This window comes from Nicotiana tomentosiformis, chromosome 12, assembly GCF_000390325.3.
Source record: "Nicotiana tomentosiformis chromosome 12, ASM39032v3, whole genome shotgun sequence".
NCBI lineage: Eukaryota > Viridiplantae > Streptophyta > Magnoliopsida > Solanales > Solanaceae > Nicotiana > Nicotiana tomentosiformis.
Genome location: NC_090823.1, coordinates 100,456,096 through 100,528,184, shown reverse-complemented (window position 1 = coordinate 100,528,184; position 72,089 = coordinate 100,456,096). Strand labels below are relative to the sequence as shown.

Below are 72,089 nucleotides of genomic sequence, written 5' to 3'. Positions count from 1 at the left end.
TGGAGAGTATTATAGTAGAGACTTAAAGGTTAAACATCAAATCTAAGGGACTAGAACTAACCTGACTTTCGAAATTAGCCTGCATGACATGTTACATTCGATAAATGACTATATAGTTTACATTGTTATCATTATTCCAATTTAATTTAGGTATTTACATTCTCATTACTCCTTATTTTCCTTGAAAGACTAGTCACAATATTTGGACTCACAGAGTGAATCTTTCTTTTAATCTGGAGGTAATTGTTTTATTATAATTTGAAGCCTTTCCCATTCTACTTGTATTACAAATAAATCTATGTCGTCTTTTTATGTACGTTGGTCAAGTTAGCTGATGAATACATATAAACACTACTATTTTCCTTATTGATTTCAGAATAAATTTTAGGACAAGAAGAGGATAAAAATTGATTACGTATCCACATTTGGTGTTCACATCAAGTCAATATACTTGATTTTCCTAAGTATAAATGAGCCAAAAATGCATAATAATTAACCAAAGTTGGATGATGAAAAAATATGCAAAAGATACATGCCATGTTATTATTCATCTGGTGTAAACACCAAATGCAACTTAGAGCCCGTTTGGACATAAGAAATTTTTCTCTTTTTTCTAAAATAATTTCACTTTTTTTCAAAATCAGCGTTTGTTCATAAAATTTTCAATTTTCACTTGAAGATGCATTTTGAAAATTTTCGAAAATTTGAAAAACTCTAAAAAGCTGTTTTTCAAAATTCTCACTCAAATCACTCACAAAACTTCAAAAACAACCCAAAATTATATTCATGTCCAAACAAAGGCGTTTGGACATAAGAATTGTAAAATTCCAAAAAAAAGTAAAAAAAAATTTCAAGTGAAAATGGTATTAGAGTTGTGTTTGGACATGAATATAGTTTTGGGTTATTTTTTAAGTTTTATGAGTAATCTGAGTGAAAATTTTGAAAAACATCTTTTTGGAGTTTTTCAAAAATTTCGAAAAATTCCAAAATGCATCTTCAAGTGAAAATTGGAAATTTTATGAACAAACGCTGATTTCGGAAAAAAGTGAAAATTTTTTGAAAAAAAAAGGAAAAGTTTCTTATGTCCAAACGGGCTTTTAAATACCATTTTCATTTGAAATTTTTTTCCCTCTATTTTAGAATTTTACAATTCTTATGTTCAAACGCCCACTAAGTTTTTACCCGGGAAAAAAGCAAGGAGAATAGGACATGCAAACTCTTTCTCTTTCATTTCTTTTTTTTTCCCTGACAAATAACATATGCATGTTGAAGTACATGTTTAGATTATCCTCCCTATTAGTGCCAATAATGATTATGGGTTTTCTAGAAGTGGTGAATTAATCCAAATTCCGTGCATGATGCATGCAAGGAGATGATGATTATTTCTACTTAAACAGGTTAAGGATGCATCATCAACTTAAAGACAAAAAAAAAGAAAAGGATTTAAACCAAAAAGCCTTTGTTAGAAATCCAGAAAAACAGCCTTTCCTTTAGCCATTATTGTCTATTGATAAAGAAGGTACATTATTTTTTTCATAAAAATGTAGCATCGACCAGAATCAAAGTTCAACCCTATGTTTTACCCTTTGACTTTCGACCCCATAAGGTTTAAGATAACTATAAGAAAAAATTTAATCTTTTTTCTTGTTTTACTTTTTCTCCTTTTCGAGAATGAACCTGATAAAGTGAAGCTAAGCTATGCCAAGCTAGAGGAGATTATCATAGGACGAAAATAGACTACAAAATAATAAATAACGGACAATATATAAATCTACAAACATGGAGTGTGTGTCACGTGAGATTAGATGGAGGAGAGGAAAAGGAAATTAATGATAGTTTGAGGTTTCTGTTGTCTGATTAAAGAGAAGAAAAGGGGTTGGGGGAAGAGACGGGAGAAATGGGCGTCGAGTTTTCAAGACATAAATCATGAGGCAGATGACAATTGCTATGATTGAGATGTGGGAGAATCTCTCTTTTTTGAACTCTTTGCCATGTGATCCCCCGGCCTTTCTCCCTCTCGTCCACTCTCTAATAATTTCTTCTAACCAAATAGCACAAATGATAGGTTTGCATCCAACTATATATAACTACGCCACTTTCAGTTTTGTTAGAGATCATCACAATAACCTCCAACTTGTGGTCCGATAAATAGGATTCTTGTAATCGAAACTCCTAGAATAAAAAATATCTGATGGAAAGCATTTCTATCTTTAGTTGGTCTTATACTATACGAATCCAAATTAATCGGAGTCGCAATACTGATATAGAACACCAAGTGAGGGGAAAAAAAGAAAAGAAATCATCAGAATATGAATTCTCATTATTTATATCATTTCCTTTAAATTCGCCTTAATTTTATATTTAAAGAACATATTTCTTACAGTCCTATAAAATCTCTATAAGGCTAAAAAAATTCCTGGCGAACAGTGGATCTAAAATTAATGTACCAATATGAATAAACTGTAATCTTAACTAATAGGTATCAGTTATTTGAAAAAAATAATAGACCTGTATGCTATACAAAAATCAAATAACTGGTTTGCTTAGCTCAACTTGCATTTTTCCATATATTTTTGTGAGTGTCAAGTTAGTATTTAAAGGATTGAATTATAATTCTCAACAAAGAAACTAGTGTGTGTATATATATATATATATATATATATATATATATATATAGTCAGAATCGGGCTTGCCTAATTTCATACGACTAACCGAAATCGGGACGGAAGACTAAGACCCGGCCCCAGTTATATCGGAACATGGTACAGAGATGGATTGGTAAGCTCGTGGATCACTAGCCGATCAGGATCGAGGTCAATTCGAGACCGAAGCGAGAAAGAGATTGAGCAAGATCGAAGGACGCCTGCTACGCCGAATATCGGAAAGCCGAGATATCTGTGATCGGGTGAGGATCGTGGCGGGAATCTCGGCACATATCGATTTAGGATCGGATATTTAGCCTATCATGAGATTTACTTCTGTAATTAGAAATATACCATAAATAGGGTTCCTCTGCTATATAAAGAGGGTCTGAATAATTTTGTAACCAACGTATATTCACGCACAACAAGGTAATATATCATATTTTCTCTTGCAAGATCTCTTGTTAAAGTCCATACTTTTTAATAGCATACTTAGCTGGTTCGAGGGCGGTCTAGCTCGAGGGCCGTGGTTGTTCATCATATTAGTTAGCTTTATTTACAATTAATCCCTAGCATTAATTCTGACATTTATCAGTTTGTGCCAAGTGAAATCACATATCCTTAAAATTACTTATAACTTTAATTGTTGTCCGATTTTAAGGCAAAACAGTTTGGCGCCCACCGTGGAGCTAAGGATAATAGTGATTGTTTGGTATAATTTTCGTAACACACATAATTTTACGCTTGTTCTTTGAAGTGTTTTTGATTCCAGGATCAACATGTCAAACTCTCAAGTAGCACCCACATACACAGACGATGGCATCGGTCTCTATGGCGAGAATGACAACATAGCCGCCCCAGGAAACGGAGTACCTCCAGTAAACCCCGATAGAGCTCCGGCCGCGGATCCAATCGACGACAGCTCCCATATTGCTATTAATGGGAATTTGGGCGACGATCCTGAAAATAGCGTCCGCAGAGATGCTCGAACAACTGATCAGAACGCATAGGGCGGTAGAGAAGGCGGGATTAGCCTTCGAATGATATTCGAAATGTTGCAGACTCAACATGCTGCAATAGCACAACTTCAGAATCAGAATCGTGCACCAAGCAGGATTGAGATCGAGTCATCGCAAGAAATTGTTCATAGAGCCGAATCGGTATCAAAGAAATCGAATGGAGGAGAACGGAGACCAATCCTGCTATCATAAATATGCTTGAGGATCTGACGAAGCGAATCGAAACAGGAGAAAAAAGGATCGAGGAAAACGATAAAAAAGTGGAAACTTATAATTTCAGGGTCGACCAAATCCCGGGGGTACTACCGGTGTTGAAATGACTTGATTCCAAAAAGTTTGTCCAAAAACCTTTTCCCTCGAGTGCGGCTCCAAAGCCAATCCCCAAGAAGTTACGTATGCCCGAAATCCTGAAATATAATGGGACAACATATCCAAACAAGCACGTTACCTCATACATGTACGCCATTAAGGGAAATGACTTGGAAGATGACGAGATTGAGTCCGTGTTGCTGAAGAAGTTCGGGGAAACTCTATCGAATGGAGCTATGATATGGTACCATAATTTACCACCTAATTTTATTGATTCGTTCGATATGCTTGCATATTCTTTTGTAAAGGCACACGCCAGAGCTATCAAGGTAGCCACAAGAAAATTAGACCTTTTCAAGGTAAGGAAAAAAGACAACGAGATGCTCAGGAAATTTGTGTCTCGGTTCCAAATAGAACGGATGGATTTGCCACCGGTCACCGACGATTGGGCCGTTCAAGCCTTTACTCAAGGCCTCAATGCTCGAAGTTTCGTAGCTTCACAATAGCTAAAACAAAATTTGATCGAGTATCCAGCTGTCACTTAGGCCGATGTGCATAATCGGTATCAGTCGAAGATCAGGGTCGAGGATGATCAATTGGGGGCTCCAATTGGTTCAATTTATCCTAACAGGCCCGTGGAAAGAGTTAAAAGGGAATTCGACCGGGAACCGTGGTCGAACAGAGATCGATACGGTGAAGATCGGAGAGATAATTGCCCTGTACAAAACCCCATTCGGAATGATCGAGAACAGAGCTCCCGAGGGCTTATGAGCAAGAATGGTTTCGATAATAATGCCGGATCTAAAGAAGCACCTCAATTGTCAGAATATAACTTCAATGTAGATGCTTCTGTCATAGTGTCGGCCATTAGACGTATCAAAGATACTAGATGGACTCGACCTCTGCAGACCGATCCGGCCCAGAGAAATCCCAACCAAATATGTGAGTATCTTGGTACGCATGGCCATAAAACAGAAGATTGCAGACAGCTAAGGGAGGAAGTAGCCCGATTGTTCAACGAGGGGCACCTTTGGGAATTCTTAAGTGATTGAGCCAAGAATCACTTTAAAAACATAGATTCAAACAGTCAGAACGAGTAGGAAGAGCCACATCACGTGATTCACATGATCGTAGAAGGGGTCAATATTCCACAAAGACTAGTGTTTAAATGCACCAAAGTGACGATCATAAGAGAAAAGCGAGAACATGATTACTTACCAGAAGAGACTTTGTCTTTCAACGACGAGAATGCAGAAGGGATCAAACGACCTCATAATGACGCATTGGTAATATCTGTCCTTATGAATAAAATTCAAGTTAAATGTGTTTTGATTGATCCAGGTAGCTCGACCAACATTATTCGATCGAGGGTCGTAGAACAGCTCGGCCTACAAGATCAAATTGTGCCCACAGCTCGAGTACTTAACGGCTTCAATATGGCGAGCGAAACCACCAAAGATGAGATTATCTTGCTAGTGAACGTGGTCGAGACCATCCAAGAAATAAAGTTTCATGTAATCGAGGGTGGCATGAGGTACAACGCCCTGCTCAGAAGGCCTTGGATCCATAACATGAGGGCAGTGCCTTCGACCCTTCACCAAGTTCTGAAGTTCCCGACGTCGAAGGGAGTCAAAACAGTGTACGAGGAGCAACCCTCCACCAAGGAGATATTTACGATCGATGAGGTGACACCGGTATCAACACTTTCATCAGCAAAGAGATCAAATTCAAAGGGAGAGCTGGAAGTCAAATAGCAACCACAGTCGCCAGCCTCGGCCCAACCGGAGGAATGGGAAATTTACGAGGATGATGACTATATGATCCCCCTATCCTTCATAATCCCCGATGATTCTGACGCCAAAAAATCAACAGTCGAAGAGCTGGAACAAATCATACCGATCGAGCATCTGCCCGATCGAAAGGTATACCTGGGCACGGGATTCAGTCCCGAGCTCAAGAAAAAACTTATTCAATTCCTTAAAGATAATTTGGATTGTTTTGCCTGGTCCCACCTCGATATGACAGGGATCCCGTCGGAAATTACCACTCACAAGTTGAGTCTGGATCCAAAATTCCGCTCGGTGAAGCAAAAAAGAAGGCCCTAGTCCGAGATCAAACATGCCTTCATCAAGGACGAGGTAACCAAACTTATCAAAATAGGATCCATTCGGGAAGTAAAGTATCCCGAATGGCTAGCAAACGTAGTGGTAGTCCCGAAGAAGGGAAATAAACTTAGAATGTGCGTAGAATATAAGGACTTAAACAAGGCCTGCCCTAAGGATTCTTTTCCTTTGCCGAATATCGATCGCATAATCGATGCCACGGCCGGCCACGAGATTCTCAGTTTTCTCGATGCCTACTCCGGATACAATCAAATATAGATGAACCAGGGGGATCAGGAAAAGACTTCGTTCATCACTAAATACGACACCTAATGTTATAACGTAATGTCGTTCGGACTAAAGAATGCTGGTGCAACTTATCAACGCCTAGTGAATCTAATGTTCAAAGAACAAATAGGGAAATCTATGGAAGTTTATATTGATGACATGCTAGTTAAATCCCTGCGAGTAGAGGACCATTTAAAGCATTTGCAGGAAACCTTCGATATACTGAGGAAGTATAATATGAAGCTCAACCCAGAAAAGTGCTCATTCGGGGTTAGCTCGGGCAAGTTTTTTGGCTTTATGGTGTCCAATCGGGTAATCGAGATTAACCCCGATAAAATCAAAGCTATCAAGAATATAAAGATCTTAGATAATGTAAAGGTCGTGAAAAGGCTAACCGGGCGCATAGCCGCCCTGGGGCGATTCATTTCGAGGTCCTCACACCAGAGTCATCGATTCTTCTCGTTGCTTAGGAGGAAGAACAATTTTGCATGGACCCTAGAATGTCACTAGGCCTTGGAAGAATTAAAACGATACCTGTCGAGCCCACCACTGCTTCACACCCCGAAAGCGGACGAGCAACTCTACTTATACTTAGCAGTCTCGTAAATAGCGATAAGTGGGGTCCTAGTTCGAGAAGGGCAAGGTACGTAATTCCCTGTTTACTATGCTAGTCGAACCTTAGGTAAGGCCGAGATCCGGTACCCACACTTAGAAAAATTAGCGCTTTCTTTAATAAGTGCCTCTAGGAAATTAAAACCATATTTTCAATATCACCCGATTTGTGTTGTAACTACCTATCCCTTTCGCAATATCTTGCGCAAAACCGAACTTTCAGGTTGACTGGCCAAATGGGCTGTCGAGATCAGCGGGTATGATATCGAGTATCAACCCCGAACGGCCATCAAATCTCAAATCTTGGCAGACTTCGTAGCCGACTTCATGCCAGCCCTCGTGCCCGAGGTCAAAAGAGAACTATTATTAAAATTGGGTACATCATCGGGGTGTGGACCCTCTTCACAGACGACGCTTCGAATGTGAAAGGGTCCGGGTTGGGCATCGTTTTGAAGCCACCCATGGGTGACATAATTGGACAATCTATCAGAACTTTGAAGTTAACTAACAATGGGGCCGAATATGAGGCAATGATTACAGGTCTCGAGCTGGCTAAATGTTTGGGAGCAGAGGTCATCGAGGCCAAATGTGCTTCTCTACTTGTGGTAAACCAAGTCAACAGAACTTTCAAAGTCCGAGAAGATCGACTGCAGAGATACTTGGACAAGCTACATGTAACTTTGCACCGGTTTAAAGAGTGGACCTTACAACACATACCTCGGGAACAGAACGGCAAGGCCGATGCCCTTGCAAACTTGGGATCATCGGTCGAGGATGACGAACTTAACTCGGGGACTGTCGTACAACTCTCGAGAATAGTAATCGAAGAAGGCCACGCCAAAATAAACTCTACAAGCCTGACCTGGATTGGATAAACAAGTACATTGAATACCTAAAGAACGAAAAACTCCCATCATATCCGAAGGAGTCAAGGACTCTACGCACGAAGGCAGCATGATTCACCTTGGCCGAGGATGGAACACTATTCAGGAGGATGTTTGATGGGCCATTGGCGATATGTTTGGGACCGGGAGACACCGACTGTGTCCTTCGGGAGATTCACGAAGACACTTGTGGGAACCACTCCGGTGCCGAATCACTGGTTCACAAAGTTATCAGAGTAGGGTATTATTGGGCTGATATGGAAAAGGATACCAAAAAGTTCGTCCGAAAATGCAACAAATGCCAAAGGTATACGCCGATGATTCACCAACCCGGGGAGCAGCTCCACTCGGTCTTATCCCCATGGCCATTCATGAAATGAGAAATGGATATTGTCGGCCCTCTACCATCGGCTCCAGGTAAAGCTCAGTTTATTTTATTTATGACTGATTATTTTTCTAAGTGGGTTGAAGCACGGGCTTTAGAGAAAGTCAGAGAAAAAGAAGTCATAGACTTCATTTGGGACCACATTATATGTCGATTCGGGATGCCTGCCAAGATTGTGTGCAACAATGGGAAACAATTCATCGGCAGCAAAGTGACTAAATTTCTCGAGGATCACAAGATTAAAAGGATTCTATCAATGCCATACAATCCCAACGGGAACGGACAAGCCGAATCGACCAACAAAATTATCATTCAAAATCTTAAAAAGAGATTGACTGACGCTAAGGGAAAATGGAGAGAGATATTTCCCGAGATTCTTTGGGCATACCGCACGACGTTGAAATCCAGCACGGGGGCAACACCGTTCTCTTTGGTCTATGGTGCCGAAGCTCTTATCCCGGTCGAGATCGGGGAACCTAGCCTCAGATTTTGATATATAACAGAATAATTTAATAACGAGGCCATGAATACGAGCTTAGAATTATTGGATGAAAGACGCGAGGCCGCATTCGTTCGATTGGCCGCACAAAAACAGCGGATCGAAAGGTACTACAACAGAAGAACCAATCTTCGACACTTTAAAATTGGGGACTTGGTGCTAAGGAAAGTCACCCTCAATACTCGAAACCTGAATGAAGGAAAACTGGGTCCAAATTGGGAAGGGCCATATCAGGTCCTCGATATCATCGGAAAGGGATCCTACAAGCTCGGCACGATGAACGGCAAACAATTACCAAATATTTGGAACGTATCACTCCTAAAGCGATACTATTGCTAAGGTATGGCCTTATCCATTTTCATTTATATTTTAAGTTAACCAATAGCAGGTGTTCGATCGAGGACGGCGATGGATTCTTCAACACAGAGTCTTTAGGTCTGAAAGTACGCGTATTTCCCTTAGACCGATTTTTTGTCCCAAGTGGGTTTTTTCAGCGAGGTTTTTAACAAGGAAACCATTATTCGTGCTAACGTATAACAATTCAACAATATCCAAGGCTTCTCTATAATCAACCTCGAATACTTGGGGGTATCACCCCCGAATGTCAACTTTGTTGCAAGGAAATCACTTCGTGACAGCAGGGTCTCGATAGGTAAATTTTGTAAGGGCCAAATGGTCGAGTGAACCGTGCCCATATAGGTTTCTCAAGCCCTGACATCAAACATGTATGCGTGTATCTATTAAGAGAAGTAATTTTTCGTTGCCAAATATCTCATGCCTTAAATAAATATTTACTTTACAAATTCATACTTTTGATCTATTTTGTAAACAGGCTTAAGGATCGATCACAACTGAAGTTCGAACAACTAACCCCACACTCGGGGACTGTCATCTGAAGAATATACGAGATAAATAGAAGAGATCGAATTATTAAAATCTCGAGATTATAAGACCTTAAAAAGGCAAACCTCGATTTTTATAAGCCACGGCCGACCCACTCGGGGACTGATAATTCAGGCAAGCTCAAAGTAAACCAGGAAAATAAGCCCAAGGGGAAAATCTCGAATTAAAAGGCTACGAACAAATTAACACGGCTCGGAGATGTCCGAATTTCGTAACAAAACAGGCCTTCAAAATTTTTCACAACCGGTTCTAAAAGCCTACCCTCGGCGGAACCTAATACTTAAGATATTTTTGAGAAAAAACGTCGATAAATATCGAACTCCGATAACACCTTAACCCAGAAAGGCAATTAAAGCAAGAATTTGTTCGAACTCTCGAACACGACTTCATTATTTCATGCTAAGGCATTACAACCTTTGCGAACATGAATTCTTGAAAGCCAAAAAGGGGGTAAAAAGCCTTATATATGTTAAAACAATTGTTCTACAAAGGACATATCGGCCAAATACGAAAGCCTAAGGGCTATTCTCACTTCTAGTTTGAAATATCACTCTTACTCGGCTACTAACTCAAGTTCAAATAAATTCCCACTCGGGAACTGTTCTTCGAGCCTAAGGGCCACCTGATTTCGAATTCGAGATAACATTCTCACTCGAACATCAAACTCAAAGATTACCTTATTCCGAGTCCGGATAAATGATCTCACTCGCCTCCGATTTATCAAAAACTCCTAAGGTTAAGTTCGAATGTCAGATCTGGGACCGTTGAATACAACCATATAGCTGTGCGCTAAAGTACTTTAACATTTGCTTAAAATAACTAAAAGACAACATATTTGGGAACCATGGAAAGAAAAAAGTTTTCATATATAAAAAGTTTTTCTTACAAGGGCTGCATGGCCCGATCAAAAAATAAATTCTTTACAAGGGTCGATCGGCCTCGAAGGAAAAACGAAAATTACTAGGCCTAAGCAGCACGATCATTATCAGAGGAAGTTTCTTCACCCTCAGAGTCTTCTCCACCAGATCCGCTCGCATTCTCGGAACCCTCGTCAGGAAATGCTAACTTCCGAGCCTTTGCTTCCTCAGCCTTGGCGATCTCGAGTTCGGCAGATATGTCGAAACTTTGCTCAATGACCCATTCGAGAGCTTACCTTAGGGCCTGCCACTTTGAATGGTCCACCATGCTCCTGGCCTGATCGAGAGTGGCTTCGGCGTCGACTTCTTATTGGGCCTAAGTAGCCTGGGCCTTAGAATTGGCCACGGCCGCTTCAGATCTGGCAACCTCGAGCTCTTTGACCAAATTGGCTAAATTAGACTCGAACTCCTCGACCTTCTTCTCCTGAACCGAGGCATTCTCTGTTACATATCGAAGCTGTGACTTGGCCGAATCCAGCTCTGCTTGAGAGGTTTCCTTCCGTGAGGCCAGAATGTCCATGCATCCCTTGAACTCTTCGGCCTCGGCTCGCACTTCATCTATTTGCGTTTGGAAGTCCTTGATCTTTTCAAACCTTTGTCGGACCTGCAGAAATGGATCGTTAGTCGTTATCTCCAACTCAGCCTCGCTATCACAAAGAACTCAGAATACCTGCTCGGCCATCTCGGCATGCTCTTCTCGAGCCTCGACCAGGTCTACCTGAAGCTTCTCACTAAGAAGCTTGTAAGTATCACATTTCTCCGTGAGGCCCTGGACCTCGGCCTTTCGTTCCTCTCGGATTCGGAGAAAGGCCTCATGGTGCAACACCGAAGCCTATGAGAAAGGAAGAAAATTTTAGAGATATATGCAATTCAAAGTCATAAAAAGATACCGGCCCTTAAACTTGCCCGGTTCAGAGCATGCTGGGTCTCGTTGAACAAACAGGCAACGTCCACTGCATCCATTTTTTCCCGGTCCTCTTCAGTGACCAAGCATCGAAGATAGCTTGCCACCCCTACGAGGGCAGAGAAAACTTGAGTATCTTCCAGGATCGAGATTATAAGAGGCCGCTTACGATCGGGGTCAACGCTGGGGGCCACTTACGATCGAGGATGCCTCATTCGAGTTCTTCCTCGGTACGTCCAAATCGCCCAAACCGGTGACATCTTCCACGTCAGCGAAATAGCCACGGAAAAAGTCTTCCTCTCCATGGGCTCCCTCTCCGTGACAAGTCTCCGTAGCCCGAGCATCACATATCATCGAATCCGAAACTGGAGGGAATGAGCAGGAGTCCCCGATCACTATTGCCCCAAGTGGGTCTTTAGAGGCATCGTCTTCGTTCCAGGAAGCCTCGAGCTCGGTTTTTTCACCGGCCTCGATCGCCTCCTCGGTAGCCTCCCCACCTCGAAGTAAGGCATCTTCGACTCTTTCTGGATCGGGCTTGTCGAATCGGGGCAAAGCTGTTTCGGCTCCAACCTGTCCAATAGTTCTTTGAAGCTCGGTGCCAGCTTACACACGAGACATCAATTCAGATTTTTCTTCTTCTTTGTTTTCTTCTTTGGTCCCATCCATTATCCGTTTGGCGGACTCCAGAGATACATGGATGACATTCCCCTTAGGCTTACGGGGCCTCTTGACCGGCTTTTTCTTTTCCCAGCCTGGAGGACTCGGAACCTCTTTTCTCTTCTTCTCTTTGATCTGCTTCGGGGCGGATGGGGGGAGAAGTGCCTCTCCTTCAGAAGAGGGGGGCCTCATGGGCGCATCCTTCCCGAGACTTGCAAAATGACACATATAAGTAAATATAATAACAAAACCCGAATAGAAACCTTTCTAAGGAAAGAAGATTACCATGGTTACGGTCCTCTCATTGGCCCTTTGATAAATCCATCCAGGCACGCTCGGAGTAAGATTTTTGCGATACTAAACCTAGACCCATTGTCTCAGGTCGGGGATTACTTCCAGCATAACGACCATAGCTACAACACAAAAACCTTAGATAAGCGGAAGGCAAGAAGCAAAACGGCGAAATGAATATTCAAAGGAAAAACTGTACTTACATTTCATGTTCCACTTTTCGGGGAACGGCATATCTTCGGCAAGGATTAGATCCGAAGTCTTTATTCCGACAAATCTGCCCATCCAACCTCGGTCTCGGGTCTCATCTATGCTCGAGAACGAGGGTATTGTGGATCAGCGGTGAAGCTTGATCATGCCTCCACGATAAAGTCGGGGACCCTAAAGATGCATTAGGTGATCGAGGGTAAAAGGATGGCCCTTGATCTTGCTTACAAAGAATCGAAAAAGGATTACGATCCTCCAGAACAGAAGATGGATTTGGCCTAGAGTGACATCGTACCTCTTGCAGAAGGCGACGATGATGGGATCTAAGGGAGCTATCGTGAAGGCGTAAGTATAGACACTAAGATACCCCTCCACGTGAGTTGTGTTGGATTCCTCGAGGGCAGGAATTACTACATCCTTTTCTACCCAGTTGTACTCATCTTTCATCTTCTCGAGGAGACCTTCCGTAATCGTACAGACGTACCTCAACATCGGCTCACATCGACACAGAATCGGGGGTGTGTTCTCCACCTTGAAATCAGCAGCAGTAGCACACTTCGTCGGAACAAAGTCCTCAAGGGGATGTTCCGCTGCGGCTGCGGCGCCGGCGGACTTTGATGAAGAGGCAGTTTCCTTATGAGGGACAGTTTTAGAGGTCTTAGCCATTTTTATGAACAAGGAAGAATAGGGATTAGGATATTTGGTGTTTTAAAAAGAGGTTAGCAATAAAACTTGAAGATTTGCAAATGAGGAAATTGAGGAATGCAAGGAGCTTTGAAGAATAGAGCAGAAGAGATTGAAAGTAAAATTTGAAGGAGTGAAAAAAAGGCCTATCTATAGGTTCCACGACGACGGTTCAAAGTTGCTAGTGGCCGACCGATAACTGACGCACCATAAATGCCTGGGAAACTGAACCGATGGGACGTTTCGGTCACCCCTGCCACTTACGTCACGATGCTTATGACATGATAAATCGAATTCGAAGACTCAATTCATTTCTTGTCATTGCATTCCAAAAAACGAGGGGACTATCTGTATACGGTCAGAATCGGGCTTGCCTAACTTCATACGACTAATCGAAATCGGGACGGAAGACCAAGGCCCGACCTTAGTTATATCGGAACATGGTATGGAGATGGATTGGTAAGCTCGTGGATCATTGGCCGATTGGGATCGAGGTCAATTCGAGACCGAAGCGAGAAAGAGATTGAGCAAGATCGAAGGAGGCCTGCTACGCCGAATAACGGAAAGTCGAGATATCCATGATCGGGCGAGGATAGCGGCTAGAATATCGGCACATATTGAGTTAGGATCGAATATTTAGCCTATCATGAGATTTACTTCTGTAATTAGAAATATACCATAAATAGGGTTCCTCTGCTATACAAAGAGGGTCTTAATCATTATGTAACCAACATACATTCACGCACAACAAGGCAATATATCATATTTTCTCTTGCAGGTTCTGTTGTTAAAGTCCATACTTTTTAATAGCATACTTAGCTGGTTCGAGGGCGGTCTAGCTTGAGGGCCGTGGTTGTTCATCATATTGGTTAGCTTTATTTACAATAAATCCTTAGCATTAATTTTGACATTTATCAGTTTGTGCCAAGTGAAATCACATATCCTTAAAACCATTTATAAGTTTAATTGTTGTCCGATTTTAAGGCAAAACAATGTGTGTGTATGTGTGTGTGTGTGTATATATATATATATACACACACTATATAACCCAAGTATTTTATTTTTCTCAAAATGCGTCCGTCGGATTCTCAAAGAGATTAACCATCAAATTCAAACAGTGGATAAATATCCAAGTTCAAAAACCATCACACATGTGTAGTAAATTTTTGTGAATCGAAGATAAAACGAAGCCGTCTACATTTACTATATGAAGCTAGTGCTTGCAATTTGTTTTTGAGTTATATGATAGTATAACTTTAAAAAAAATACTAGGGCATTTTCACATATACTCATTTTTGGAGTTGTCATTAAAGTTATACATGCATTGCACAAACGTTTGCAAAAATTATTTACTGGGATCTGAAGTTCTTCTATCTCTTCAATGCAACTCCAGAAATCAAATCTTAAGTTCTTCTATCTTTAAATGCAACTTTAGAAAATATGAATCTTAAATAGTTCAATCTCTTCAATGCAACTTCAGAAATCAAATGTTAAGTTCTTCTATCTTTTCGAATTTTAATTAGTTCAATCTCTTCAATGCAATGTCAAATATAAAATCTTAAATTCTGAAATATAAACTTGTTTTCAAATTTAAAGAAGAAGAAGAAGAAGAAGGAGGAGGAGGAGGAGAAGAAGAAGAAAGAGGATGAGAAGGAGGAGAAGAAGGATGAGAAGAAGAAGAAGAAGAAGACGAAGAAGAAGAAGAAGAACAACAACAACAACAACAAGAAGAAGAAGAAGAAGAAGAAGAAGAAGAAGAATAATACAATAACGGCATGTATTCGTGTCATGTATTCATGAATACAGTAACGACAATCAACGTAATAATAGGTCTCTCTAGTTGTTTAATAACGAAAAGCTGCTAATTTAACGTCATACACTCCCAATATAACTTAACTAAATCAATTATAATACGTAACATTATCAATCCAATTAATGAGAAGATTTATCAGATGCTAAACACCAAAAAATAGAGTATTCTTCAGAGTTTCAGTCCCCTTTTTTTTCTGACACAGTTTGAGGTTTTGTTTTCCTGATATTGTTCGAGATTCTGCTCGGAATTGATACAAGTATCTACAGAAATATTTTGAAATTTAGTTTTCTAGATGGCAAGTTTAACAGTGTTAATTCGTCATTCTGGCAAGTGGAACATTGAAAATTGTTATGTCGATTATTCGATTGATGGAATATTGATAAAGGAGTATGCGTCGTACAATTATTTGGTTGCTTTAATTTCGAAGCAACTTGGCATAGATTTGAGCTCCAAGTCAATTAAAATTGAATACAAAGTGGAAGAAAATTGCACGCCTAGGAAAATACACAATGACATGAGTTACAAGGTATATGTAGAGTTGAAAAAGGAGAACAGAGAATTCGGGATGTATCCATTGTGTATAACTACATTGGATAAAGAAATTGTAGATGGAGGAAGTTTATTTCAAATAAACCTAATGCAACTTGACGCAACCGATGGGGTGAATAAATTTGATACAGTTGATACACTTGCACTTGTATCTTTAAACTCAGGTGAACCAATTGAGGTTTTCGAATCGAAAAGAGATTTGATTATTTCAAATACTAATCAAAAAGAAGTGATGGTTGGACAAGTATTTAAGGACAAGGCCACATTGAAGGCGTTGATGGAGGAATATGCAATTGCTAAAAGGTTTCAATTTCATGTTGATAGGTCAAATGCTATCACGTTTGAGTGTTATTACTTACAACCTCTTCACCAATATGTTGTATTCAACTGTATGTATATGTATTCGTAATAGTTTTATAGTGTATTCATGGCAGCATATTATTATACAACATATATTATGTTGTATTCATAATATATGCTTTCTTTCATGATATGTTTCTGTAATATGTAATATATGAATACATTATGTATTTATGCCGGATACAAGTTGTAATAGTAACCTACTGCCTGCAAATTTTATAATAAACCTAGTGCTTGTATTCTGTTGTATCTAATAGTTGTATTCAATGTATTCAAGTTTATTTTGTATTTACAGTATTTTATTTATTCCTAATACATGGTATTACTGCTGTATTGAGTATATTTCATTGGTTGTATTCATTAATTTTATATTTGTATTGAGAGTATATTACTGTATTTCACAAATACTGTATACTGTTTGAATTCAATGTATTTCAAATGTTTTTTTTCTTGTATTCATGTATAATATATGTAATCCATGTATTCATTGACAGATACATATTTTGTACAAATATCCAAAACTAATATTTCTCCGTTTAATGTAGGTTGTACCATCGACTGAATACTTGCACATGGTGAATGAAGAAGGAATGCATTACACCGTTTGCCTCCTAAAGAAAAATTACAGTTGTGGCAGGTTCCAAGTTGATGAGTTACCATGCCCCCATGCTTTGGCTGTCTTGAAAAGCAAGTTCCTAATGCCGGAAGATTATTGCTCGGACTATCCTCTCCCGCTCTCGACCAAATCAAAATGTAGTCTTGGGATGGTTGTGCAGTTCTTCTCAGTGGATAATATGAATGCATGTAAAAAATACAACACAACTATTTTAATGGCATCTCCATCGTTGTCAAAACCTCAATTCTTGTCATCAAAGCATTTCAACAAATCTTTCTTCTTGACATTCTTTGCACCGCTAAAGTATGTATCCACAATCCTGTTAGGCATCTTTTTGTTAAACTCAAAATCGTCAGCGTCACTAACACAATTGAGACCAGTAATTAGCGCAAACTCCCTGATTGAAAAGCATATTATTGTACCATTCACATATATTAAAAATGAATCAATAGGACTTTCTTCCAGCTACAGAACCATGAAGCACCTGAACAACTGATGTTGAACCTCACAGTGCTTCATATCGAGGAATCCTCCAAAACAAGTAGTACCAAATAGTTTGTACTGATCTGGAGTAAACTTTTCTTTAAGGTCGGAGATTATGTCAGTATAGGAACTGATATGCGGCGATAAAATAGGCGGGTGTTTAACAAAGAATTTTATTTTCTGCATACAAAAAACAACTAAAAAGATAAAATATATGGCTGAAAATACAGATGAATACAGTTAGGTTGAATACATAACTCATTCATGAATACAACATAGTAAACTGATAATTACAACAAAAACTGCGAGTTATGGCAATAACTGTTGTTTTAAATACAGATGGATATAGTTAGGTTGAATATACGGATGAATACAGTTAGATTGAATGCATAACTAATTGATAAATAACATCAAAATGATAGAACTAACAATGTATTTAAAAATGTTATTGTATGAACTCAAATACATATAAATATATCTAAATACAACAGTTAAAAATTATTGTACAAAATAAAAATCAGTGTATGCCCTTATCAAATACATATAAATACAAGAAGAGAAAATCACTGTAAAAACTAAAAATCAATGTAAGCGAACTCGAATACATATAAATACATCTACAATTACCTTATCGTTCTGTGTTTCCGAGCTACATCCTTTAGCGACCTCTTTTTCCTTGCTCCCAGAAGCATCATCCATAAGTTTTCTTCTCTTTTCCACATCAGGAAGTGTTGATTTTTTCAAAGATTTCTCATCTTGACCTTGTTTCATAGGGTCATTGCGTATTTTTGTTCTCCTTTCAGCTTCAATAGTTGTTGATGAACCTGTAAATACAGGTTCCTCTTGAGTGATTTGCAAATCGAAAGATGGCCCTTCGAAATTGAGTGCTTTAGTGGGTATACCTCGGGTAACCCTCTTCGGAGTTGTTGAATCAGCCATTGAAGAGGAAATTTAAAGTATTCTGTAAAAAACCTAACAATGGTGAATATTTTAAAATAAACTGTTGAAGAGAAAAAGAAGAAGCTTTAACCGACCAAAAACCCAAAAACTTTAACACTTACCATAACTTTTTGGAGAAAAAAAAAGTTAAAAATTGAGAGAGACAATGGTGTTGTGAGAGAACTATAAAGCTTGGGGAAGACGATGGGGAGAATCGTGGTTCAACAATGGAGAAGACAAACTTGTTGTGAGAGAGAGATCGTGGAGAGAGAAATTAGATATACTGTGCAGTGATTTTGGGAGGGAATAACTGAAAGAATGAGAGAGAAAAATATTAGACAACGTATTTAATGCCTTAACGGTAGTGTATACCATAAATACATATTTTGCTATAAAAAATAAAAGGTAGCTATAGAAAATAATATTTTAAAAGAGTTTTTATTTATAATAAATAGGGTGTAAACCTTTTCTATTGGAGGTAAAATTTCCAAATTTTTTCAACCAAAAAAAAAACATTTGGCATGTTCTAGGAAATGGGCTGGTGTAGAAATGGTGAGGCGGAACAACACCTTTCAGCCTTCTTAGATTCACTTACTGGGCTGAATTGGGCTAATTTGGACTCTCGTCCCCCATGTTTTGGGCGGGTGTAAACTAAGCAGGCTTGATTTGCAAAGGGGTTGTTGGGCCTCACCATTTCGTGGTCTATAATCCAATGGTATTCTCCAACAAAACTATGCTGTGTACCAAAATAAAAATTGAATTACAATTTTTTCAATAATAATCTACATTAATTGGAAATCTAACTGATTACCATCCAATACTTAACTATTGTTCGTTATAACATGAGATTTTAGAAGTAAATAACAGTATCATTAAAAGATACTAAAATGAAGTATTTTAGGTCTCCAATCTCCCAAAACAATTAAAACGAAAAAGGAAAATCTCCCAAAGAAAACGTTTTTATAGAAGTTACGTTGGGTTTGAAATTTATTTAAAAATGGAGTTGATACAGTTATAGAAAATTGGGGTTTAGTTTTTTTTTGGTTTGTTTAGAAGTTTAAATTGTATAAAGAAACAGTATAAATTTCTTTTATCACGTAAAAGTTTATTTTAGGTGAAATTCGTTACACGAAAAATAAGACATGTTACCTACATAATTGGTTAAAAGCAACAATACTATAAATTATTTTACATTATCTATGCATATAAGTCAAACATACACTATCATACTGTATGGCACAAAAAGTAAAAGTAAAAAATGCGTACTTGTAATGAAATGAGGGAGTTCTGAATAAGCTATGTCCATGATTTAAGAAACTGCATTTAATTTACCAAATAGGATAATACGAATGTCATACCACTTAGCTGAAAGGCTGCAAATTAATCCCATGAAGATGACATATACATATTTTGATAAGAGCATAAGATATTAAAAATGAGTGACGTTGAAGCATCAACCCAAAGACAATATTAACCACCCAAACTTGCTCACATTTGAAAGGCTCAACGAATTTTACATATTTATGGTCTTCATTAATGTATTAATGCCATCTCCTTCATTTTTTCTCAAGGAAATATGTAACAATCAAGAGGGCCAAACCCTTCATTTTGGATGTTATAAGGAAAAAGAAAAGGAAATGCATTTAATAAAAGTATAATATTATGTGTCCTTCTGTGGCTTGAATAATCTATTTCTTTTACAATACTGTTAGTCTGACTGACATTACAATTTTGTATATATACAGTTAATAAGATTGAAACTAGATTAAACTAGCATAAATGAGGAACCATAAAAACATCTACTATGTTTTTCCTAAAAGTAAATAATTAAAATAAAAGGGAACCATATGAGCCTAAAGTGAATGCTTCTTTTATGTTTTTCCGTAAAAGTATTTTTGGCGTTACTCGTATTACATTTTAAAAGGAAATTAGAGATATAGAATTGCGGAATAAGAAAGTAAATGAAAAGTTGATAGAATAGTACCACGACTCAAAGAAGAAAGAATGAAAATCCCATTTAATTAAAGAAATAACCAATATAATTGATTAGTTTTTGCCTTTTTCTTTTATTTTTTAGGGATAATTACAATGATCTTCCTCAGGTTTTGCCTCGTGTATATACAATTTTCTAATGTCAGACTAATAGAATTTTTCTGTTGGTTTGCGAGATTACGCTTGCTTCTTTTATTTTGATTTTTTTGTCATCATTATTTTAATTTATTTTTCATTGACAAAAAAATTGCCTGATTACCCATCTTCTTTAGATTTTGCTCTTTTTATTAATTTTCAAAAATCCTCTTTGGAGGTTTCACATAATATTCAAGATGACTTCCAGTACTATAATTTAGTGTAAATAATATATTTTTTTAAAGTCGTGCAATAGAAAAACTTAAATAGAAATAAAAGCATCAACCTTTGCTAATACTAGAAAACAAAGAGCTCGAGCCCAGGTGGGTACAAAAAAATACAAAGGAAAAAGTGATTACTGATAACTGGTACTAATTGAAGCTGATTGGATTAGATGAAGCATAGTACTTTTACGTAAGCAGAGCTCAAAAAGAACCTGCAGCATATATTCACCTATTGCGTACGTAAAGATTTGATCAGAACCTATTATTATTATTGCTAGCTATAATACCTATCATCGCGTTGGACTTGGAGTTTTCATATTACAGCAGAATTGTACAGTCTTTTAAGTACACTTTGTACAATACAACAAGCCAAGAGAAGCAAAAATATTAAGAGCATTAATTAATGAATAAGCTTAGCCTGTGCCAAAAATTTAATGTGGTTTGCCTTTGCCCATTGAGATTCAACTCAAGAGAGGAAGAAGAAGAAGAAGCCAAAGTTAGAAAACTATCTCTGCATATAACCGTTGCTTCAACACGCGTCTCAAAAACTCCTAGCTTTTATTGTCTTCTTAAGTACCAACTTATCTTTGTATTCATCTCTTCTTTATCTCTTTTTATTTGGCTTCTTTAGCTTTTTTTAAACTAACCCCTTTCCTCAAAGTTTACACCCATTACTAGCTACCTCCCTTCACTGTTTCTTGATTTTCCGGCGAACGTTACAGCTTGTTGAATGTGTAATCAGTCGCCGGCGGCAAGGTGAACCCATGTCTCAGAAAGCTATGGTTCCCGCCGGCGCCGGCAACAGAAATGGGGGTCAGCTGTATCCTTCACCACTGGCTTCACATGAGAACATTATTAATGACCAAAATCTGTTCAGGGAGTGTCTCAAGAATTTCCACTCTGTCATGGGTACAAAGTACACGTAAGCGCAACTTACCGTATATTTAATTTACTGGTGTATTTTTTTTTTCTTCAAGAAATTACCGTGATTGATTCAACAATGAGTTTTCGGGTTTGATAAAATCAATTTTCTGGACCAAATCCTATATATATATGTGAGAAAAATAATTAAGTATATATGTGTGCGAAAAATAAATAGAGTTAGATATACATTTTGAAATTATATCAAAAGCTACATGATTTAAATTTTGGTTCCGCCTAAATACTAACTTAAAAAAAGAAGGAAAAAGAGACGGAAGGTTCTGTTTATTTAATCTTTGAATTGGTTTTTGTTGAAGGGTTCCTGTGATTGGAGGGAAGGAGCTAGATTTGTATGTTCTCTATGTAGAGGTGACTAAAAGGGGTGGCTTTGACAAGGTTCAGCTTCTACTAAAAATATTTTGCTTTTATTTTATTCTTATATTTTACATTTCATTTAGATACACCTTTTTTTATTAATGATATATAGGTTGTGGAAGAGAAGAAATGGAGAGAAGTGAGTTCAGTATTCAAGTTTTCTCCAACCACAACTAGTGCTTCATATGCACTGAGGAAACACTATTTCACTTTGCTTCATCGGTTTGAACAAGTTTACTTTTTTAGACGTGAAACTCCCTTGCTTGACAAAACTCCAGGTTAGTAAATTTCCAATATGTGTTCATTTGTGTACTTATAATTTTTTGTCCTTATTAAGTGACTAGCATTTTTCCCATTAATGATAAAGCTCAAGGATTAATTTGATCTTTTACTACAATTAGATGCATTCAATTTCCAGTTTTCCACCTCTCCCCAAGTCATTTCCTCTCCTCTCTTCGCAATACCTCGGAGGAGTAATTACTAATTAGAGGATCTTCATTCTGCCACGTGTCATGTGTCATAGACTTCGAGACATGGGATATAAACTTTAATTTATTGCTTAAATTCTGGCGTGCATAAAGTGGAGTATTATTTTTGTTACTCATCTAGTAGTACTATTTTAATTTTTTACTAGGAGTCTTTTGAAATTCTTTTATATATTTTTTATTTTAAAATTATTACAAATACTTCTATGTCGTTTATAAAATTGCAAATTTTTATTTCAAAAATTCAAGAATGAATGTTCGAATTAAGATCGAAAATATGATATTTAACCCTTGTATTTCAAACTTTACTAAAATTTTGTAACGGAAATTCATGCCAATTGTATTTCAAAAATTTGTATATAGTCAGCTAATTCATTAGGACACGTACAGTAATAAATACTTGGGTTAAAGTAAAATGTTGTTGAATTTCATACCTCGTTATTTTTGTTTGTCTTCTCGTCTATGGCTTGTGGTGCTAAATTGTTCTCGTGGATTTGTACATTTGAGGTGCAGATTTTCTGATCGGTAATTTTCTACTTTTGAAATAGATTTTTTTCTATTTGGGATCCTACTCATTGACTCGACCTTTTTGCCTCTAAAAAATCCTATTTAACTCGAGTACCTTCCAAGTCAAATCAACCCTTCGATATTTAACTTTGTAATGGTATAAATAGGAGTTATGTTTCATAATATCTTGCATTTATCTTGGTGTATTGTATACGGTCAAAATCGAGTTTGCCATTCATATGATTAGTCAAGATTGAAAAATAATGGATCGGGGGTCGTCATTATAATATCGAGATATGATGTAAAGCCGGGTTATCGAGCTCGAGATCCAAACCGATCAATACCGAGCTCGAGTCAATATCGAGTTATGATGTGAAGTGGTGTTATCGAGCTCAAGAGCCAGAGAATGATCAATACCGAGCTCGAAATCCAGAGATCGACCAATACCAAGACCGACCAAGATCGAGCTAAAAGACAAAGAGTCGTTGTAGCCGCACTAGGGGAGAGAATCTCGGCGGGAATTAAGAAAAAGCTAATTAACTAATCTATCATGGAATTCCCATTATGTAGTTTTTAATTATATCCAAAGTAGGATTCCTCCACTATATGAAGAGTGGCTATCATTTCTATAAGGGACATTTTAACATTCAAACATCAAGACACTCTCATATTTCAAAGATAATTGAGATTTACACACATATAGTAAAGATGATCCTTTTTTGGGCTTTGGGCATTGATTCATCTTGCTCGTTTATAAATTATTCTCCACTCAATTTGAGTTTGTATTCCATTCCTTTTTTACAATCAATATTCGATATATTTCTACTTATTTTTCTAATTTGTACCAAGTTATACCACGTATCCTTAGAGCTACGTATAAATTTAACTCTATCCTTTTTTCGGGTAAACAGTTTGGCGCCCACTATGGGGCTAAGAATAACAGTAGTTATTTGGTATGAATCTCTGCAAAACACGCCATTTTTACACTTGCTTTTGGAAGTGTCTTTGATTTCAGGTTAAAAACGACGAACTCTCAATTAATGGCCCTACTTATTGACAACGAAGCTTGCCTTTAAGATGAGAACAATAACCCGACGACCGAAAATGAAAAGCCACTCGTCGATCCTATTGGAACTCGGGCCGCAGATCCAATCGACGTTAATTCACATGTGGCCATCGAGGCGAACCAAAGTTCCGACCTCGAAAACAGCATTCATGGTGGAACTCAACCTGTAGTTCGAAATACCCAAAATGTTGGAGAAGACGGGATCAGCCTACATATGATTTTTAAAATATTTCAAGTTCAACATGTAGCAATAGCTCAGTTGTAGAGCCAAACCCAGGCACCGAGCAGGGGCGAGCCCGGTCCACCCCGAGAAGTCACCCATGAAACGGGGCCAGCTGTAGTAAGATCAAATGAACAAGAATGGGGGACTAATCCTGAAATTATTAAGATGTTAGAGGAACGAATTGAGTCAGGAGAAAAGAGGATTGAAAAAACGACAAAAAAGTAAAAACTTATAACTCCAAGGTTAATCAGATCACGGGGGAACCACCAGTATTGAAGGGCTTGGATTCCAAAAAAATTTGTACAAAAGCCTTTCCCCCCGAGCGCGGCTCCTAAACCGATCCCCAAGAAATTTCGCATGCCTGAAATTCCTAAATATAATAGAACGACCGACCCCAATAAATATGTCACCTCTTACACATGTGTCATTAAAGGGAATGATCTAGAAGACGACGAGATTGAATCCGTACTATTGAAGATGTTCGGGGAAACCCTGTTAAAGGGGGAAATGATATGGTACCATAATTTACCGCCTAACTCTATAGATTCTTTGGCTATGCTTATAGATTCTTTCGTAAAAGCACACGCCGGAGCCATAAAGGTCGAGACCAGGAAGTCAAACTTTTTCAAGGTAAAGCAAAAAGATAACGAGATGCTAAGAGAGTTCGTATCTCGTTTCCAAACGGAACGAATGGATCTACCACCGGTCGCGGACGATTGGGCTGTACAAGCTTTTACTTAAGGACTGAACGAACGAAGCTCGATAGCTTCACGATAGTTGAAGCAGAATTTGGTCGAGTACCCGACTGTTACCTGGGGCGATGTGCACAATCGATGTCAATCGAAGATCAGAGTTGAAGACGACCAGTTGGGACATCGACCGAGAACCAAGGTCGAACGAAGACCGATATCGGTCGTATAACGGAGATCGTAGGGGTAGCGAACCTACATGCAACTCCGTATGAGGCAAAAGGAGAAGTGATCGAGGCCAAGGGTCTCGGGGGCTGTTGAACAAGAATGGGTTCGACAAGCATATCAGACCTAAGGAAGCACCACGGTTATCCGAATATAACTTCAACATCGATGCATCCGCCATCGTGTCAGCTATCGAACGCATCAAAGATAGTAAGTGGCCTCGACCTCTGCAGTCCGATCCAGCCCAGAGAAATCCCAATCAAATGTGCAAATATCATGATACCCATGGCCACAAAACCGAAGACTGCAGGCAGTTGAGAGAGGAGGTAGCCCGTTTATTCAATGAAGGGCACCTTCGAGAATTTTTAAGTGACCGGGCCAAAACTCATTTCAAAAATAGAGATTTCAATAGACAAAAAGAAAAATAAGGGCCACAACACATCATCCACATGATCATCGGAGGGATCGATGTCCCCCAGGGACCGGTGCTTAAACGCACTAAGATGTCTATTGTAAGAGAGAAGCAATCTCGGACTCAAGATTACATACCTAAAGGAACCTTGTCCTTTAGTGACAAAGACGCGGAAGGAATCGTGCAACCCCACACCGACGCACTGATAATATCTATACTTATGAATAAAACTCAAGTTAAGCGTGTATTAATTTATCCAGGTAGTTCGGTCAACATCATTCGATCAAGGGTCATAGAGCCACTCGGTCTACAGGACCAGGTCGTACCCACTACCCTGATACTGAACGGATTTAATATGGCATGTGAAACTACTAAGGGAGATATAATCTTGCTAGTAAACGTGGCCGGGATCATCCAAGAAACAAAGTTCCACGTAATTGAGGGCTATATGAGATATAACGCCCTGTTCGGGAGGCTATGGATCAACAACATGAGAGCAGTGTCCTCGACCCTTCACCAGGTTCTGAAATTCCCAACATCGGAGGGAATCAAAACGGTCTACGGGAAGCAACCAGATGCAAAAGAAATGTTTGCCGTGGATGAAGTGATTATGATATCTTCACTATCATTGACAAAGGGATCAGATTCGAAGGAGGAACATGATGCTAAATAGAAATTACAAATGTCAGCTTCGACCCAACTAAAAAATCGAAAGACTGACAAAGATGATGACTATGGGGTCCCTTAATCCTTTGTGGTCCCCGATGATTCTGACGCTACCCAATCAACGGTCAAAGAACTGGTGAAAATCACGCTAATCGAACATTTGCCCGAGCGAAAGGTATACCTGGGCACGGGGTTAGATCCCGAGCTCAGGAAAAAGTTTATTCAATTTCTTATAGCTAACATGAACTGTTTCGCTTGGTCCCACCTTGACATGACAGGGATCCCACCAAAAACGACCACTTATAAACTAAGCTTGGATCCGAAATTCCATCCGATAAAGCAAAAAAGAAGGCCCAAGTCCGAGGTCAAACATGCCTTCATCAAGGATGAGGTAACCAAACTTCTTAAAGTAGGATCCATTGGAGAAATAAGATACCTTGAATGGCTAGCAAATGTGGTGGTGGTCCCTAAGAAGGGAAACAAACTTAGAATGTGTATAGATTATAAAGACCTGAATAAAACATGCCCTAAGGATTCTTTTTATTTGCCCAATATCGATCGTATGATCGATGCCATTGCTTGCCACAAGACTCTCAATTTTCTCGATGCCTACTCCGGGTACAACCAAATACAGATGAATCCGGAGGATCAGTAAAAGACCTTGTTTATCACTAAGTACGGTACCTACTGTTATAACGTAATGCCATTCGGTCTAAAAAATATTGGTGCAATTTATCAACGCCTAATAAACCGAATATTCAAAAAACAAATAGGAAAATCAATGGAAGTTTATATTGATGACATGTTAGTTAAGTCCCTGGGAGCAGAGGACCAATTAAAGCATTTGCAGGAAAATTTCAACGTACTAAAGAAGTACAATATGAAGTTCAACCCCGAAAAATGTGCATTCAGGGTTGGCTCGGGCAAGTTTCTTGGTTTCATGGTGTCAAACCGAGGAATCGAGATCAACCCCGATAAAATGAGAGCTATCGAGGACATCACGGTAGTAAATAATTTGAAGGCTGTGCAAAGGTCAATAGGGAGGATAGCCACCTTAGGACGATTCATTTCGAGATCCTCAGATAGGAGCCATCGATTTTTCTTACTTCTTAAGAAGAAAAGCAACTTTGCATGAACTCCGGAATGCCAGCAGGCTTTGGAAGAATAAAGCGGTATTTATCGAGCCCACCTCTGCTTCATACCCCGAAAGTGGACGAACAGCTTTAAGTGAAGTCCACAGGTAGCGGTAAGTGGAGTCCTGGTTAGAGAAGAACGAGGTACGCAATTCCCTATCTATTATGTTAGTCGGACCTTAGGCGAGGCCGAAACTAGATATTCCCTATCTGATACATATTGTAACAACTTATCCTTTTTGAAATATTTTGCACAAACCTGAGCTTTCGGGTCGATTGGCCAAATGAGCCATAGAAATCGGTGGATACGATATTGAGTATCGACCTTGAACCGCTATCAAATCTCAAATCTTGGCTGACTTTTCATCAGCCCTGGTACCTGAGATTGAAAAAGAGCTACTGATAAAATCGGGCCCTCTTCGGAAGTTTGGACCCTTTTCACGGACGGTGCCTCGAACGCGAAGGGGTACAGATTAGGCATTGTACTAAAATCATCCACAGGTAATGTAGTCACACAGTCTATCAGAACTACAAAATTGACTAACAATGAGGCCGAGTATGAGACCATGATTGCAGGTCTCGAACTAGCTAGAATCTTGGGAGCGGAGGTCGTAGAGGCTAAGTGTGATTCCCTCCTCGTGGTAAACTAAGTTAACGGGACTTTTGAAGTTCGAGAAAATCGAATGCAGAGGTACTTGGATAAATTACAGGTGACTCTACATCAATTTAAAGAATGGACTTTGCAACATGTACCCCGAGAATAGAACAGCGAGGTCGACGCTCTTGCAAACTTAGGTTCATCGGTCGAAGATGATGAACTCAACTCGGGGACTGTCGTACAACTCATAAAATTGGTGGTCGAAGAAGGTCACGCCGAGATAAACTCCACAAGTCTAACCTGGGATTGGAGAAAAAAATATATAGAGTACTTCAAGAATGGAAAGCTTCCATCAGATCCAAAGGAATCGAGAGCTTTTCGCATAAAGGCAGCATGGTTCACCCTGTCCGAAGACGGAACGTTGTATGGAAGGACGTTCGATGGACCATTGGTAATATGTTTGGGACCATGAGATACCGATTACATCCTACGAAAAATTCATGAGACACTTGTGGAAACCATTCCAGTGCCGATTCGCTGGTCCACAAAGCAATCATAGCAGGGTATTATTAGACCGATATGGGCAAAGATGCGAGGAAGTTCGTTCGAATATTCGACAAATGCCAAAGACATGCGCCCATGATTCATCAACCCGGAGAGCTACTCCACTCGATCATATCTCCATGGCCTTTCATGAAATGGGGAATGGACATAGTCGGCCCCCTCCCATCGGTCCCAAGTAAAGCTCAGTTTATTTTGTTTATGACTAATTATTTCTCTAAATGGGTTGAAGCACAAGCTTTCGAGAAAGTCAGAGAAAAAGAAGTGATAGACTTCATTTGGGACCACATCATATGTCGATTCGGGGTGACAACTGAGATTATATGTGATAATGGAAAATAATTCATTGGCAGTAAAGTAACTAAATTTCTCGAGGATCACAAGATCAAAAGGATCTTATCAACACCATATCATCCTAGCGGGAATGGACAAGCCGAATCGACCAACAAAACCATCATCCAAAATCTTAAGAAGAGATTGACCGACGCCAATGGAAAGTGAAGAGAAATACTACCCGAAGTCCTATGGGCATATCGCACAACATCGAAATCCAATACCGGAGCAATGCCATTCTAGTTGGTCTATGGCGCCGAAGCTCTGATCCCGGTTGAGGTCGGAGAACCTAGCATCAGGTTTCGATATGCAACAAAGGAGTCGAATAACGAGACCATAAATACGAGCCTAGAATTATTGACGAAAGACGAGAGGCCACTCTCATCCGATTGGCCGCTCAAAAATAACAGATTGAAAGATACTACAATCGAAGAATCAATCTTCGACATTTTAAAATCGGGGACTTGGTACTAAGGAAAGTCACCCTCAACACCCAAAATTCGAATGAAGGGAAACTGGGTCCGAACTGGAAAGGACCATATCAGGTTCTCGAAATCGTCGGAAAAAGGATCCTACAAGTTCGGCTTGATAAACGACAAACAACTACTAAGAAATTGGAATGTGTCACACCTAAAACGATACTACTGCTAAGGTACGATCCTCCCATGTTCATATGTATTTCGAAATTAACCCTTGCAGGTTTACGACCAGAAACAAGGATGGATTATTCAACTCGAAGCCTTTAGGTCTGAAAGCACGCATTGCACTCTTTTTTCCTTAGACCGGTTTTGTCCCAAATGGGGTTTTTGGCAAGGTTTTAATGAGGCAACCATTGATTGTGCTAACGTAGAACAATTCAACAGTATCCGAGGCCTCTTTACAATCAACCTCGAATACTGGGGGCATTGTCCTCGAATATATCAAGTTCGATGCAAGAACGTTACTTCATGGCAACAAGGTCTCGATAGGAAAAATTTGTAAGGGTTAAATGGTCAAACGAACCATACCCGCGTAGTTTGCTCGAGCCCTGGCACAAAACATGAACACATGTATAATGACTTATAAAGAGAAATTTCTTCTTTACCGATATCTCATATCTCAAAAAGATTCTTCTACTTCATGTTCCCGATCTATTATGCAAATAGGCTTAAGGGTCGACCATGACCGGAGTTTGAATAATAACCCCATAAATCGGATTACCCCATAAACCGGGGACTGCCAACCGAAAAATCAATGAGATCAAGCTCCATATAGCCTAAGGGCTACATTAATTCGAGTTCGAGCAAACACTTACTCGACCATTAAGCCTAAGGTATATTCTTAATTTGAGTTCGGACAAACACTCCTAAGGGCTACTCTTTCTTAGAGTTTGAGCAAACACTCACTCGACCATTAAGCCAAAGGGCTACTCTTTTTTCGAGTTTAACCAAATACTCACTCGACCATTAAGCCTAAGGGCTACTCTTTCTTCGAGTTCGAGCAAGAACTCTCTCGACCATTAAGCCTAAGTGCTGATGACGTCCAAATCAACTACTAAAAAGTAAATGGATACGGTCGCATGCAATATAATTTACCTAACTATGAGTCGAGGTCGAATCCCACAAAGAACAATATATAGGCGATTAGGAATGTAAGAGAATTATCAGTTATTATGCAATGCCAAACACTTAGAATGGTCGTTGAGAAAATATTATAGCTAAATGCGAAAACATAAACTAACCTAGAAAGCAAGTAAAATGATCAATGGCTACGAGCATGGGTGCATCGGGATTTACACTCAAGTAACGATCCAATATATTTCACAATTTTATAAATATGAACGAGTTTATTATTTATTAGCCTCGGATAATAATTCTATATTAGCTTTTATCGAAGATTAACAAGACTTCCTAATTGAATTATCCCTAAAACAATGAAGAGATTAAGCACACCCAAATATGGCTACAAGTAGTTCATTCCTATTCCTAGGTAGAATCTATAAAGTGAGGGTTAACGCTTCAAGTTCTTGTTAATTAATCTTTCTCAACCCCGAACTATTTTTTCCAAAATTAATCCGAAGCAAATGAGCGAGTCATAGGTTTAGCTAATCTCTTTGAAAACATTTAAGAACAAGAATAATTAAAGAAATAATAGCTAGGCCGAAGATATGGGCGAAAAAGGTCCCGGGCAGAGCTGTGCAAAGTTACTTTTTTTGCCAATTTAAGGACTGCCAGTGATTGCTCTTCGCGTTTGCGAGAGAACCATCGCGTTCGCGAAGAGCAAAAGTTTTTGCCCAGATTTAGACCTTCCCGTTCGCGAGCGTACCATCGCGTTCGCGAAGGTCAAAAAATGTTTGCCCAGAATTTGGCCTTCGCGTTCGCGAAGGTAATCTTCTTCGCACAGGCTTATTTTTCGTTCAGGCATTTCGTCAAACAGTGTGTGCCATCTTTTCCTTCTCGTTTTTCAATCAACTTCAGCACACATCTTGCCCAAAATTTACACTAACAATCACACACACACTCAAGCAACCTTACTCAGCAAGCACAACGAATTTCACACACGAATTTGATATTTTAATACTCAAAATTTGAACCCTAAGGACCAAACAACCATGGTTGTTCTTCTATTCTTTTACACCAAGAAAGAGAAGAAAGAGTTAAGAGACAAGAGAGGAAATTACATACCTTGCAAATGAGCTTGAAGATTATGGACTTGAAGATTATGGTGAAGGAGTAGTGAGAGTTGTTCTTGAGCCAAAAGGGAACAAAAGGGTAAATTGTTCGTTTCCAGTGTTTAACAATTTTAAAACTTACCTGACCCTACGCGTTCGCGAGGGCACGGTCGCCTACACGAAGAGTAATTCTGGCCAACAGTCGCGAACGCGAGTGAAACCACGTGAACGAGAAGAATTAGAAAATACCACTGGACGCGAACGCGAGGTTTTGTCGTGAACGCGAAGACCCGTTTCTGCAATTTCCCAGCAGTTACTGGTTTGGACTGCTCGGACCATGCCACTTGCTCAAAACAACTCCAAAAAATGTGAAACTTGGCAGATTAGTCAAAAACAATATGCTAAGCTATTCTAAAAAAGAAAATTTCAAAAATGACCGAAAAAAATTTGAAAACGATGGGTTGCCTCCCACCAAGCGCCGCATTTAACGTCGTGGCACGACACAGATCAAATTAACCACTTTTCTCGCCACTTGGACGATATGAATTGGGTACCTAACTTGGAATCAAGCTTGCGACCACAAAAAATGGGGGGTGATGGTAAATAAATGATCAAGCCAAACTTTAATTTTATCATTTTGAACTTCTTGACTTTCATGTGAGGAGTGTCATTTTGCCTTCTTGTTCCCTCAAATTGTAAGATGTATGGTCTTTGCCTTTCCTCCTCACAATCCCTTATTGACTCGTGTAGTTCAAATCCCATATCACCGCACAAGTCCAATGTTGAAAAGTGCTTGGAATGTGACATCAAACCTCCAAATTGCAATTCTTACCGCATTTTGACATCCTCCTTTCCCCCGGACTAGAGTCAATCTCAATCATATTTTCAATTATACCGGTTGACTCTAATTTCATATTTTTCTTGGCATCATTAACACTCATGGAGTCGGTTAGCGGAAGTTCAATGCTTGATTCCTCAAAATAAATCTCACTTTCTTCCTCGATGTTAGACTCTTCTTGATATCTTTCCACACTCTCAAGGTGGTGAGCATAGTGATCCTCAACCAATATTTTTATTTGATTTTCTATGGTGCGGATATTATCATCATTTTGAGTTAGTACTTATTTTAAGTCATCGAGTGCCAAGCTTTGCTTTTCCTCATTTTCAAGAATAGCCTCCAACATGAGCATCATCCTTTCATTTTGAGCATTTGAGAGTTCTTCTTGGTTTTGATCAAGTGCCAAGAAAGAATTTTCGGCTTTCACATCTAAGGAAGGTTCTTGGCTATTATCCACTTTCGAGACTTTTTGGACCTCTAAAGCTTCAAGCATTTCTCCCATTTGTAAGTTTAACCTTTCAAGCACCAAATTATTTTGAAAACTATTTTCCAAAAGCTCCTCCAAGGCATTTTGCTCTTTGTTTCCTCCTTCAAGTAGGCATTCTAACATGAGCTTAAACTCTCCATTTTGACCATGCTCTATTTCTTCCACTTCCATATCCCTATAATTTTCATTCCAAAAAGTAGAATCATCATAGCGGGGGCTTGGGGAAGGGAAGGATAAATAAGCACAATCATCCCAATAACCATTTTGACGATCACACTTATCACAAATACTCCACTTGTGGGTTTGAGATTGTGCACACAATCCACCCCCGGGAGAATTTAAATAATTTTGCCACGAGTGTGGTCCTCCATAATAAGGACAGGGGTCATCAAAGTATGAACAACTACCATCTGACCAATTTTCATTATGTGATGCCATTTTTTTTTTAAAACTAAGAAAATAAACAAGAAACAAACAAGAAAAATAGACCAAGGTAAGAAAGATAATTACACAAATATTCACAAGTTCGGACCAAAGTACTTACGCTTATTTCTCAAACAACCTAAATTACGCCAAATTGTTCCCCGGCAACGGCGCCAATTTTGATGACGTCCAAATCCACTAATAAAAAGTAAATGGACACGGTCGCATGCAATATAATTTACCCAATTATGAGTCGGGGTCGAATCCCACAGAGAATAATATATAGGCGATTAGGAATGTAAGAAAATTATCACTTATTATGTAATGCCAAATACTTAAAATGGTTGTTGAGAAAATATTATAGCTAAATGCGAAAACGTAAACTAACCTAGAAAGCAAGTAAAATGATCAATGGCTACGAGCATGGGTGCATTGGGATTTACACTCAAGTAACGATCCAATATATTTCACAATTTTATAAATATGAACGAGTTTATTATTTATTAGCCTCGGATATTAATTCTATATTAGCTTCTCTCGAATACTAACAAGACTTCCTAATTGAATTATCCTTAAAACAATGAAGAGATTAAGCACACCCGAATATGGCTACAAGTAGTTCATTCCTATTCCTAGGTAGAATCTATAAAGTGAGGGTTAACGCCTCAAGTTCTTGTTAATTAATCTTTTCCAATCCCGAACTATTTTTTCCAAAATTAATCCGAAGTAAATGGGCGAGTCATAGGGTTAGCTAATCCCTTTGGAAACATTTAAGAACAAGAATAATTAAAAAAATAATAGCTCGCTTCATAATAAATAAAAATCGTTCAATACATAAGCACAATAAGGTATTTAATCCACACTTTAAATATGAATATTTTCATAAACAAGATTCAAGTGTTGGAAATAAATACTACACACTTAGATATACAATACAAAGCAAGGAAATGAAGAAATAAGCATAAAGGAGTAAGAAATTCTCAACCAAAAGATTCAAATCTTCAAGACCCAAGTGTGTGTGCAAGAACCCTAGCTCCCAAAACTTGTTCTCTCTAGTATATGGACTGAAAATAATCCAAAAATCCTCCAAGATATGATATGATCCTGATAAATGAGCTAGGTTGTGTATTAAAATGGTTTGGAGTCAAAATTGTGAAATTCCATAACTGCCCAATTTTTTTCGCCCAGTTTCTTCTTCGCGTTCGCGAACAATACTTCGCGTTCGTGATATCTCCTTCGCGTTCGCGAAGGTTTGTCTCCCGCTTCATCGCGTTCGCGATTATACCTTCGCATTAGCGAAGGTTGGCTTCCTCCTTCTTCGCATTCGCGTACAGCATCTCGCGTTCGCGAAGGCTTGTTGTCCTGATGCTTTGCGACGCGAAGGGTAATTCACTGGGCAGATCCCCTTTGTCCATTTTAGCTTCTTTTTGACTCGTTTTCACTTGATTTCTTCACCATCATTTCTAAATCACTTGATACCTGAAATATGCCAATAAATCTCAATAAATGCCTTAGTTTCTCAACAAAATCATACAAGAGGCTAAGTACAAGAAGAGATAAGTGGGTAAAATACCAACTTATCAAGTGCTACTCTTTCTTCGAGTTCTAGCAAACACTCACTCGACCATTAAACCTAAGGGCTACTCTTTCTTCGAGTTCGAACAAACACTCACTCGACCATTAAGCCTAAGGGCTATTCTTAATTCGAGTTCGAGCAAACACTCACTCGAGCATTAAGCCTAAGGGCTACTCTCATTTCGAGTTCAAGAAAACACTCACTCGACCATTAAGCCTAAAGGCTACTCTTACTTTGAGTTCGAGAAATCATTCTCACTCAACCACAAAGCCCAAGGGCCACATTGATTCAAGTTCGAACTATTACCCTGAACCAGAGACTACGTGTCAAGCTTAAAAAGGCTACTCTGCTTCGAGTTTGAGCAAATCATTTCATTTGACATCTATCTATCAAGCCTAAGGGTCATCTCAGTTCAAGTTCGAGTTCGAGCATTCACTCGGGGGCTACCTATAAGGAACGGTCGAATGGAGTACTTACTATCGGTTCTTACTATCTCAATCTTGGACCTTCGAATAATTATTCAATGCTAAGGCACTTTTGACCTTTGTACAAGTTAACTAAAGGCGAAAGATTCAGAAGATATGAAAGGAAGAAAGTTTTTATATTCATGTAAAAATCATTTACAAGGGAAAGACGGCCCGATCATATTTCTTTACAAAAGACCAACACGGTCTTATAAGAAGCACAAAAAATATTTAAATATTTTTTTAGTCCTCTCCGGGAGCAGCATCTTCGCCCTCGAGGCCCCCTTCACTTTCAGATCCGCTCGTACTCCCGGTATCATCATCATCGGGAAAGGCCAATACCCTGGCTTCGGCTTAAAGCTCCTTAGCTTTTTCGATCTCGGCTGTTGGATCGAAGCCACGAGCATGAATCTCTTCGAGAGTCTCCTTTCGAGACAGGCATTTAGCATGCTCAGCAACCCAGTTTGCCCGAGCTTGAGCAACCTCAGCAACCTCTTTTGCTCGAACTTGAGCAGCTTCGACATTAGATCGATAAACGACCATCATTGCATCAGCATTGGCCATCGTTTTCTCGACCTCTGTTTTGGCCGCTGCAAGTTCTATGGCCAATCTCTCTCGGTCAGAATTTACTGAGCTCAATTGAGACTAGAACTCCTCGATTTGTTTGGCTTGCACCAAGGAATCTTTTAAGCTTCGAAGTTGGGCCTCGGACGAAGCCAGTTGAGTTCGGGCAGTCTCCTTTTCTGAGGCGAGGCGGTCCATGTTCTTCCACTCCTCGGCCTCCGATGTCACTACATCCACTTTAGCACGAAGCTGCCTAATCACATCGAACTTTTGCTTGACCTGCGGGACCGGATTATTAGCCATCAATCCCGAGTCAATATCATTAAATTCAAAGATTCTTTGTACCTGCTCGGCCAGCTCAGCTTGTCCTTTCCGAGATGCTTCCAGCTCGGTCCGAAGTCCTTTTGACTTCTCCTTCTCTCTCTGCTCACTGAGAAGCTTTAAGGCATCTCTCTCCTCAGTAAGCTTTCGAACTTCGGCCTCGTACCGGCTCAGCTCCCCTCAGGATTGGAAAAATGCCTCGCGATGAAGCACAAAAGCCTGCCAAAATAAGAAGGGATTATACAAGGAAACGAAAACACAAGTATGAAATTTGGTAAAGAAAGTATGAACTTACCCGATTCAGAGCCTGTTGGGCTTCGTTAAATAGGCAAGGCACTCCCAGCTCGCTCGAGCTTTTCCGGAGCCTCCAAGTCACTCGGGCTGGTGACATCTTCTACCCCGATAAAATAACCACGGAAAGGATCCTCCCCTTCATGGGTCCCTTCCCCGTGACACATATCAACAGCTTGAGCATCACGTATCATCGATTGGAAAAAATAAGGGAAATAGGGGGAATTCCCGATCTCTATCATCCCGAGTAGGTCTTTTGGGGCACCACTTCCGTCTTCGGGGTCCCCAAGATCAGTTTGTGCACCAGCATTCACCGCCTCTTTGACGGTCTCTTTACCCCGAGGTAAAACATCCTCGGTCTCCCTCGGCTCGGTAACTTGGGTCGAAGCCCCCTCCTCGATCTCATCAAGCCTGGTCGGAGCATTTTCTTCTTCGTCATCCCTCCTCGACCTCATCAAGGCGATTTTGAGTATTGGTACTAGCCCGAGCACGGCCCAACAGCTCGGAATCATTTTCTTCTTCGTCATCCCTTTGACTCAGGACTGACTCTATGGTCAAAGGGATTACGTTCACCTTGGGTTTACGAGCCGCTCTCTTTTTGGGTTTTTGACCCTCAAAGTCCGAGGCCATTTTTCTATTAATCGCCTTCTCCGGTTTTGAGAAAGGCGGTAAAACCTTTTCATCACCTGATGGGGGTCTCACAACCGCATCTTTTCCGATACCTACGAAGAAAGAAAAGTAAGTAAAAGTTATGCTTGAAAACATATTGAACAATAAGCAAATTGGTGAGTCAAGAAGAAGGTTTACCGTGAGTACGAGCTTCCCACCGGACCTTTAACAAATTGTTCCATGCGCGCTCGGCATATGTCGACGTCGAAACCAGGCTCCTGACCCAGTTCTAGAGATGGGAACCTCTCCTAGTATCCAAGCAACGACTGTATCAAGAAAAGCACTAATAAGTAAAGATGAAGAAGTAAAAACAACAAAAGCTAAAAACGAAATCACACTCACGGTTCATATTCTATTTCTCGGGAAATGGCATACTCTCAGCCGGGATTAAGTCCGAGGTCTTCACTCAAACAAACCGGCTCATCTAACCCCGATATTTATCTTCATCTATGCTCGAGGTGAACGCCTTGGTGGCCCGGCGTTGAAGCTTTATCAGCCCACCTCGGTAAAGACGAGGGCTATATAATCTTACAAGGAGGTCGAGGGTGAAGGGGAGCTCGTCGATTTTGCTCACAAAGAAACAGAATAGTATTAAAATCCTCCAGAAAGAATAATGTATTTGGCCGAGGGTTACTTGGTACTTTCTGCAGAAGCCGATGATGATTGGATTGAGGGGACCTAGCGCGAAAGGATAAGTGTAAACACTCAAGTACCCTTCCACGTGGGTAGTGATCGCTTCCTCCGATACCGGTATCACAACCTCTTTGTTCTCCCAACCACAGTCTTTATTCACCAAATCAACAAGGCTTTGAGGTATCGAGCATATATATCTCGATACTGGCTCACATCGACTAACAACCGACGAAGGTTTCTCGACCTTAAAGTCAGAATCGATAACACATCCCCCGGGAATGAGTTCTTCGAGGCGTGGTTCCACCATCGGTTTCTCACCGGCCGACCGAGATGAGAAAGCAGCCTCTTTATGAGGAATGGTTTTAGATATCTTGGCCATCTAAATTTTCAAGAACAAAGAAGATGGGAAATTGAAATATTTTGGTGTTTGACGAAGAACAAGCAAAGAAATTCTTAAAGCTGGAAATAGAGAACTTTGGAGAAGGCGAGGAACTGTGAAGGTTGGAATGAGAAGAGTTGAAGGTAAAGGTTTAAAATAACAAAGAAGGGGGGCTATTTATATATTTGACAATGACGGTTCAAAATCAACAGTGGCCGACCATCGTCTGACGCATATTTAATGCCTTGGTAACTGAACCGACGAGACATTTGTCACATACGTCATAATCGGGCTCGACGCAGACGTCAGTGTGTATCTAGTCAGAGGTTGAAAAATCATATCGTTTCTCGCCACATTCTTTCCGAGAAACGAGGGGACTATATGTATACGGTCCTAAATCACAAACATGTCCTAAATCAAACACCCATTAAGTACTCACTTTAGGGTTGGGCCACAACCTTAGCTAGAAATTTAGCTACTCATGCAAAATGAAGAAATACAAGAAGAAATTAAGATAGAATGCATAATAATTGATTAGGGAAAGAAAATCAAATGTTTAGAAGCTAATCTAGTACAATATTACTCAAAACAGTAAAGAAAAACGGCTCAGGTGCTCTCCCAAAATAAAACTTGCCCTAAAAATGACAAAAAGTTCTATTTATACTAAGCTGAAAATATCTGACAAAAATGCCCCTGTGGAGGTTGTGCGGCCGCATAATTCTGAGTGCGCTTCGCACTCTGAGCTTGACTGGTCAACTGGGCCTTCTGCGGTTGCATAAAAGTGGGATGCGACCGCACTTTATCTAATTATGCGAACTGCACATTTCTGAGTGCGGCCGCACACTTGACTTGGGCTGGGTCTTGGGCCTTCTTCTGCGGATTGCATACTTATGAATGTGGCCACACCTTTGAATCCCGCGGTCGCACAATAATAGTGCGATCCGCATAGCTTCAATCAAGGCTCTCTGATTCTGGTCATTTGCGGGCCGCATAATAGTGAGTGCGGCCGCACAATAATGGTGCAGTCCGCATTTCTTCAGCTTGCCCAAAATTCCAACTCTCTGCATCTCTCTTCTGTAGCCGCACCAAAATTATACGGTCCGCATACTATGAAGCTAATCTGACAGGGCTTATTCATTGTGTGCAGCCGCACACAGTATTGTGAGGTCCGCACTGTAAGCATTTTTGCCTTATTTTGGTCTTTGTCCAATTTTGACTTTTTTTTGAGTTAATTTTTACTTTTTCGGCTCGTTTCCCAATATTCCTGTAAGAAAGCTCATTTCATTAGTTCTCGAGAATACCTTTAAGCATTTTTGAGCTAAAACGCAAGTGAAAGAGAATAAATAAGCGGTCAAAATCCATATTTATTAACTCCCCCAAACTTAAGCTTTTGCTTGTCCTCAAGCAATTAAGGCAATTCCCATCTCTACTAGAAAAATGGATATTTCAGCTGGCCTAAGATGAATCAATCACACATCAATTGGGACCAACAATTACCGACAACACGCATGAATTATCAACAATGCAATGATTTGACCTTTTGAGTACAATAGTTCTAATGTGACACTAGAGCATCAAGAGTTGACTTTATTCATCAAGGAAGCTCGCTCTTTCATTTAGGTCATTGTGGATTCCAAACTCCTCCTCCTCTACTCTCCATTAGCATATCTCACTTTAGAATGTAACACTCAATGCAAAAATTGTGAAAAGTTTGTTCATCTATCTCAAAAGAATGTCACAAGTCTAGTTCTAAGTACCATAAACTTGCTCCTCATGTAGATCACCACTAATGAAAGCTCGCTCGGCTTGAAATCACGTAGGGCTATTTCGACATGTAATGAAGGCTTTTGGACTAGGGAGGAAAATATCGGAATGGAATTGGTTCAGCTTCTCTTTAGCACTGCATATTCTCTTTTTGGCTCATACTTTGTCGTCTCTTTGAGTCAATTCCTTTTTCCTCAGGGGAACTAGAGAGATGTAATGTCACTCTTTCTTGGTAATGACATTCATTTTTCTCCTTTTCTATTTACTCCATGCCTTTCATCATTGTTTTCTTTGAATCCCTTCAACTTTCTACCTTATTCACTTTCTTTTTGGCATTTTTCTTTTTATTCTTTCTTTCTTTTCTTTTCCTTCTCTTTTCTTCCTTTCTCTTCTTGGTACCTTTTATTTTCACTTTCAAACTCTTCGTCTCTCCCCCAAACTTATATTTTTGACAATTATTTCTCAAGAATGCTAAGGAAAGATTGGGTGCCATAAAGGCTTGTAACGTGGTTATTGAAATAAAGAAGGCTTAGGCTCAAATGGGTTGACTAGGGATATCACATTGGTAGGCTATGGTTGATTTCAAACTTCAAATCGGATCAAGGAGAGCCTACAATCATTTCTCAAGCCAAGCTACACTTAGAATTTCGCCTAAAAAAACATTCGGGGCAAGTTCTAGACTATTAGCACGGGAACTTGGACTTGCAATTCAATACATCCCCTTTCACGCTGCTGGATTGCTAAAGAGAACGGAGTCGAGGGCCCACAACAACCCTAGTTAAGGTTGAGAATCACAAATGGCTCGGCTGAACCACTCGATGACTGTTTAAGTCAACACAAGAGTCAAAAAGTCAGAACTAGAGCTATTTTATGCTAACAACTCTGTTTTTAACAATAAGGTCGGAGGTAAATATGTTGGTACCAAGTGAAGCATGCTTGAGACTCTTTTATTCATTACTACTATATTTGCCTAAACATAAAAGAAAATGGACTCAATCCCTTAAGAAGGTTGTCACGCCATCCATCGTTTGGGAAGAGCCACCCGGTTCACACAAAATCCACCTTTGGAAAGAACCATGGCATTAAGAAAACCAAAGGCTTATTGATCACTCAGACATAAAAAAAAGCTAACAAATCAAAAAGAAATTATTAAAGTAAATAAGAAGTTATACTACTAAGAAAGACAAAGTAAAGAAGCTACGAAATAAACTACGGAAAGCAAGATAAATGAATATACAAACCGAAGTAAAATGAATATATACATAATAGAGACTGAATATATACATCAAACGAAGGGGGAGAATATATACATACCAAAGAGAAAATAAAGATAAAGGAAAAATAGTATAAGAGTTATTACAGGCCACATGTCAATGTCAATCAATCAAAATAGACCACCCCCGAATAAAAATAAGCATTGTCCCCAATGCTTAACAAAAATAAAAACAAGGAAGGCTAGAGAGTTAAGATAACTCCCTATGTGATCTCAGTCTGCATGGGATCCGCAACACCCTCTGTCTCCTCTAGCTGTATCTCATCATCACCTGGCTGAGGGACAACAGGGTTTTTGAGCATCTGGATCATCTCCTCAGCGGTGTGGGCAGTCGCAACCGGCTCCTCAGATTGGCCGACTGCTATATGTGATGCCTCTAGTGCTGCTGGTGCTGAAGGTGCTCCCTCCATAAGTAAGTCCAGTGGTAGATCTCTCGCAGATGCAATTTTGGCAACCACTTTCCTCAACTTGTCCACTGATCTCTTCGATGCCTGAGAGCATCTTCTTTGTTTGCTTTCCCAACTCCTCAATGACCTCCCCATGTGCCACTAGAGTCTCCATAATAGTCTTCTGGTTGTCCAGAATCTTCTTCAATGTTTCCTTCACTGACAGAGGTACCTTTGGTGCTGCTGGGGCTGCTGACTGAACAACACTGGATATGTCAGGCAGCTTTGAAGTAGCTGCCTGCATCCAGTTGTTGAGACTCGCAGCGCAGTCTGTGGATAAGTGGATAAAGCTGGCACTGATAATGGCACTGAGAATGAAGCTGGTGGTATAGAAGACGACAGTGGTGGCATGGGTGTTATCCCGATGGAAGGACCGACCATCATACACCGTTGAAAAGTCGCTGGTGCATTACATAACCCAAATGGCATCCTCAAGAATGTAAAGGTACCATATGGACAAGTGAAATTAGTCTTCTCTTGGTCCTCAGGAGCAATAAGAATCTGGTTGTAGCCGGAGTATCCATCCAGGAAGCAATAAAAAGCACGTCCGGCCAATCTATCCAACATTTGATCAAGAAATGGAAGCGGAAAATGATCTTTCCGAGTGACTTTGTTGAGCTTCCTATAGTCCATGCACACTCTCCACCCGGTAACAGATCTTGTGGGGATCAATTCATTCTTGTCATTTGTTATCACAGTCATGCTCCCTTTCTTTGGGACACATTGCACCGGAGAAGTCCATGAGCTATCGGAAATTGGCTAAACAACCTCGGCATCCAACCACTTTATGATCTCATTATTGACCACCTCTTGTATTACTTCATTTAGCCTCCTTTGATGTTCAACGGAGGGTTTGGCACCCTCCTCCAATATAATCTTGTGCATGCAAAAGGCGTGGCTTATGCCCCAGATATCCGCCAAGGTCTATCTGATTACTCTTTTCCTCCTTTGTAGCACCTCCAATGTGGACTCTACCTGCATGCTAGTCAAACAAGAAGAAAGGATAACCGGTAAAGTAGAAGAAGGGCCAAGTAATTCATATCTAAGATGCGGAGGCAATGACTTTAACTCCAAAGTGGGAGGCTCCTCGATTGAGGGCTTTGTTGGAGAATTCTTCCGGTTGTCAATATCCAAAGATAGCTTGCGGGCCTCATAAGTGTACGACCCCATTCCTTGCAATGCATTGACACACTCCACATAGCCTTCTTTCTCCTCATCATCATCAAAGTTGAGCAATACGGCTTTCAAATTATCCTTAACATTCATTGTGGCATTAGCATCATCAACAATTACTTCGGTCACTAAACCCACGAATGAACAAACTTCGTTGCTATTTGGCTGCCTCATCGATTTGCACACACGGAAAATTACCTTTTCGTCACCCACTTGGAAAGTGAGCTCACCGGCTTCCACATCAACAAGAGCCTTCCCCGTAGCAAGGAAATGTCTACCCAAGATAATAGGCACCTCGTAGTCAACCTCACAATCAAGGATCACAAAGTCTGCTGGAATGGAGTGCTTGTTAAAACAACTAAGCAAAACAAAGACTTTTAACCGAAGGGGTCGTTTGGTATGATGGATAAGCAAAAATAATCCTGATATAAAAATTTAGTATCTCCTTATCCCTTATTTGGTTACTAATTTTAGGATAAGATATCCCAGGATTAAAAATAGTACATGAATAACTTATAACTGTCAGATGATGGAATACTAATCCCAGGACAAGTTATCCCAGGATAAAAAAATAATATCAGGATAACTAAAGCATAACTAATGATAGTATAACTAATTCCAGCATAAATAATCTCAACATAACTTGTCTACAGTCCAAAGGACCCCTAATAGTATTTGCGGGTGTAGATTCAAAATTTTACAATCACCTTCCTTGGTCTTTCAAATTAATAGAATATCTTGTTTTTTGGGGGGTAAAATGTTACTATTACAATATTCAATGGTTGATCACATTGGATATCCTGAATTTTCTTGTGTATTTAGTTTCACAGAGTTTCCAAGCCGAAGGGACAATTGATGGCAAATTTGACTGTGGTTATTTGGTGTCCATCAAAATGGGATCTGAGGTTCTCAATGGAGTACTTTACCATCCAAACCAACCTGCTGCTCCCTCTTCTTCTAAATCAACTGCACAAAATTGCAGTGCAATTGTACCTTACAATCCACCACCTCACCACCACTCGGGACGGAGGAACAGGAGGAGGAAGGGAGGAGATCCAAATCGCCCGAAACCTAATAGGAGTGGATACAACTTCTTCTTTGCTGAAAAACATTCCATGCTCAAATCTCTCTATCCAAGTAGAGAGAGGGAATTCACAAAGATGATAGGAGAATCTTGGAACAATCTCTCTCCCGAAGAAAAAAGGGTAAGCATACTCAAACTCGATCATTAGAGAAACTAAAATTTTATAATATTGGACTCAAACGTGCTTAAATGAAGTGACATGGACAATGAGAATTCATATAGCCGACTCCAATTTCCTTGGAATTTTCACTACCTAGGAGCATTGAGAGAGTTTGATGCTGATTGTTAGTTTATACAGGTATATCAAGACTATGGGGTGAAAGACAAGGAGAGGTACCAGAAGGAGATGAAAGAGTATAAGGAAAGAATGCAGATTACATCTTGCTACTAAAGGTAGAAAAGAAGCAAGGTATACTTCATTTTGCATGAAGAGATCAACATGTAAATTTTGCATTCCAACGTAGTTCAAAAGTGCAGCTTTTCCGTGGATCAAACATTGTTATAGCTGTGATGTAAACTAGTCCAGTACTATTTTGAAAAATGCAGCTTTTTGCATGTGTTTTCCTAGACTAACCTCATGCTTATAAGATGATCTTGTTTATCAAACTTGAGGCATCATAAAATTCTAAAGTTCTACAACTTATAGCAAAAATAGATCTTTTTTAGCATTAGGATGCCACCTGATGTCCACATTTTGACACTTATATAAAAGAAAATGGAGTCTTTTATATATCCACAAAAGATTATTAAACTCACAAATGACAAATGTAGCTGTAGGTAGTCTAAACTATTAATCATTATTCAACCCATAGATGGGGATGTAGTTAGTCTAATTGGAGAAAATAAAACTCTCAACATCACAAACAACAGAACAATACAATCCATGAAAACAAACGATTTCAACAAGCCTTAGGAGGGAGGGGGTGAGGTCTGCATATCAACTACCTTCTTCCACGATTCTCGGCTAGATATCTCATCCCACCACCTTCCCACGTTCTTTCTTGCAGTGAAGAGCTCTGCTCTGTCTGTCCCGTTCACCAAATATTGGATGTTTGGAAGGTGAGAGAGATCAGCCAATGTGAATGCATCTCCGGCCAAGTACTGACTCTCTCCGAGCCTCTTTTCATACACATCAAGCACTTTTTTGAGCTTCTCTTCATTCTGTCTGATCAAGTTCTCGTCTTGTTTGATCTTCATTCGCGGTGCAAAAGCCAATTGGAATACGAGAATTGAACTTGGCGGATTGAAGCTTTGTCCTTCTGCTTCTATCCATTGATCTATAGATGCTTTCTCTAACGGGTTTGTTCCGTACAGCCCCTTATTTCCTTGATGTCCATATTTGTCACATATGTACCTATTTATAGATCTGGATTCTGGGTTTACCAAACACAAGACAGAAAACAATGTAAAAAATAAACTCCATAACATTATAATCATCGTCAATACTTTATAAGACCTTAATTCTATATTAATAAACATCATGAACAGCAATTAAGACCCAAATTCCACACTAGCATAAGCATCGTGAGCAACAACGAAAGAACTAAATTCCATATATAAGCGTTATAAAACAGTGTAAATACCCAAATTTGCATACTAGTATGTGTAAGCATCATGAACAACAATGGAAGACTGGGCCATTCATACTAGTATAAGCTATATAGGATAACCATCATCAAGTAGTATCATGTTTTGGAAAGTAAACCCAAATTTCTTGTTGACTTGGGCATTATAGGTTTTGATGATCTGACAAAGGAACACATGCATGAACCCCAGTATACAGATTATAGTTGTAAACAAGCAAAAGGTATGCACGTGAAAGGGAGAAGTATAAGTGGTTATTTCTGATAAACCCTAAACCAAAAGATTGCATATGTGATAAGGAGCAAGACTTCTTATTTGAAGAGAACTTTACCCAAAATAAGGAAAGGGTAAAAGGTTAAAGTTAACTAGAACTCTTCCACCAAGGAAGTGTAAGACAATAGGCTTTTATTTACTAACTCCATATACATAAGTGATGTTCTCTTTTACGAACACATACGAAAGCAAACCAAGAATTGAAAGCAACAGAAGTGGTGTTATCTTTTACGATCACATACTGAAGCAAACCAAGAATTGAAAGCAAAATAGCAAGGCATTTTGTGATCAATTCTTGTGAGATTCTAGGGTGCGATCCTTAAGCTACACGAACCAGATTGAAGAACCAGTTTCGTAAAGAGTTGTGTCTGTCTTTATTTCTAGTTCAAAGTGTAGTAGGTGTTTCAAGTTGTACCTTTCAGCTTTCTTTAGAAGCAAGTGTACTAGGTACTTGAGTTGTTACATTCGAGTTAGAATTAACTTGAAGTAGACGCAACAACCTCCGGTGTGTTGCTACAAGGTTAGAGTTTAATCCTTGGGTTTGCAAGAGTTTTATAAACTTTGTTTTAGCTTAGTGTTTAGTGAGTTTAATGAAGTGTTTGGGAAAAATCCTACAGGGTAATAGATAGTGATTTTTTCACCTTTTGAGCGGGGTATTTTTCACGTAAAAATCATTGTGTTCTTTACTTTCTGCATTACTTTATTCCGCAATTGTAGTATAAGAAATACATAGAAAAATCAGGTTCTTCAATGCGAAAATTGGATACAACACAAATCACCACTCTTGTGTCGTACTGAAGTATAAAACATTATTGCTTATTAGCAGGGCCGGCTCTAATGTGACGAGGGGTAAGGCATGTGCCTTAGGCCCCCAAATTTGGGGGGGGGCATTTTTTAAAAAGAATAGGTTTATAGGTATTTAAAAAATAATATTTAGTACTTTTTAATACAAAATTAGAGTTTTTAATATAAAAGAAAATAGAGCTCTTTAGGTACGTAAATAAAGTAATAATTTGACATATTTAAAAATGGATAGATGAATAGTTTTCGCAACGTTTCAGTTTTACTCCTTCATTAGATAATGTATACAAAAATTCACTCTCCCTTTCTTAATATGTCCAAGTCAATCTTTCTTTTCTCCAATCTCTTTATATTTCAGAAACCCCTATATATTTTCTGTCTTTCTCTTTAATATTCTTACTCACCTTCTTTCTCCAATATTTTACTACTCACTTTCTTTCTACAAGATTTCATTAGCTCCACTGTTCAACAATACTTTTAAGCTTCCAATAATTCTATACTTCTATTGTTCTATAAAATATTATCTAATATCAATAATATCTCAAGAAAAATTAAATGAGCTGACTATATTATCAATTGAATAAAGATAATTAGAGAAAATCGATTATAAAAAAGATTATTAACAACTTTGTATTTCAAAAAGTTAGAAGAATATATTTCAAATAAAACGTATATTATAATTATCTTTTAAAAATTTAGGTCACATATTAAACTTTGGCCTTAAGCCCGCATATCCTTGAGCCGCCCCTGCTTGTTAGAATAAGCATCATCAACAACAGTGTAAGACCCAAATTCCTTCTTAGTATAACCATACAAAAAGAACAAGACCCAAATTGTGCACCAGTACATACTACCATATAATCGAAGAATTCTTGGCAAATGCAGTTTAAAAATCCAAATTTTAGACTGGAACTACCAAAAGAATTTTCCACCCCTACTTCCAGGAGTGTATGCTGCAAGTTTGGGAGGACATGGGTATTTTAGAAAATGGGGAAGATAAAGGACTAGAAGTGTAATTACCAAACAGAGTGATGTTCTCGTCTTGAAAAGCTGGGACTTGTCCAAAGGGCTGTTTAAAATTAGGATAAAATAAGAGATAAATAGAGTAGACAAATTGTTTTAAGAAAAAAATGAGTCTAAACACTTACCTGAATTTTGAGATAGTCAGGTTTCTTGTGTTCCCCTTTGGCCATATTAACTGGGAGAAGCTGAAACTGGACATCTTTTTCAAGAAGACAAGCTAGAACTCTTGAAACTGCAGTTGACAAGGTCGGTCCATATACTTTCACTGGACTAGCCATCTGAAAAAGCTATAAAATCAAGAAAGTAGTGAGTTTTGTGAATTATGTTATGCTCTTATACTCTTCAGTGGGCTACATTCCTTGCACTTTATCCTTTTCTTTACGAGCGGGGACCACCAATTTTAATTTTTTAAAGCGATATAGGTGATAGGTCTGGTTACGCTAAAATATTAAGGTGATACCAGCGTTTTTATGCGTGGCCGTAAGGCGACCCGTTTTACATATGTCTCAGCGGGGCGTAAGCCCCAATTAATATTTATAAATATGTAAAATTATATAAAAATTGAAGAAAACTATATATATGTGTGCTCCATCCCCACACAAAACTAATCAAAATAATTTATTATACGTTATTTACAAGCACAAGTAATTTGAGTCTAAAAGAATAAAGTTTTCTATATGGAGGAACAAAAAAGATGATTAACCTGCAATTTGAACTTTGAATTTGCTGCTATGAAAAAAAATGTAGTTCTCTTTCTATTTGTAAAAAAAATTAAATATTCGTTGCTTTTGGGAGATATTAGCAGACTAGTGGACAAGATAAAAATTTGGGAAAATCATGAATTAGTGCTTAAATCAATAAAAAAGGTCTTTAATTTTAAATTTATTACTTTTGAGTTCCTTTTTAAACCTTTTGAGTAATTATTAAAATGACTTTTGAGAATTTGGGTATTATATGAAGGACTAATTAACCAAATTTTATTTTAATTTGAAAAAGTCTCTGGGGCTTACTCCTTACTAAAACAATGCGCCCCGAACGTAAGGGCGTATGCCCCGAATGCCCGGACATACGCCTCTTGAGACTTTCGCCCCGGAGCGTTTTTGGTACGCCTCGTCCCAAAAACGCCTTTTAAAACAGAGGGTGATACAACTAACATTGTGGATTGTAAGTGCTCCTCGTGTCCATTTTGTCAAAGAAAGCTATAGTTAAACTTTGTGGCTCTGAGCTCACCACGGTAATTGTAATTTCGTATGCTAAAATCGACCAAGTCAATCGCTTAATATTTAGTAAAGGAATACCATCAACAACCTTTGTTAATTTTACCAACATTGTGAGGGAATGAATGAGATTTTTTCGTCTTTAATTAAAGGTATTGAATTGAGTCATGATTTCTTATTAGAAGGATTCCCCTTAAGTTAGCCTTGCGGCACAAATTTTAATTAATTAGGACAGTGAATACTCGCCCCAACAATATCTTATTACGATGATCTTATGGCCTTATAACATCTACTACTTACAATCAACTAGTGACAATGAGCTTGTGGCCTCTTGAACATCTAATTACAGTTCGGACTTATAAATTAGTAAAGGGTCTCAGGTTCATATTACAACATTTTCAACAGAAAAAAGACATCAAATTAACTATGTACACAACCATTGGCTATTAGTATTAGATTAGAAACAAAAATACTGGATCATTCACAGTTGGATTAATACTTTTCGGCCTACACCCTTCTTGAGCATTTGTGGAAAATTGCTCCGGCAACAAACCATCACAACCCTCTTGAATGATCTATAATGATTCTCAAATGTGTGACCTTTTCGATCAATTAAGCACAAAGTGTCCAGTTAGAGGGAGCTCTGCTTGATGACAATGGTGGCACGGTACGAATGTTGACATCAAGAGGTAGCATACGGTATTGGATATCCAGCTCCCTGAATATTTTTACCATTTCTTCAAGCAGAAGAGCTCTCCTCGCCCATCTCTCTCCCATATCTTGGTGATTCATTGTGTGTGAGGGCCACACTGACCATTTTATTCCGTTCAAGTTCTCCACGTCCCTCATTACAATCAATGGAGCTGGGTGCCAATGATCACTCCTGTTCTCAATATACCTGCCAGTGCAGAAGCCATAACCATAACTAATCAAAACTTCAAGAATATTAACAACTCCTCGTGATCAAGCTTAAGAAGAAAGTCAAAAGTACTATCGCTTAGTTATTTTACCATTAGCATGCCAAGCCAATTATATTATTACTAGTTATAACAGCAATCTTGGATTTCATATATCCACCTATAAGAGTAAGAATTCTATGGACGAATATGACGAATCAGAGTCCTTTCCACACTATTATGATGAGCATGTTTTTCTAATGCTTAGCTAAGTGAAAAAGCAAGTGAGACTACAATAGCTCGAAGTTCCACACATATCTGTAGATATACCTTGTTATTCTGTCTTTCATCATAGCAATCTTTTCCATGGGAGTTGAGATATGAATGCAGAAATCAACTGAATCTCCCATGTCTGGACTACGGTAATAATTACTTATGGGCTTTGTCGATAGGACACTGTTTGGATATATGATCTTCTGGTTATCGTATCTTAGGAAAACTGTTGTCAGTATATTCATCTCTTCAACTACCAACTGAAACACAAGCATTAAAGAAATTCTTTAGTATACAAGTTAGAACACAATCAAACATATGCTTTGAAACGCAAGAATTTCTTGCCTGAACTCCATCAACTTCAACACGATCGCCTACATCAAATGGGTGCATCACAAATAAAAAGATGATTGCCTCGAATGTTGTCTTGGCTGAGTTACCGAAGATGAATACTACCAGAAGAAACTGGGAACTCAAAAAGACCAAGAAATGTGTAGTGGCAACTCTGAGAATAAGGAGCCAGATGACCAATATGATAATTGCAACAAGGACGTTCAAGATTTGATGAAGTTTGTTTACAGCAGTCTTAGTGTCATTCAAAGACAGAGCAAGAGCCCTTCGTTCTCTAAATGCATTAACCTGGAAGGGAAATATAAAGTAAAACATTATAATCCTATAAATCTTGTGCTAATTTAGGATATCCAAAAATAAAAAATTGCAAGAAAGGCCAAATTCCGCCTCAAGTCTAGGTTTTCGATTAAAGCTCGCATTCTCATCGGATATCAATATTTCAAAGTCTTTCATTTACTTTTGCTTTAAATTCGTTGGGCTACATTCAGCTAGAACACATCTTTTCATACCCGGGCACTCTTACTTCACATGCTAATCTCCATGTGAAAGTGAAATGTGAAAGTGAAAAAAGAATGTTTTCTTGAAACTAGCCATCTTTCTTCATTTTGTAGCTATGATTTGAAATGAATACCAAAATTTTTTGTTTGCTACATTTTAAGATGGGTTCGTACTAATTTATCCAAGAAAAAAGGTTGACTATTCAAGGACAACTTGCATATTCTGCATCAGCAAAAAACTGAGTACAGAAAATGTAGGAAAGAAGAGGCAAATTGGCCTTACATACTCACCACCCAGTTTTTTAAAGCCCCTTTACTTATGCCGCTGGTTTCAGTTCCACCTTCAATAAGGCGCATTGTTTTCACAGCCTCATCTTCTCTCATAAAGCGCATCAAGTCCTCCAGATAGATGAACCTGATGGCAGTCACAGATCACTAGTTAAGTAAACCAATGAGCTTGGAAAACAATAGATTATAGAACAACACAAGATCTAAGAATATAAAAGAATTGTGGACTATAAATGCTGGTCCAGCTTTCGGTGAAGCGGGCACTTAATATTATCCTATTGTATTTTACTAACACGATAAGTTTCAGAAATAGTAGCAGAGATATCAGATATCAACTAGAGAGCTATGATAACATAGGAATTTAAAGGCAACAACTAATTGTTGTTAACATCAGCAGTCCAAAGAGATAGGTAAGGTACAATAAGGAAACTGAACTTGTCTTTTTAAGGAAATTAACTTACTTGGAGCCAGGTTTGGCCACATTGTTAAATATCTTCTTGGCTGCAGCTTTAGCCTTTTTTTCACTAGTGATCTGCACAGCCGATTCATCCTCATGAGTCGACTGTGGTAGCTTCTCATCCAAAGTTGACAGCACACCATTTCGAACCATATTCATCAGCCTTTTCATATTCCAAGCAGAAATGTTCTTCTGATTCAGTTTATGCAAATGATCTATAGTGATTCCTCCCTCCTCTTCTTTCACCTTCTCAGAAATAACCCTCGAAAATGCAGAACTCCTCGGAGTAGCAGACGTAGGTGTCTTGCGTGGTGTTCGAATCGGTCTCTTTGCAAATATGCTCGCCTTTAGATCAGCAGGCAATGTAGCCCCAGCACTCTGAAGTTTCTGCACTTCAGCCATAACCTTCTCTCCCTCCTCTTGCTCCTGCTGATCAATCTCAATCAACGGCGGCCCAGACAACGTCTCAATCACATATTGATTGAACAAAGATTCTTGAATCCGGTCAAAGAATGTACTAACATGAAATGACATGGCCAGCACCTTCACAAGAAGTGTTTTCAGTAACCAAATGTATGCACCAACCAAAAGACAAACCCAAATACTTGATACATAAGGTAGAACCTTCCCACCAGTCATTTTATCAACCTTCTTGTCAAAAATACATTGCCAAGCAATCAAAACCAGACTCAACCAAATGCAATTCTGCACTGAATTTCTCAACCCATACACAAAATACAAAACCCTTTTCCTCAACAAAAAGTTACACTCAATCAAGAAAACCACTAACCTTATCCCCCAACCAGAAACCAATCTTCCACAAATCAACACCAAAATCATTACTTCCCATTTCCACAATTCAAGCCCAAAACCCTTTTTTCCCCTCAATACTTTAAATATAACACCACAAACTAAAGCTGCAATAATTACAATCAAACTCACCAGCTGAAGTACAGTTAATGGACTAAATTTCAGTTTCTTGTACTCCTCGGGCAAATCCTCATCTGAAAAAGCGTCATCATCTTCAATTTCACTATCTCTTAATAAAGCTCCAGATTTCATTACAACATTCTGAGACCTCTGATCTTGCTCAGGTGGGTGTGGGTCCAATAGCCTTGATTTGGTCCTACTCACCAAAAGACTAGATTTTTTCCTTAAAGAAGAGCTGGAACTGCAGTGTAAAGCTTCTTCCTGGGCAATGTGTAATGGTGAATGTTGTGAAACTGGTGACTCATTCACTATGTTTAAATCTTTATTACTGTTGTTGCTGTCATTCTTGTTGAAATGGGGTTTTGAAGAAAAGGACAATTCAGTTTCTTTAGGTGTTTTGGGGGATTCTCTGCTATTTATTTTCAGAATAGAGTCCTCTGGTTCGGATGTACCCATGGCAAGAATGGGTATTTTGAGTTTGGTGTAAGGTAATTTGGTGTTATTCTTCAGGGTATGAAGTAGGATTACAACTGTATTGTACTTAAGAGAAGTGGGGTTAGTTTTTTTTTTCCATTTAGAGAAGTGGTGTTTAGTTTCAAGAAGTTAATAAAAAGGGGAAGGTGATTCTTGGCTTGTTCTGGATGATTCACTACTTATGACCAGAAAGAATAATTACAAAAGTTAAAGAAGAAGGAATAGTACTTTAAAGGGGGTGATAACTGATAAAAGAACAAGCTAATGACATGTTGAAAAGTTGGCTGTGAATAAAGCGGGATTTTTGTACAGAAACAGTGAGGCAAATGTTCTCTTTGTAGTGTTTGAACGAAATGTACTACTACTATTATTTCGTCATTTTTTTTGTGGTTACGAACATGGAGGAAGATTCTCGAAGAAAAGAAAAAAGCAAAAGATCAGGGAAGACTCCTGCTGTTCAATGACATATCCGGCATCGGTTGCTTCCCTTTTCTCGGACTAACAGACTGTTTGACCAAGCTTGTTTTTGGTCAAAAATATTTTTCAAAATTTAGATATTTGGCAAGCTTTTAGAATAAAAAACTTTTGAATACAATTATGAGTAGTTTTTGAGAAGTAGAAAAAAGTAATTAATATTTAGAAGTATTTTTTAAAAGTTTGGCCAAATGCTAATTGCTACTAAAAAATATTTTTTAAATTAATTAACCAAACACAAATTGCTTTTCATAAAAAATACTTTTTTGAAAAATATTTTTAAAAATAGCACATTTCAAAATAAGCTGATTTTAGAAGCTTGATCAAACAAGTTATAGAGCTTTGTTATTTACTGTTTCATTTTCATGATAGTATATTTTTTTGGGTAATTAACTTTCTTTTGTATTAATCACCAAAGAGAAACTGTACAAACTATAGTCATGCTAACTCAGCTGACTATCTCAAAGCTGAAAGACAAAACAAAGGATACCTATTTACAAACAAAACTAATGAATCTACTCTGTTGTATGTAGCTCCTAGCTCGAGTAGCTACTCTAACATTGCATATGTATGCTATCTCCCGCACAAGGACATCACTCCCTCGGTACCTTTGCTCAAATATACGTGTGTTTCTTTCAATCCATATTGCATGTGAAATCTCAGCATAGATCATTTTGAAGATGCTAGCCTTCTTGGATTTTTCTTTTCCCTGCTTGATGATCCACTGAAGATGTTGATCCCAACAAGTGGTAGACATATGTGATCTTTGAACCCAAGTCATTACTTTTTTTCACATTTCTCTAGTGTATGGGCATGTAACAAAGAGGTGCTACCTTAATTCATCTTGATCTTGACACATAACACATTGAGGGATAATAGTTATACCCCAGCTGGCTAGCCTATCTTTAGTTGGCAATCGTTCATGGAGCAACAACCACATAGTAAAGACTGCCTTTGGCCTAGCAGTATTCTAGAAAATCAGGCATTTCCAGCTTACTCTTGATAAATCACCTAGGAGCTGCAAGTATATTTGTCTAATAATGCTTTTGTTGTTATCATTTATACTCTGTGTCTGCAGCAGAGTTGCTCTAGATCCAATTATTTGTCTCACCATCCAACTTCCTTGCCGTGGTATTGACATTTGTTATAGCTATTGTTTTTTGATATAATATGCATTGATCCACCTTATCCATAGCATGTCTTGTTTGTTTTCTAAATCCCAACAAGTTTTGGCAATTGCTGCTTTGTTCCACAAAGGAAGGTTAATGAGGTTAAGTCCGCCAGCTGACTTGGGAGAACAGATTTTTTCCCATGCTACTAAGGACTTCTTGGTTATTGTGTTAGTTCCAGACCAGATGTAGCTTCTACAGAATGTTTCTATCATTTTCAGTACCTTAGCAGGTAAGATAAACAATTGAGCCTAGTATACTTGTATGCCAAATATTACAGACGTGACCAGCGCTGCACACGGCCAGCATAAGAAAGAATTTTAGCAGTCCACGAAGAAATCTTGGCTGTGATCTTTTCAATAAATGGTTACCACTATATGAGAGCTATTTTCTTTGTAGACAAAGGAATGCCTAGGTACTTGAAGGGTAATGTTCCACTTTCAAAACCCAGGTGTGTCAATATCTGGACCTTCATAGCCTGCTTCACCCCACCACAATATACATAGCTTTTTCCTAGATTAGTCTGTAAGCCTGATGCCTGAGAGAATTGAGAAAAGCATTTATAGAATGTGGCCACTGAGGATAGATTACCCTTAGTAAATAACAGAAGATCATCAGCAAAACTCATATAAATAATGCCCAGCTTCCTACATCTGGGATGATATTGGAAGTGAGGCTCCTTCTTAAGTTGATGCAGTGATCTACTCAAGTACTCCATCTTTATTGCAAAGAGAAAAGGGGATATGAGATCTCCTTGTCGAAGACCCTTGGCAGCATTGAAAGGTTATGTGGTTTCTCCATTCGCAAGAATAGTATAGTTGACAGTCTTAATACATTCCATTATCCATCTGATAAATCTGTCAGGGAATCTAAGCTCCTCCATCACCTGTTGTAAGAAGATCCATTCTACTGAGTCATAAGCTTTCTGGAGATCAACCTTTATCATACATCTAGGGGATATCTAGGCTCTAGTGTAAGATTTGACTAGCTCATGAGCTAGAATGACATTATTAGCAATCTTTCTACCAAGAATGAAGCCTGCTTGAGCCTAAAGTGAATAATGATACCTAAAGTGAATAAACCCACCATAGTCAAAGAGTACAGACCAATAGGATCGAACATCAGGCTATTGGTCTGTACTCTTTGACTATGATGGGTTTATTCACTTTAGGTATCAATGTAACAGTAGTGCAATTTATAGCCTTATAGAGTTTTCCAGTCGAGAAGAACTCTTTCACAACATCTATGATCTAAATATTGATAATGTCCCAGGCTTTCTTGAAGAAAACTGCATTAAAGCCATCAATACCTGGAGCTTTATCATCACCAATTGCTTTGAGGCTCTCAACAATCTCTTGGTTGGTTACTTCTGCACAAAGATCAACCCTTTGTTGGTGAGATAGTGTAGGATCATTCTTCATGTACATTCTGTTGATGGTAGGCAAGGTATTGACAGTTGTTCCCATTAAGCTTTTATAGAAATCAACAATCTCTCTTTTGATAGCATCAGGGTCAATCTCCTTGTCTCCTAGCAAAGTTATAATTTCTGTGATTTGCTTCTTTTGAATTATATCCTTCATCACTGCTGTGAAATACTTAGAGTTTGAATCTCCAAGTTGTATCCATTTTGCTTTAGCTTTCTTCTAAAAGACACTCTCTTCAATTAAAGACTACTTCTCAAGGTTCAGTAGTACTTTTTTCTCCATATCATGTAAAGCATCAGTGCAGCCCTGTGAAATTTTCCCTTGGATGCTTTATTCTAGCCTTCTTAATTTTCTGAGTAATGCCCCTGAATTCCTTAGAGTTTAGAGCTTTCAAAGCAGGTTTCAAATCTTTCAATCTTGCCCAAACTGATTTCAGAGTACCCTGTGGACTATGTGAACTCCATATGCTATCAACTATTTGTGAAAACTCATCATGTTCTTCCCATATGCTAAAGAATCTGAAAGGCACTCTACCTTTCCATGTGGATAATAGCATAGGAGCATGGTCTGAAATTTGAGGCAATCCATAGTTTGTCTCTACATGACCCCACAACATCATCCATTCATAATTGCCAAATTTGATAAAGGATAAATTTAAGTTATTACATTATTATCATCAATCATCATTTATCATATTCCAACTTATGATAACATGTTACTAATCAATTTTTTTTCAGGTTTTTTATAATACGTAATTTTTATCATAAAATTGACATATAATTACCATATTTAAAAGTGATAATTTTATATGTGGTTGTTAACCATGTCATCTAGTTTTTATAAGGTGTTATTATCCATATATATATATATATATATATATATATATATATATATATATATATATATATAGCACGAAGTCACTTAAATATTGTTCGTCTTTTTTGCTTTTAAAAAATAAACTTCACATTAGAAAAAATCGTAATTTAATTATTTTTCTAATATTTAGTACTTTGAATCAACTAAAATTTTAGTTATTAAATCATTCCTTATTGAATTAGGAAGAAAATCCTAATATTTAGTACTTGAAGTCATTTTTTTAATTATTTAATCTTTACTTATATGAATTACGTAAAAAATCATAATATTTAGGATTTTAAAATTAATAATATTATTTGGGAGAAGTAGGAGTACTACTTTGTTTCCTTATATTTGTTCACGATAATTTCTATTTGGAATATGTTACATTTAGGGGTGTTAATGGTTCAGTTCGATCGGTTATTTTATTAAATTTATACCATATCAATTTTTCGGTTATCACATTTTGTATAATCAAAATTAGATTTTTTAAAATTGTGCCAATCATTTTGATTTTTCTTCAATATCAGTATGGATCAGTTAATTTTTTGGTAATTTTTTCAAAACGACAATCAAGAGTCGCAAGTCGAAGTTAGTATGCAATAAATGTGTACTTGCATAGGATTTTAGAAAAACTCTCTAGATATTTTTACTATATTAAAAGTGATGATCAAATGAACATAAAAGATGTCCAGAATAGAGATTCATTCCACTATTCTATGATAGCGTAATACAAATTAAGCAAAGACAAGAGAAATATAAATTATAGGAGTGGATACTAATCAAGTTGGGACTCAAGAATAGAGCTTATTAGAAGATTAATATCCAACAAGAGAAACTCAAATCATACGAGAGGAAAGATATACAATATTTTGTGGTTTCCTATTGAAGATCGCTAGAATACCTAGTGTCTTGCTACTCAAGATATTAGAACTAATTTAGTTTCGATATGGATAGTAGAATAGGTATGGAAGTTGGAACTTTGAATATTAATTATCTAGTCACTTGTAGCCATTTCCATAATCCCAAGACCTAAGAAAAAAAAAACTTAATACTTTGTTAGTTTTAAACTTAGTACTATATAAAATATATTTTTCATATATAAATTTGTTCGGTACGGTTCAGTATTTTTTTAATTTTTTTTATAAATTTAAAAACCTATCTATTATTCGGTACAATTATAAATTTATATGAAAACTTACAGTTTTATTAAAAGAAACCTAATAATCGATTCGGTACAGTTCGATTCAATCATTTTAATCGGTTTTAAAAGATCCGTTGACACTCCTAGTTACATTCGTTCTTCTTGTATAGCGTTTATAGCTCTAAAAGTAAGCTTCTAAATGTTACTAACAAAGGTGAGATGTTTGTACTTAATTAAATATTTATTTAAATTAAAACATGTACTTTTCAAATATTACATAAAAAGTCGATAAAAAGAAAAATATTATTGGAACAAAGGAGTATAAAAATTATCTATTTCTACATTATTATATAATCATTAAGCCCTAACAGTGAAAGAATAGATTATTTTCTTTATTGTTGAGAAAAACTAATTAAACTTCTAATTAGAAAATAATTCAATTCAATTCTTTTCAAAATTATCACATGTAAATAAATTTTGTATACGGGTAAAACCGAGCCCGCTACATAACTCGACTTCCCGGTGAGCCAAGCGGAGAAGGAAGGTGACCGTAATGTATCGGAGTCAGAATGAAGAACGCGTCATATCAGGGCTCGGGCAAACACCTACCCTTGGGGATATCGGGGCCATATCCTCGAGGTCCGATTTAAGGATTGAGACTTCGGAGAGCATTACGAAGCAGCTGCACATGACTAACAAAGGGACGTGATATCCATACCTAACCGGATATCACGACGTGAATCTCGACTCGTATCGGCAGAAAATTAGTGATCATCGAAACAGAAGATTTTTATCTTTTTTTTAGAATTGTACTTAGGGTATAACTCTCCTACTATATAAAGGGGAAAGATTATTATTCATAAAGGATATTGTTATACGCATATCAAGACAATATACTATTATTCTCTCTATTGTCCAAAATTCTTACTTTTGTTCATCAGTTCTTCATTAGTGTGAGCCCGGGATCGAAGGCAAGCACTTTGTTGAGCCGTTACTGAGTTCGGGACCATTCTCTATATTGGTTTGACAATTTATTACGTCTTTTACTTGTTTAATCTAACGCCATTTATCATTTATATTGAATTAATCTGCATATCCTTAAAACTACATATAAATTCAATTGTTATTCTTTTTTTAGGGTAAACAGTTTGGCGCCCATAATAGGGCTAGGGATAATAGTGGTAATTTGATATAAATTTTCATAACACACTCAATTTTACACTTATTTTTTGAGATTTTAATTTCAGGTCAAATTAAAATTGTCGAACTCTCAATCTGCTCCTTTGAACGCTGGTGTTGAGTCTGGCCACCAGTACGAGAACAATAATGTAGTACCCAGCAACAAGGTCCCCCTATTGACCCCAACAGGGTTCCAGTCGCGAACCCGATCGATGTTAACTCACATGTAGCTATCGATGCAAACTTGCCTACCGACCCCGAAAACAACATTCGTTGGGAAGACCGATCGATGACTCGGAGTACACATTGACGACGAAGGTGATGGGATCAATTTGCGGGTGATCTTCGAAATGTTACAGGCTCAACATGAAACGATAGCCCAGTTACAGAACCAAAGCCGTGCCCCCAGTAGAGTCGAGCTTGAACCATCCCGGGAAAATACTTGCAGAAATGAATCGGCCATAGAAAGCCCGGGTGAAGTTGAACCCGGAACCAACCCTGAGATAATAAATATGCTTGAGGAACTGACAAAATGGGTGGAATCAGGAGAAAATAAAATCTAAGCCAATGACAAAAAAGTGGAGACCTATAACTCCAGGTTGATTAAATCCGAGGAGCACCCCCAATATTGAAAGGCTTGGATTCCAAGAAGTTCGTCCAAAAATCTTTCCCTCCGAGTGCAGCTCCGAAACTGATCCCGAAGAAGTTACGTATGCTCGAAATTCCAAAGTATAACTGGACCACGGATCCGAATGAACACGTGACCTCATACACGTGTGCCATTAAGGGAAATGATGTGGAAGATGACGAAATTAAATCGGTTCTCCTGAAAAAGTTCGGGGAAACCCTGTCTAAAAGAGCAATGATATGGTATCACAACCTACCCCCTAATTCCATTGATTTGTTTGCCATGCTTGCGGATGACTTCGTAAAAGCGCTGAGGCCATCAAAGTTGAGACCAGAAAATTAGACCTCTTCAAAGTCAAGCAAAGAGATAACAAAATGCTCAGGGAGTTCGTGTCGAGGTTTCAAATGGAAAAGATGGATTTTCCCCCGGTTGCGGACGATTGGGTTGTTCAAGCATTCACTCAAGGACTCAACCCCCGAAGCTATTTTGCTTCACATCAACTGAAACAGAATTTGATAGAGTACCCGGTGGTAACTTGGGCTGACGTCCATAACAGGTACCAATCAAAAATCAGAGTAGAGGATGATCAGTTTGGGGCCCCCTTTGGGTCCGTATATCCCATCAGAACTAATGATACGTCTAAAAGAGCCATCGATCATGATCCAAGACCGAGCAGAGATCAGTACCAACCATATAGCGAAGATTGAAGGGGCAGTGGATCCAGACGTAACTCATCGAGGAATGAAAAAAAAAAAAGCGATCGAGGTCATAATAACCAGGGACCCATGACCAAAAACTGTTTCGACAGACCAATCGGGTCTAGGGAGGAACCGAGGTTATCAAAGTACAACTTCAGCGTCGATGCTGCCAGCATCGTATCAGCCATCGGACGTATCAAAGATACTAAGTGGCCTCGGCCGTTGCAGTCTGATCCTGCCCAAAGAGACCCCAACCTAATATGTAAGTATCATGTCTCCCATGGTCACAGGACCAAAGACTGCCGACAGTTGAGAGGAGAAGTGGCCTGATTATTCATTAACGGACACCTCTGGGAGTTTCTGAGTGATCGAGCTAAAAATCACTTCAGGAAAAGGGACTTCAACAAGCAGACCGAGCAAGAGGAACCTCAACACGTCATCAATATGATCATCGGTGGAGTCGACATCCCATAGGGGCCAATGCTGAAGCGCAATAAGGTGTCCATTACACGGGAAAAGCGAACCCGAAATTACATGTCGGAGGGCACTATCTCTTTCAATGATGAAGACACCGAAGGCATCGTGCAACCACATAACGATTCCTTGGTAATTTCTGCACTCATAAATAAATCTCGAGTTAAGCGTGTGTTGATTGATCCAGGTAGCTCAGCCAATATCATCAGATCGAGGGTCGTGGAATAGCTGGGTTTACAAGACCAAATAGTGCATGCAGTCCGAGTTTTAAACAGATTTAACATGGTGTGTGAAACTACTAAAGGGAGATAACCCTACCGGTGAACACCGCCGGAACCATTCAGGAAACAAAGTTCTACGTCCTCGAGGGGGATATGAGGTACACCGCTCTGTTCAGAAGGCCATGGATTCACAACATGAGGGCAATACCCTCGGCTTTGCATCAAGCGTTGAAGTTCCCCACACCATGAGGGATTAAAAGAGTTTATGGAGAACAGTCGGCCGTAAAAGAAAGGTTCGAGGTCAATGATGTGATCTCGGTGTCTGCCCTCTCGATATCAAAGAACCCAGATTCAGTTAGGAAAGAAGAAACTAAATAACAATCCCCGACACCAGCCCTAACCGAACCAGAAAAGCAAAAAGTAGGCGAGGATTATGATTATGGAGTTCTCAGGTCGTTCATTGCCCCTGACGATTCTGATGCCACCAAGTCAATGGTTGAGGAGCTGGAGCAAGTCATATTTATCGAACACTTACCCGATCGAAGGTATACCTGGGCACGAGATTAACTCCCGACCTCAGAAAAAACTCATTGAATTCCTTATGGCTAACATAGATTGTTTCGCTTGGTCCCATCTTAATATGATAGGGATCCCGCCAGAAATAACTACTCACAAGCTGAGCTTGGATCTGAAGTTCCACCCGGTTAAATAAAAGAGGAGGCCTCAGTCCGAAGTCAAGCATGCGCTCATCAAAGACGAGGTATCCAAACTCCTTAAAATAGGTTCCATTCAGGAAGTTAAGTAGCCGGATTGGTTATCTAAGATAGCGGTAGTGCCTAAAAAGGGAAATAAATTAAGAATGTTTATAGACTACAAAGACTTGAACAAGGCATGCCCTAAGGACTCTTTTCCTTTGCTGAACATCGATCGCATGATCGATGCGACGACCGACCACGAGATACTCAGCTTTCTCGATGCCTATTCCGGGTACAACAAAATCTGGATGGACCTGGGCGATAAAGAAAAAATTCCTTCATCACTAAATACGATACCTATTGTTATAACGTTGCGGAAGATTGCCTCGTGGCTGCAGTTCATAAATGTGCGGCCATAAAAGATTGCCTCGCGCATGCAGTTCAGAAATGTATGGCCGCAAAACTCCACTTTTTGCCAGCTGAAGAAATCTGCGGACCGCATATAGAATTGTGTGGCCGCAGAACCTCTCAGGGGCGTTTTTTACCGTAATTTTCAGCCCTGTATAAATAGACGAGTTTCACAAAATTAGGTCAAGTTTGAACATCTGAAGCTGTTGTAGCTGTTTTTCTTTACTATTTTAGGAAGGTTTACATTATTTTGGAGTTTTAACATAAAATTGCATCATTTTAATCTTCCATTATGAGTTTAATTAGCTTTTCTTCTCTATTTTCTGCAATTTCCATTATGAGTAGCTAGACTTTTACTAGGATTGTGACCCAACCCTAGTGTGTAAACTTTATGGGTATCTAATTTAGTGCTTGTTTATGATTGAGTGTTCAAACTAGAGATAGTAATAATCAGACTTGAGCTCTTATCAACTGTTTTGGTTGATACCCATTTGGATTTAAGAAAGCCAAATTGGGAAAAATCACTCTCTGACCGAGAGGTATTGAGTGAGTAACATAGAGTTGAGAGCTATAAGATACCCCAATCAACAAAATAAGAATTAACGTCTTTATCCCATTAGGAAAATACCTAGGTTATGGTCACATCCCTAGGCCTTTAATCCAATTGAAAAAACCTCAAAAATATTTATTTATGATATATTTTTTTTATCTTGTATTCATTAGAGTAACAGTAGAAATAGAAAACAAAACCTTGTTGTGGAAGTGCAATCTTAGATAACCCATTTTCTTGCTTCAAATATATAGTCCTAACTCCCATCATAACTCTCAGTGGATTCGACCCCGACTCCTAGTTGGGTAGTTATTATTGCATACGACCGTGTCAAATCTCTTATTGAGGTGTGTTGTGGATGTGATCAATTTTTGGCACTGTTGCCGGGGAGTTAAAATGGTGTTAGCTATATATTTGAGTGTGTTTTTGGAATATCTTCTTTTCCTTCAGTGTTACTAACTTATTTGAGAAATCGTAGGTACAACCATGGCAAATAATGAGTTCAAAAATTTACCTTTGGGGGATGTGGATGTCGAGGATGATCAAGTTGATGAGGTTCCTCTTGAACTTCAAGACAATAGAAGAGGTCGAGTGCCTCATGACAATGTCCCCGCTCTACCCCCACCTCTACCACAAGTGGCTCCACACCGGATATTACTCAATGAAGGATATACAAGTGCAATAGTCCCTCCCCATATTAGGGCGGACAACTTTCAAATCACCAATATGATGCTCACTTTGCTTGAGCAACGAGGTTTCTTCACCGGTGCTCCAACTCAAAATGCGTACAAACATTTGAAGGGGTTTGTGGACATTTGTTAGGAGAGTAAACAAACAAATGTCTTCGAGGATAGATTGAGGCTAAGGCTTTTTCCCTTCTATTTACGGGGAAAAGCTTTAGATTGGTTAGAACGATTGCCAAACCATTCCATTCACACTTGGGATGAGTTGGCAGAAAAGTTTATTTCTAAGTTCTTCTCTCCAAGGCACATGGCTACACTTCGGGATGAAATTTTGGCATTCAAGCAAGTGGCAAATGAACCACTACACGAGATATGGGAACACTATAGAATAATGGTTAAGCAATGTCCCAATAATGATATGACGGAGAATTTAATTCAACAAATTTTCTGTTTTGGGATTAACACAACCAACCAATGTGTAGTAAATCAACTTGCCAGTGAGAATTTCATGACTACACCTTATGCGGAAGCGTGTGAGATGGCAGAAACATTATCGGCTTGGCAATCATGTGCAAATGTTCCACAAGGTGACCCAAATATGATTCACCTTCACAAAGAATTGCAAGACCATGGGCAAGCCATTGCCGAGTTGACAACCATCATGACGTAACTAGCAAAGGCCCAACTAAATCAAGTGCAAAATACCAAGAAAGTCAATTCCATGGAGGGAGTGAACATGATGGTGAACAAGAGGAGGTCCAAAGGTATACAAGTGCAAAATCGAGTGGAGAATTATGTGCAAGAAGATAGTGGTTTTGATCAAGATGATTCTTATAATGAACAATAAGAGGAGGTGCAATATGTGAACAACTTACAAGGGCAAAGAAACAACTTCCAAGGCCCAAACCAACAACAATGGTGACCTCAAAACAATCAAGGCAATTGGAATTCTAACAACCAAGGATATTGGAGTGGTGGCAACAATCAAGGAAATTGGAATAACAACGATAATCAAGGAAATTTGAGTGGAAATAATCAAGAAAATTGGGGGGGGGGGGGTAACAATCAAGGCATATGGAACAATAATCAAGGAAACCGGGGGTCGGGTTTTCAAAGGCCCCCGATGTATTAACAACCGAGCAACCAGCCTCTTTATCCTTCCCATGGTCCAAGTTCTTCAAGCAATAAGATGAGGCATATTGAAAATATGTTCAAGCAAATGTTGGAAAAGAATGCCGATTCGGATGACCAACTTGCCTCTCACACCACATCAATCTGCAACTTAGAAGTTCAAATGGGGAAAATCTCTCAAGATCTAAATTCTTGTCCTTAGGGGCCACTACTAAGTGACATAGTATTAAACCCAAAGGGTGAAAAAAAACATGGGGCATGCCATGGCCTTTACTATAAGAACTGGAAGATGTGGAAATGCACCCACCTGAAGTCAAAGGCAACTTGTGGATGATGAGCAAGTCGTACAAGAAGAAGAGGTCCCGAACAATGTGGTGCAATCAAAGGATGAAGTTCGGATTGATATTGATGATAATGTGGAAGAGACTCAAGAGGAGGTGAACCCGTTTAGGGATCACATTATTGGCATACCGGAGCCGGTAGTGCAAAAGGATAAGGAACCATTGCCTATGCCTCCACCTCCATACCCTCAAAGACTTGCCAAGCAAAATGGCGAGAATCAATTCAAGGAGTTCATTCAAATGATGAAGAGTCTCTCAATAAATGTACCATTAGTTAAAGCTTTGGAATAAATGCCCGGCTATGCAAAGTTTTTGAAGGATCTCGTGACAAAGAAGCGGTCAATGAATTTTGAAACAATCAAAGTCACTCATCAAGTGAGTGCAATTGTGCATTCAATGGCTTCTAAGTTGGAGGATCTCAGTGCTTTCACAATTCCTTGTACAATTGAAAGTGCTGAGTTTGCAAAAGCTCTTTGTGATCTTGGGGAAAGTATCAATTTGATGCCCTATTCGATCTTCAAGACCTTGGGAATTAGGAAACCAAGAAACACCTCTATGAGATTTGCAAATGACCGATTGTACTATGAAGAGACCTTTGGGAGTGATTGAAGATGTCTTGGTTCGTGTTGATAAATTCTTTCTTCCAGCGGATGTTGTCATTCTAGATTGTGAAGTTGATTATGAGGTGCCAATTATTCTTGGGAGACCTTTACTTGCTACGGGGAAGGCTCTTCGTGATGTTGAAGCCGATGAACTTATATTCCAAGTTGGTGATGAAAAGGTGGTCTTCCATGTGTGTAAGTTCACGCGGACCCCAAATAGCAATGAGGTGTGCTCTTTTGTGGACTTGATGATCGATGTTATTGTTGATGAATCAAGTGCTATGATCAATGTTGGTGATATGTTGGAGGCCATCTTGCTCAACTTTGATGATGACGAGATGGATGGCTTCATGAAATGTGTGAACTCTTTGCAAGGAATGGGGTCGTATAACTATGCATCCCAAAAATTGTCCTTGGATGTTGAAAATAGGACAACTCCTCCTACAAAGCCTTTTATTGAAGAGCCTCCTATCTTGGATTTGAAGCCATTGCCTCCATATATTCGGTATGAATTTATTGGTCCTTGTTCAACTTTACCGGCTATTCTTTCCACTTGTTTGACCAACGTGCAGGTAGACTCCACTTTGGCGGTGCTACAAAAGAGGAAGAAGGCTATTGGGTGGACTTTTGTGGATATTCGGGGGATAAACCCCGTATTTTGCATGCATAAGATCAACTTGGAGGAAGGCGCTAAAGCATCTATTTAACATCAAAGGAGATTCAATGAGGCTATGCAAGAAGTTTTCAAGAAGGAGATTATCAAGTGGTTGGATGCCGGGGTTGTCTACCCCATCTCCGATAGTTTGTAGACTTCCGCGGTTCAATGTGTCCCAAAGAAAAAGGGCATAACGGTGGTCACCAATGACAAGAATGAGTTGATTTCTATAAGAACGGTGACCGGATGGAGGGTTTGTATGGACTATCGCAAGTTCAACAAAGTCACAAGGAAGGATCATTTTTCACTTCCTTTCTTAGATCAAATGCTTGATAGATTGGCCGGCCATGCTTTCTATTGCTTTCTTGATGGGTATTTGGGCTACAACCAATTCTTATTGATTTGGAGGATCAAGAGAAGACAACCTTTACACATCCCTTTGGTACTTTCGACTTCAAGAGGATGCCATTTGGTTTGTGCAATGCACCAATGACTTTTCAAAGGTGTATGATGGCTATTTTCACGGACATGGTGGAGGACTACCTTGAAGTTTTCATGTATGACTTTTCGGTGGTTGGAGATTCTTTTGATGATTGTCTTACAAATCTAGATAAAGTGTTGGCAAGATGTGACGAAACAAATTTGGTGCTCAATTGGGAGAAGTGTCATTTCATGGCTGAGGAAGGCATTGTCCTTGGCCACAAAATCTCATAGAATGGAATTGAAGTTGACAAGGCAAAGATTGAGGTGATTTCTAAACTTCCACCTCCAAATTTGGTAAAGGGTGTGCGGAGTTTTATAGGCCACGTGGGTTTCTACGGGCGCTTCATCAAAGATTTCTCTAAGGTGGTGAATCCGGTGTGCAAGCTTCTTGAGAAGGATGCTAAGTTCAACTTAAATGATGAGTGCATGAGATATTTTGAATTATTAAAGTTCAAGCTGACAACTACTCCCATCATCACCGCTCCAAATTAGAGTGGCCCTTTTGAACTCATGTGTGATGCAAGTGACGTAGCAGTTGGGGTTGTTTTGTGGAAACACATCAACAAAAATTTTCATCCGATCTACTATGCTAGTAAGACCATGAATAGTGCTCAAGTTAACTATACCGTTATGGAGAAAGAGCTCATTGCCATTGTGTTTGCAATTGAGAAGTTTCGCCCGTACTTGATGGGTGCAAAAGTCATTGTCCACATGGATCATATGGTGCTTCGTTATCTTATGAGCAAGAAGGACTCCAAAGCTCGGTTGATGAAATGGGTACTTTTGTTGCAAGAGTTTGATATTGACATCCAAGATAGAAAAGGGAGTGAAAACCAAGTGGCGGACCGCTTGTCTCGTTTGGAGGAGGAGGGGAGGCCGCATAATGGCCTTGAAATCAATGACTCTTTCCCCGATGAGCAACTCTTGGCTATTTCAATGAAAGAAGTGCCATGGTTCGCAGATATAGCAAATTTCCTTATGTGTGGAATCATCCTAGATGAGTTCTCTTCAAACCAAAAGAAGAAGCTCAAATGGGATTGTCAAGATTATTATTGGGATGAACCATACCTCTTCCAGATTTGTACGGATGGGGTGATTAGAAGATGTGTACCAGAAGAAGAGCAAGATGAAATTCTTGGGGCTTGTCATTCTTCGCCATATGGTGGTCATCATGGTGGAGCAAGAACGACGGCCAAAGTGCTAAGTTTTGGTTTCTATTGGCCCACTCTTTACAAGGATACTAGTGATCTAGTGAAAAGATGTGATTAATGTCAACGAGACGGTGGAATCTCAAAGAAAAATAAAATGCCTCTCACTACCATTTTGGAGATTGATATTTTTAATGTGTGGGGTATTGACTTCATGGGTCCTTTTGTGAGTTCTTGTGAAAACACCTACATATTGGTCGCGGTGGATTATGTGTCCAAATGGGTTGAGGCCGTTGCTCTACCCAACAATGAGGCAAGAAGTGTGGTGGCGTTCTTGAAGAAGAATATTTTCACAAGGTATGGTACTCCGCAGGCAATTATAAGTGATGTGGAGTCATATTTTTGCAACACGGCTTTCGACACTTTACTTAGCAAGTATGGTATTAATCATAAAGTCACTACTCCCTATCATCCATAAGCTAGCAGTCAAGTGAAAGTTTACAACAAGGAGATAAAGAGTATTTTGTCAAAAATGGTGAATTCTAATCGGACGGATTGGGCCAAGAAGCTTGATGATGCACTATGGGCTTATCAGATGGCTTACAAAACACCTATCGGAATGTCACCATACCGGTTAGTGTTCGGAAAAGCTTGTCACCTTCCAGTGGAACTTGAGCACAAGGCCATGTGGGCTGTAAAGAAGTTGAATCTTGATTGGGATGTAACCGCTAACTTGAGGGTTGCACATTTGAATGAATTGGATGAGTTCTGGTACCATGCTTATGCAAGTTCGTCCTTGTACAAAGAAAATATGAAATATCTTCATGACAAATACATTTGGAACAAAGAGTTCAAGGTGGGCGATCTTGTATTGTTCTTTAACTCAAGGTTGAGGATGTTTCCCGGGAAGCTAAAGTCTAAATTAAGTGGTCCTTTTGAAATTGTGGGTGTGACACCTTTTGATGCATTGGACTTGAAGAACAAAAACAATGAAGTATTCCGAGTCAATGGTCACCGGGAGAAGAACTACTTGGAAAAGGTTTGAGATAGCCACGTCGTGGCGGTCATTCATTTCAATTAATGGTATTCTCCGTCGTGTTGCGACGTTAAATCAGGCGCTTCTTAGGAGGCAACCAATGTTTTTTTTCTTTTTCCTTTGGTAGTTAGGTGTTATTTTTATTCTAACTTGATTTGAAGTGTGCTACAGGACTGAGTGTGACTTACAGGAACTGTGGAGAAAAATGTGGCTAAGTGTTGAAAGAAGTTTGGACCGCACAATTTGGAATGTTGTAGAAAAAGAGCAATGTGGACGCACAATTATCTTGCGGATCGCACAAATGAGAAATGGAAAATACAAACTCTTTGAAGTTTGAGCCTGTCAGAGAAGAGGTCAATGTGCGACCACAATGGAAATCTGTGACCGCGCATGAGATCTGCGGCCACACACAAAATTGTGTGGACCGCATGTGAGATGCTGAAGATAATGCCCCAGGTAACAGAGTGCGGACCACACATGAAAATGTGCAGCCGCACTCGACCTTCTTCCCCCTTCATAGATCATAAGTATAAATAGAAGAGCAGGAGCAAGAGTTACGACTTTCACTCTCTAAGCACAAAAATATCACTATCTTGAACATTCTTGGTGAATCTATCTGTCCATACACAACATCTTTGTTCAGTCACTCATCACACTCATTCATATGGTATGCTTCAATTTCTTGTTAATCTTTTTCTTTTAATTTGTATATGTTTTGTCATTTTTAGGACATTTGTCAATAGAATTCAATTGTGCATTCATGTGGGGATAAATTTGTAATGGGTTAACTAAGACGTGCTCTATGGGGATTGGGTCAACATAATTTCATGCCTCTATGCTATTGCCATGTCAAAATTTGCACAAAATTCCAAAATCTATATAGAAATAACTAGACTATTCGTAGTTTGTGAATTCTACGGTCGCGCCTGAAATTATGCAGTCCACATATTGTTATTTTAGAGAAACATAGTGAAAGAAGGGATCTGCGGCTGCAAGATAAAACGTGAGGTCTACACAGTGAAAGAAGGGATCTGCGGCTGCAAGATAAAACGTGAGGTCTACACTTTTTTGACTCAAATGTGCAGTCGCAGGTCTAATTGTACGGACCACAGAAAATAGGTTGCGGCCGTACATCAGCCGATTTTCTGTCATCAGAGAGTTAGTACTTTTTGGGATTCAGAGGTGCGACCGCAAGTGAAATTGTGCGGACCGCACTTCACTTTTACGGCCACAAGACAAAATTGTGTGGTCCGCAAGTCCAAACATTGGCCACAAGAATATTGTGCGGACCGCAGATCTGGTTTCCTGCAAGCATGCTTTGACTGTGTACCCTCAGTGTTTTTTCTGGTTTAAATCTTACTTGCATGTCTCCTGGGTATGTTTGAATATTGAATTGTAACTAACAATCGCCTTTGCTTGATACAGACAATGGTTCGATCTAGGGGACGAGGTGACACATCTAAAGGGAGGGGTGAACCTTCTCGGGGTCGAGGCAAGAGTCTACCCCTTGGCCAACAAAAGACAATTACAAAGAAAGCTACAACTGGCAGAGGGAGAGGTGCAGATCTCTCTGAGACGAGCTCATATGTCTCGTCTAGGGAAGTATCAAAGGGCAACTCAGCATCTGTTTATGAGCAGCCAGCCGTACAGTCGATGCTTCCAGGGAGATACCAGCTCAGGAATGAGCCATCCTCATCTCATAGCACATCCGAGGACTCGAAGAGTGCTAGTCAGGCTTCTGAGCCATCGGCTACACCTGTCCCTGAGGCACAGGATACACTAGTTCAGGATATCCCCGATGATGGCAGAGGGGGAGATGCTACAGCTGCCAGCCTTGAAAGGTCAAAGAAGAAAGAGGTTTGGGAGGACCGATTTGTTAGCTTGGCTGCCTTCACCAACTTTCATACATGGTGGCCAGTGAGGTCACTAACTCTAGAGCGATAGTTTTTATTGAAAGATTTAAAAAGGTACAACCCAACTGTATTGAGACAGTTCAGGGAACACAATGGGTAGATGTGGTTCACTCAAAGTGTAGTGGACACCAAAGAGTACCTGGTCCGGGAATTCTATGCAAATGTGGCTCCCATAAAAAGGGAACAAAAGTGACTAAAGTACGTAACTTAAAAGTGAGATTTGATCAATATACACTCAACACGTACTTGGGCTTCGAAGATATTGAGCCAAAGGAATATTTGGAGAAGTATGCATTGGGAGACGTAACTCGTCCTTGATTAGAAGAAATTCTAACAGTACCAAGGCCATCACCTCCATGGATTGTCGCTGGGGTTCCTATCCACCAGAGCACTCTGTGTTTCAAAGCGAAGGGGTGGCAAACCTTCGTCAACAGACTAGACCTAAGCCAGAATGAGACTTACCTTCCGATTCCTCGGGCAGTTCTGGTTGCTTCTATTATGGCCGGGTACCCTATCAATGTGAGGGTTGTGATATCGGCCAACATCTCAGTGATTGCTCAGCAAGATGACTCGTCCTACCTATATCCCAACACTATCACAAAATATCTCACGGATGCAAGGGTAGAGCCGAGGGATTATGACACGAAAGTGAAGCCGAAGAAGCCTTTTACTTGGTATTCATTGATGGATGCGAACAATCCGAAAAAGAAAGCTCCGCCTCCTACCACAACGGGCCAGTTTGATGAGCCAGTTATAGTAGCTGCCGAGGCAATTGATGTCCCATCCACTTTAGCCGAACCTTCCTCCAGTGCCGTAGCTATGCCTCCGCCTTCCTCCATAGCCCCTACTGCAGCTCCCTTTACAACTCCCTTCACAGCTCCCACCTTGGCTTTGAAGCCAGTTCCTAAGCCTACTGTCCTACTTTCTACGCTGCGAGTCTCCCAAACATTGGCGAGCCTCAACAAATGGCTGCAGACAGCCACTGTAAAGTTGTGTGACTTATCCAGTACTGTTGCAGCATTGTCTTCTGTTCAGGAACCTCAATTTCCCCCGACAGTTGAAGATACATTGAATAAGCTCCTAGAGAACTAGAACACTATTATGACTACCTTAGTACAACACGGGTCAGTGATCGAAGAGTTGAGAAAAGAAGTAAAAAAGATGAGAAAGTCCCAGGCCAGCAAGAAGTCAGTGGACAAGCTTCGGATACGGGTGACCAAGCTTGCTACAGCCGGAGATCTCCCCTTTGACATGCTACTTGACCCCGACCATTCTGTCCCAAATCCTACAACACAATCTGTACCGATGGCACCAGTTGGCCAGTCTAGAGAGCCAGACCTTGCTGCCGACACTACTGAGGTAGTGCGTTAGATGTTCGCCAACCCAGCCATACCCAGAGTTGAGGATGATGAGATTCAGTTGGCTGAGCCTGTGGGCAATGACATTGTTGGGGACACAGAGATGTCCAAGG

At 39.1% G+C, this 72,089-nt stretch overlaps 3 protein-coding genes across 3 annotated transcripts; 1 reads left to right on the top strand and 2 right to left on the bottom strand.

Annotated features, from left to right (window-relative positions):
- Window positions 1-20,624: 20,624 nt before the first annotated feature.
- Window positions 20,625-44,232, top strand: LOC104115231 (high mobility group B protein 9). The gene is made up of 5 exons (XM_009625814.4): window positions 20,625-21,336; window positions 21,653-21,731; window positions 21,823-21,988; window positions 43,382-43,764; window positions 43,942-44,232. Exons 1-5 carry the CDS (start codon window positions 21,179-21,181, stop codon window positions 44,032-44,034), a joined length of 879 nt encoding a protein of 292 aa, XP_009624109.1. The 5' UTR covers window positions 20,625-21,178; the 3' UTR covers window positions 44,035-44,232.
- Window positions 44,233-44,344: 112 nt separating this feature from the next.
- Window positions 44,345-47,670, bottom strand: LOC104115229 (glutathione S-transferase-like). The gene is made up of 3 exons (XM_009625813.4): window positions 47,450-47,670; window positions 47,322-47,370; window positions 44,345-45,016 (listed from the first exon to the last, which is right to left on the bottom strand). The coding sequence occupies exons 1-3, from the start codon at window positions 47,600-47,602 to the stop codon at window positions 44,553-44,555; spliced, it is 666 nt and encodes a 221-aa protein (XP_009624108.1). The 5' UTR covers window positions 47,603-47,670; the 3' UTR covers window positions 44,345-44,552.
- Window positions 47,671-48,872: 1,202 nt separating this feature from the next.
- Window positions 48,873-53,157, bottom strand: LOC104115228 (mechanosensitive ion channel protein 8-like). The gene is made up of 5 exons (XM_009625812.4): window positions 51,308-53,157; window positions 50,850-50,973; window positions 50,056-50,349; window positions 49,768-49,970; window positions 48,873-49,439 (listed from the first exon to the last, which is right to left on the bottom strand). The coding sequence occupies exons 1-5, from the start codon at window positions 52,687-52,689 to the stop codon at window positions 49,154-49,156; spliced, it is 2,289 nt and encodes a 762-aa protein (XP_009624107.1). The 5' UTR covers window positions 52,690-53,157; the 3' UTR covers window positions 48,873-49,153.
- Between the last annotated feature and the right edge of the window lie 18,932 nt (window positions 53,158-72,089).

Excerpts from the sequence above, each read along its gene's own strand:
- LOC104115231 (XM_009625814.4), top strand. The coding sequence starts at position 21,179 with ATGTCTCAGAAAGCTATGGTTCCCGCCGGCGCCGGCAACAGAAATGGG. Across the intron at positions 21,337-21,652 it reads GTCATGGGTACAAAGTACAC|GGTTCCTGTGATTGGAGGGA; the intron begins GTAAGCGCAACT and ends TTTTTGTTGAAG. Across the intron at positions 21,732-21,822 it reads AAAGGGGTGGCTTTGACAAG|GTTGTGGAAGAGAAGAAATG; the intron begins GTTCAGCTTCTA and ends AATGATATATAG.
- LOC104115229 (XM_009625813.4), bottom strand. The coding sequence starts at position 47,602 with ATGGCTAGTCCAGTGAAAGTATATGGACCGACCTTGTCAACTGCAGTT. Across the intron at positions 47,371-47,449 it reads CTGACTATCTCAAAATTCAG|CCCTTTGGACAAGTCCCAGC; the intron begins GTAAGTGTTTAG and ends AATTTTAAACAG. Across the intron at positions 45,017-47,321 it reads CGAGAACATCACTCTGTTTG|AATCCAGATCTATAAATAGG; the intron begins GTAATTACACTT and ends TGGTAAACCCAG.
- LOC104115228 (XM_009625812.4), bottom strand. The coding sequence starts at position 52,689 with ATGGGTACATCCGAACCAGAGGACTCTATTCTGAAAATAAATAGCAGA. Across the intron at positions 50,350-50,849 it reads GGGCTTTAAAAAACTGGGTG|GTTAATGCATTTAGAGAACG; the intron begins GTGAGTATGTAA and ends TTTCCCTTCCAG. Across the intron at positions 49,440-49,767 it reads ATGAAAGACAGAATAACAAG|GTATATTGAGAACAGGAGTG; the intron begins GTATATCTACAG and ends CTGCACTGGCAG.